General features: G+C 49.4%; 3 protein-coding genes across 4 annotated transcripts; 2 read left to right on the top strand and 1 right to left on the bottom strand.

Annotated features, from left to right (window-relative positions):
- The first annotated feature begins 221 nt into the window (after positions 1-221).
- On the top strand, positions 222-9,452 carry LOC119336559 (MADS-box transcription factor 5-like). The gene is made up of 8 exons (XM_037608605.1): positions 222-536; positions 6,375-6,450; positions 7,192-7,253; positions 7,751-7,850; positions 8,023-8,064; positions 8,161-8,202; positions 8,760-8,896; positions 9,251-9,452. Exons 1-8 carry the CDS (start codon positions 352-354, stop codon positions 9,288-9,290), a joined length of 684 nt encoding a protein of 227 aa, XP_037464502.1. The 5' UTR covers positions 222-351; the 3' UTR covers positions 9,291-9,452.
- A 300-nt stretch (positions 9,453-9,752) lies between these two features.
- LOC119336558 (transcription factor MYB3R-4-like) lies at positions 9,753-12,539 on the bottom strand. The gene is made up of 3 exons (XM_037608604.1): positions 11,817-12,539; positions 11,572-11,698; positions 9,753-10,668 (listed from the first exon to the last, which is right to left on the bottom strand). Exons 1-3 carry the CDS (start codon positions 12,230-12,232, stop codon positions 9,934-9,936), a joined length of 1,278 nt encoding a protein of 425 aa, XP_037464501.1. The 5' UTR covers positions 12,233-12,539; the 3' UTR covers positions 9,753-9,933.
- A 917-nt stretch (positions 12,540-13,456) lies between these two features.
- Positions 13,457-17,461, top strand: LOC119336560 (rRNA N6-adenosine-methyltransferase METTL5-like). 2 transcript variants are annotated; one of them, XM_037608607.1, is made up of 9 exons: positions 13,457-13,598; positions 13,697-13,753; positions 14,223-14,320; positions 15,046-15,115; positions 15,778-15,826; positions 16,270-16,358; positions 16,437-16,484; positions 16,677-16,736; positions 16,961-17,461. In XM_037608607.1, the coding sequence occupies exons 1-9, from the start codon at positions 13,539-13,541 to the stop codon at positions 17,048-17,050; spliced, it is 621 nt and encodes a 206-aa protein (XP_037464504.1). In that variant the 5' UTR covers positions 13,457-13,538; the 3' UTR covers positions 17,051-17,461. The 2 variants fall into 2 exon arrangements, with proteins under 2 accessions (XP_037464504.1, XP_037464503.1); XM_037608606.1 differs by having other exon boundaries at positions 13,458-13,598; positions 16,932-17,461.
- Positions 17,462-60,950: the final 43,489 nt, after the last annotated feature.

Below are 60,950 nucleotides of genomic sequence, written 5' to 3'. Positions count from 1 at the left end.
TACGGCGGTGACAGAGAGAGCACGGCTGACAGGACGACAGGATAGAGGCGGAGAGGGGTAGGAAATCTTGAAGCGAGATACAGCGGAAAGGGAAAGGAGCTAGCGAGCCCAACCAAAGACTGGATAGCACCGTGTACGTGCAATGCAATGCATGGGTAGGCCAGGCGAGGGTGTAGCCTCCGTCCGTCCGTCCGTCCGTCCTGCCATGGCATATAGCATAATAAACCATAAAGAGAGGGAAGCACTCTACGAAAGCAGCTCGTCCTCCTCCTCCGGCTAGTGCTATCTGAGCAGCAAGCTGGGATAAGGAGAAGAGGAAAGGAGAGAAAGAGAGAAAGAGAGAGAGGGAGGATGGGTCGCGGCAAGGTGGAGCTGAAGCGGATCGACAACAAGAGCAGCCGGCAGGTGACGTTCGCCAAGCGCCGCAACGGGCTGCTCAAGAAGGCGTACGAGCTGTCGGTGCTCTGCGACGCCGAGGTCGCGCTCATCATCTTCTCCACCCGCGGCCGCCTCTTCGAGTTCTCCACATCCTCATGGTACGCACGCAGCCGCAACACCCGATTCATTCTGCTCCGACTCGTTTTTCTGTATGAAAAACTTTGCTCGTTTTTTCTACAAGATCTTCCTTCGGGCGGGCTTGCCGCCATGCCATGCATCCATCTAGGCCGCGGACGCATGGCCGGCATGCTAGCCCCTCTTCTTTTGTTGCTGTTTTGGGGAAGGATTTGCCGCGTCTTCTCTTTTACCATCCATCAGCGCTCGGGATGTTTCCCCTTTCCTCTTTTGGTGCTTATGCGAGTCGAGGTCGCTGTAATAAGGGGCGGGGCAGCTGATAATGGCCTCCAGGAAGGTTCCATCCTGATCCTAGCCATATCCCGTAGCGCGTAGCCTCTCGCCTCAGCTCTTTTCTTGCCGGCAGACCCGTGCATGCTGTGTTCCTCACTAGCCACGCACATGCCGATCGATCGATCGACCGATGAATCAGAACCACTAGCTACTTCGTTTTCCCTAGCTAGCACATCCAGATCTGGGCAGGCAAGCACATAGAGTACATAGTACCTTTGTTTTTCTAACAATCACACAAGCAATTTTATCACTAATTTCTTCTCCTCATCTCCCCTGCCGGCCGGTCGGCTTGTTGCCTAGCACAGAAAACAAATCGATCAGCCTCCTGTGTTAGTTTTATGTAGCAAGTAGTATGTGTGATCTTCCATGCGTCGTTGCATCGGGGAGTTCTTGGGAGATCTGGCTCTCGACCCCTCTGAGTTGTGTGGAGATTCTACTGTTCCATTGGGAGCGTCTCCTCCGGATCCAATTCTACTGTTCCATTGAGCCCCCGGCCCTCTCTCCTCCCATCCCTTCTCTCTCTCTCTCCCCGTCTTGTCTGGGTGACTCGTCGGGGGCCGTACGCGCACGCGGCCAGGCGAGCAAAAGTAATGGAGAAAGCCCATGTGTATCGGTGCACGCGCTCGTCACTTGGCCCAGTCCTCGTCAGGAGCTATCCTATCCCGGAGCAGGATCGGAGTACCATGCTGCTCCCCGGCCGCATGTGAACGACGGAATGGAAGAAAATTCACCGGCCGGTACTAGTCTAGCAGTGCGTTCTGGCCGTAGACATCTGACAAACAGGCGTAGTACGTTACGTACCTCATCGTCGTCCACGGGATCCGGAGAGGGTTTACCTGGAGGGCGCAACGGCAAGGACCAAACGTGAGATATATGGGTAGCACTAGTAGTAATACTACTGCTTTTGCGCTGATCACGCGTCATTAAGCTATAATCGTATGCAGCTCTAGGCAAACAGTGACGAGTAGAGAAAGGATTTATGAGATGCTAGTACTATTATTGTATAGTCTCAGCGTTTGTTCAGCAGAGCGCAGCTTGAAGTTGCAGGGGAAAAATCATCCTAGCATGAATAATCTGCCGTCATTTTTTCTATATGTGCATATGATATTTGAGAAACAAGCAGATGAAATGGCGAGAAATTTGAAAAGAAAAATGTCGCCGGCTCACCATGAAGTTTTTTGGTTTGAAAAATGCGCTTGTGTTGTGTGCACTGAATAATTAAAAAAATGTCTTACACAAATTAGTCCGGATTTGAGGTTGCATTATGCTAGCGGCCACGCATTTCTCGAATGCCAACATGTGCACCGACCAATATCGTAATTTACTACTCCCTCTTGTACTAAATCGACGGCACTTGTTTTGGAACGGAGGGAGTAGTAATTAGAATTATTCAATAAGCTTTTTATGTGAAGAAAATTGGTAGGATCACTGTCTATTCATTAAGAAAAGAGATGTTTCAGTATGTACAGAGCGGGCATGTGTGAAATGAGGGCTCTATTTGGCGATCATGCATGTTGATTCTCTATCCAATCAAAACTCGGATCTAGGTGCATACTACTCCGTCCATCCCAAAAAATGGTCTTACATTTTGAGATGGAGGGAGTATTATTAATGTTGCACTCTTCTAGTTGCCTATTGCGTACAATAAAACAGGAATAGGCACCGTCATGGTTTCTGAAACCAAAGCACGGGAGTTTGCAGACATGACCATTTGAGTACTTTAAGGGAATTTTACATGAATTTGAAGATATTAAAAAAGGTGTACGCAAAAAGAAACACACACACACACACAAGGTATAACCTTTTTGTTAGAGATCCTAAAGCTGAGGTGTAGAAATTCAATCTATTAGATTTATGTTATTAGTGGCATCATTACTTCTTTCCAAATGGCCTCCATAGGAAAAATTCCCTATACCTGATTCTCTTATAAACCCTAGAAACAAATCGATTCCTCATTTTTCATGAGAGCTTGTGCGGAAAGATTTGTTGTGTCTTCCCTATCATCCATCCATCTGCTGGGTGTTTTCCCTTTCCTATTTTCTTATGTTGACTTTCTTTTCATATAAATGATATCTTCACTCAATGATATACTCCCTCCGTCCCAAAATTCTTGTCTTAGATTTGTCTAAATACGGATGTATCAAGTCACGTTTTAGTATTAGATACATCCATATCTAAACAAATCTAAGACAAGAATTTTGGAACGGAGGAAGTATAAGAGATGATACAACCACACAGAGCGAGTGTCCGGCCTCTGCACAGCGCGATTCACACGGTTAACACGTCCAACGCAACAAAAAAACACACCAGCCTTCCATTAGCAGATGAGCTATCACTAAGAGCAACTACAACCGGAGTTGACAAATCCGGCCCCTCAAACGCCCACAGACACGTCCACGTGTACTGACCGGACCCCTCTCAAATAATATATTCTAAATTCGGACACCTCAATTATCATATCTCAAATCCATACAGACTCATGCAACTACATCAATGCACACACATCGTCCGGCTACTTCATCACTACTAACTAAACATGCCACCAGACTACCAAAATTTGGCATCTTTGACTATGGTGGAGTTCATCCAGGGCTGCCCTTGCCCTTCCCGGCGCCCTTACTGTCCTTCTCGCGGAAGTACCGGTCGAATACGTAGTATGCATCGAGCCGGATTTTCTCGTCGCCGGAGCTGTCCTCGCCGTCATTGTCCGCCTTCTCCTCCTTCGGTGGCAGTTCGGCCATGGCACGGACCACCTGATTCTGCTCTCGGGCATGGGCGCGCGTGTTCCTCTGTTGTCGTTTCTTCACAATGCGAACGCGGATGACTTCCTCCTCTGCGGCTGCCCGCACCGCCGCATCAGCCGCGTCCGCTTCGACATTTCCGCCACTATACGGGCCTCGGCGGCCCTTATCCTCTCCTTCCCATGGCGGGGCGCCCGTTCCCGATGGGACTCATAGTCTGCCCGTCCGGTGATGGGGAAGGAGAGGGGTTCAGGCTGCCGGACCGCGAGGATCCAGCCCCAGAGGACCCGAGCGCTCCGTGGGCCAACGCTATAGAGTCGCGGCAGACAGATCCGTTCGTCAGCCGGGCGCTGTCCTCCACGGGAGCGGCGGAGTGCAATGCGGATTGCCATTGCCTCCTCCAACCCGCACGAGATGACACCCCGGTCGATTGATCCGGACTGGTCGGAGTCCGATCCGCTGTCTGCCATGTTGGAGAAGGCCGGAAACCGCGGGAGGTGAGCTTGGGTGGCAGAGGGGAGTGGAGTGGAATGGGTAGGGTTTGCTCCGGCGAGCGGATGGGGACGAATATATGTGGGGTCATGCGAGCCAGCATGGGCCGGGTCCGACATGGCGGGCGTGCCCGAGCGCGCCAATATCCGCCCCATATTTGGGCTGGATATGAAGGATGACGATCAGTCCGGGCGTTTGAGGCATCCGTCTAGATCGAAAAATCATGACCGGTCAATGACTAGGCGGCCGCCCGGACGTTTGAGGAGGGTTGGAGCGCCCGGACGTTTGGGACTTCTATTACTAGCTGGCTGGCATGGTGTGTGCATATGCCTTGCTCGACCTAATTATATGTTTCGTGGTGTATATCGTTATTATCTGGCTGCTAGATTCCACTGTTCCATTGGGAGGGAACCACCGAACCAGCCCTCGGATCCAATTCCACTGTTCCATTGAGGCCTCCCCCCACCCACACTCTCCCCACGCCTTGCCCGGTCAGTCGCCGTACGTGCACGCGGCCGCGGCAGGGGAGAAAAAGGACGGGGAAAGTGACCCGAGAAAGAAAACGATATGCATCGACCGACGCGCTGGATCGTCAGTCAGGTCAGGGTTTATCCTCCTAGTACGTTGTTCTTCCCGGCAGGCATGGCAATGGCATGGCATGTGACCGGCCGGCCGGTGCTACGTCGTCGTCTCTACTGCTAGTAGTACTATGGTACGTAGCAGCTAGCCCAGCCAGCGGCGTACCGCCCGCCCAGTGCAGCACGGCGAGTTAAAGCAAAGTGGTAGCAAACACGTGAAGACGCGTACTGGGAGTCGAGAGTATTACTGGTGCCGTAGTACTACCTGTTCGAAAAGAAAAAAAAAAGTGATGCAGTACCACCTCGTACCCCCTACTTTATTTTGCATCGAGCACGCGCCATCATGCCGTAATAATCGTATGGAACCTTGTTTTTCTTTTTCCTAACTAATGGCAAAATGGCATGGCAAGTCTCAAACTTATTTTTTCTGACTTTTTTTTTGCGAAAGGGCCCAATGCCATATATTAAGTGCCGTAGGTCCTTACAAGCACACCCATACAGATAAATGAAAATACGATCGAATCCATGGGGGTGCCGAAGTCTTCTTCCTCCTCCTGCATCCACAGGAGGCGCGCCATGAGGAAAGCTTGATGCCATCTACGGAGCAAACTTTTTTAAACCTAGCAGCTTGTAGAAGCAGCGGTCGGGATATCATCGATGCAGACCAGGAGACGCCGGCGGCCGAGATTTGCCACCCCGGAGAAGAAAAAAGGTCATGCGGAAACTCCGAGGACCAGGAATGCCAGCCGAATCCATACGGATCCACCGAACACCTAAACCGACCGGATCTTAGAAGACCTGCCGGAGACACGGTTCCGCACGCCCTTCGAGGTTGATGAACACACCAGCGGAACACGAAAAGAGCAAGGAGAGCATTATTCCTAGACGGGGACATGGTCGCCACCTAGCTGCCCCAAACAAAACTCAAAGACTCCATAAAGTGCTCCTGAAGAAAAAAAAATCCATGCCGCTGCACGACATGTCCTGGTCTGACGTCAATCGAGCTCGACGCCATCCAGGATCATGCACTGACTACCTCTTCTCCGGTGATCACCGCGGTAACAATTACTACAGGAAGTAGCAAGAAATTAGTTAAAAAATACTTCATGTTTTCAAAAAAATGTTCCAGTTCTCTCGGTAACAATTAAGGATATGTTCTTTTCAGAGGAACAATTGCGGACATGTATATTATGTGTTTGTGCAGTGTGCACCAAATAAGAACTGCCTTGTACAAATTGGACGGACTGCGCTAGAGGTTACATTATGCTAGCTACCATGCACTTTTTGAGTACGGACCTGTGATGTGGCCAGTATCCTAATTTTCTCAATTAAAATTATTCCATTGCTTTAAATTTTCATAAAATCGACAGGGGTACTGTCTATTCGTTAATGAAAGATATGTTACAATTAATTTTTACAGAATGGGCATGTTTGGAATGGGGACCTTCATAGGGAAAATTCAGACGGATTAAAATCCTACAAATTCTTAGAAAAACCCTTCAATCCAAAGGTGCTCTATATTTACATCCAATTGTTTAATGAGATGGTCTACTTAGAAATAAGTGCCCTCCAAACGATTCAACAATGTCAAATTCGTTTGGTCATGTCACACTACAATGTAATGAACTCTTACATTACATTAATTGGGTCAGAGATATTTCATGATTTTCTTTTTTCAAAAGCTTGTCTATAATCCATTTCTCTTGCTGTTCAACAGCATGTACAAGACACTAGAGCGGTACCGCAGCTGCAACTTCAACTCCGAGGCAACTGCAGCTCCGGAGACTGAACTAGTAACCTTTTCAACACTGTTGCTTCATATACATTTCATGTGCAAAACCAAACAGTATGTACTAGACACTAGAGCGGTGTTTCTAGAAGTATATACATGGCATGCCACGTGCATTTTGTGAATTGTTGGTCTTGGATAGGATTTACGTTTAGGATCAGATGATGGTAATTTAGTGACTGGAATTAATGTGTTTAATGTAATTTCATGGGTCATGGCAAATCAAGTATCAATAAAGAAAGCAAAATAATAATTCAAATTGGATGTTTGGATGTAAACTGTTAATTAAATGCAGTGGTATATGGTGAAAATAAGAGCTCCGTCTACTGCTTCTGTGTAGCAGCAAGTATTTAACGGAATTAAATAAAACTTTCTGAACATTTGCACATGTACAGAGCTCTCACATGATGGATCTAATATCCCTTTCTGAAAGTAAAACTACTTAACGCTGGAGAGGACTTATCCCCTAACTTCAGTGTGATGTAAAAACTACTATATATGCTAATTTATGTATGCTTTCTCATTCATATTATCAACTTTGAACTAATTAATTAGCAGTATCTTATAGTATGCCATGCCCTTCTATTTTCATTGTTACATAGCTATTATCTTCTAGAAAGTTTTTGCAGTACCTTGTAAACAACCGTACATATCTATGGTTTATGCATAATGTAGTTCTGTATTTAGTCATGATTTCACTCGATTATTTGACCAGTGTGTTGTTAATTTCTCTTATCCAAACTAGAACAATTACCAGGAGTACTTGAAGCTGAAGACAAGAGTTGAGTTCCTACAGACAACTCAGAGGTATGCTAGCCAACTATACGAAATGTTAGATATATCAATCATGTCGATCATTAATTACTTACCAGGTGATCGATTGCTCTTTAATATTGTCATGCATTTTATAGTTGAGTTAGTGTCTAAGCGAGCATGGATGACATGGACTTAGCATGCGTGTTCTTAGAGGGAGATGGAGGTAAACACACATTAGTAGACGCAGACATGTGTGTGTTGTGTGGCTGCGTGCATTTTAGTTGCTGCATTAGAAGATTCATTGGTAGATTTAGTGTGATCGCATGGCCTGCATGCAAGAAGAGATCATAAATAGGAGAAGCACATGCATATACTCCAGATGGTTCCCGGTCGTCTTGATCATGGAGAGAGTTTAGGAAGTGATGAGAGCATGGAGTGATTAATGGAGTACGCGTGTATGTGTGTACTAGAGAGTTGAGAGAAGATAGAGAAATTACAGAGAGGAGAGGAGCTGTTAGTGCCTAAATTAAATTATTGATCTTTTACAGAAATCTTCTTGGCGAGGACTTGGGCCCACTTAACATGAAGGAACTTGAGCAGCTTGAGAACCAAATTGAGATATCTCTCAAACATATTAGGGCGACAAAGGTACATCATCGTAGTCAAGTAAATTCATTGGTGATCATATTTCCACATATATATGTACTTCTCAAGTCGTAGGTTCAGATGCATTCTGTAATAATATAAATGTTTGAGATCAGATGTATTTAACATGTAGAATGTCATGCTGACTAGCTATTTCTGTGTATGACCTATACAGAGCCAACAGTCACTTGATCAGCTTTTTGAGCTCAAGCGCAAGGTAACACATGTGTCGTCTTGTTAAGCCCTGGTCTTGTGTTCGATATATTTCTTTCAGTGTAGATGCCCCAGAATTACTAATTACTAATTTGTGCAGGAACAACAACTTCAAGATGTTAATAAAGACTTACGGAAGAAGGTATAATACTTCCCTCACGGTTTTTAATAATTTTATTTTATTCCCAGCATTGGCTTAGCCTGAATGTGCCATATATACACAAACTATTTTGGTTAATCCTCATTTAGACATGCTCAGGAGTTCCATACACAGTACAGGGAAGCCTCAGTGATAAAATAAAAACATACTATATGAAGGGAAAATTAGCACTAGCTGACTTCATATTGTTTCGGTTATTTCATTAAATTGTCAATCATCTAGTTTCTTTCTCCTAACTAAAGAAAGGTCGCACAACTGAAAATATGAGACATGGCACGGTTATAACGGCCTGCTCTTTCAACGGTTTTTTGAATATGCATTTTTTTGCTTGTTCGATGGAAATGCACGATGGACCATAGAATTCTTGGCAAAAGAAGTATTTATATTGTTGTTAAAATTCCATGGCTGTCGTTTCGAAAAAAAAAATCCATGGCTGTGGTTTCTATTGGGAATGGTAAATTAATGGCTGAGTTCGTCACATATATTCCAAAGAAGTGTGAGCTATGCATGCTTCAATTTTTATCTCTTTGTTGTACCAGATACAAGAAACTAGTGCGGAAAATGTGCTGCAATTGTCTTGCCAGGATGTTGGACCTAGTGGGTCTAGTGGCCATGCTAATCAAGCTAATCAACAGCAGCATTTTCATCCTGCTTGTGACCCTTCCATGCGTATAGGGTAATTTTTTTTCTTCAACTATTAATAAGAGACTCCAAGTATGATGCCTTATTAACATTAACTATGTTCTTTAAATATAAATAATCTCAGCAAAAAGGAAAACTCATATCAACAGCTCATACTTTAGTAAATTATATGAATTGATTTTTAAACATTCTTTTTGAAAGGAATACAGTACTATATTTGAACAAGATTGCCAACATGTAAAAAAAGGAATAAAATCCAAATTTGCATTACTAACAGAAACTAAAGTATCTCAGTAGAACAGCTTGTGCAGAATCAATAAAAAGGTTTCCTTTTTAAACATGTCTTTGTCTATTTTTTTTCATAATGACCTATTACGATCGTGTGCAGGTATCAACGAAATTTCCTGGATCAATTGAACAACGAATGAATGGTTGTATTACTTGAGCCGGAGTTCAGATGTCCTATGTCGGGTCGATGTGATATAAATTTAATGCAATGCTTTCTTTTATCCATGGGTTCTAACTTAAAACAACCTATTATGTACTATTCAATCATATTGTGTGCTATTTTAAACTTGAGAGGAGAATTATCTGAATGTTGGATGCTGAATTGACCACACAATCTCTCAGTTTGAACTGAGGGTACTGAAAAGTGCACCGTGTCAGTGCATAGCTACAAACAATAAGTCACCACTGCACTGACATGTTATCCATAAATGTTCATAAAAGTATAGCAATTCATCTCCATTTCCATAACGAAAATAAAGTAAAAATTAGGTAACTATACCATAATTATGAAATGAGAAACATGTTTCGAACATTAATTCAATATATAATAAACACTTCATTTTCAAGCCATATACACATGGTCTTATTTACCATTTTTATCATGTCAATATGGATTCCATAATACATTTGAAGGTCGTCATATAATCTATGGAAACATCCCGAAGGTCGTCATATATATAATCTATGAAAACAAAGGTTCATATTATCTATAAATAGCATGCCCCATAGTAACATCCAAAAGGTCGTCATATCACCTATAAATAGCATGCATATATAATAGTGTCAAGTCTGTGTACGTGTGACCAGCTCAACTAGATCCATCTCCTCCTTCACCTGGACAGTCTTGATTTCTGTTGGACCTACCGCTGTCACCAATAGCGATGATCCAGATTCAATGTTTGTGAGTGCGTCATCACACCACGCCATCTCCATATCTATCTCATGGTCAATCTTAATAGTGTAGTCCATATGGTTGAAGATATAGTCCATGTCAACATCATCATCTATGCTGTAAACCGGGTATTGCGCATCCTCCTTTGTGTCAAATAAACCATCACACATGTCAACAGAAAAATCATCACATGTAGGGACTAGAACTTCTTCACAAGAGTCAGCCTCTCTGTCATCTGTGCTGAATAGTCCCTGGGTGATCATTGTGTTGGATGGGTTGGATTCTGACCAACTGTCATTCACCTGTGCCAGATTTTGTGTTGGGGGTGCTGGTGAAGATGGTGACAGTGGAGGTTCTTTTGGGGCTAGAGGAGCAGCAGTGACCTTGCTAGAGCCAATTCCAAGGCTTTTGATGTAGTTCTGCAGAAGGGTCCCAGATTTGATATTCTTAGCGCTTGTGCGGGTCCGCCTCCGTGCAAACTGCCTTCTCTTGGTTGCATTCCAATGATTTTTTATGGAGTTTTCAGTTCTCCCAGGGAGGCGCTTAGCTATCTCTGCCCATTTGTTGCCAACCTCCTTGTGTGTTTGTATTAGAACCATGTCTTCCTCCTCACTCCATGTATCTTTCTGCATTTGTGGTTTCATCCACGCACAAAAGGTTTATTTCAAGCATGAATACTACACAGATAATATGAGAAGTTTTCAGGAAAAAGAACTTGACAAAAATATTTCAGATTTGGAAGCATCCATGCCCATTTTTGTGTTTCACCATGATAATTTTACCCATTATTGTCATTTATCATTAAACATTTTGTAATTTTTAAAAATTTGATAGGGGCAAAGGTTATTTGAACTTCTATAGCTCTGGTCGACAACATGATTTTCCATGATGCATTGTTTCTATCCGCAAAAAAAAATGATGCATTGTTTCTAGTTTTTCCTAAATCATATTTCCCCTCAGTTTATGTTTCCTTGTCCCATGTGGGCATGTCAGGTTAGAATTTTCTTCTCTGTGCCGGTTCGAGTTTCTATCATCATGGTTAAGAACCATTCAGTACTAAGTACTATCCCCATTCCCCACCCATCAACCTGATAAAAGCTAACCAAAAAAGATATCGCTTATATTACTCACAAAATTTAGTGCACCCTTAATAAAGGGCAGGCCCAATGACATTCAAATATCCCTCAGTGTGTCCAAACTAGTTTTTTAATCTTAATTAGATTGCAAATCTAGTGCTAAATACTATCCCCACCCATGAATCTGATATAAGCAAACCAAAAATGACATCGTGTATGTAATTTCCAAAATTTAGTGCACCCATAATGAATTGCAGACTGACCCAACGACATTCAAATCTCACTCAATGCGTTCAAATTAGTTTTTTTGGAGCTTAATTAGTTTACTATTTCATTAAACACGGTCAAAGCAAAAGACATAACTGTAGGCATTCCATTTATTACAGAATACAAAGGAGATCAAAATAGATTTGACTCCTCGGTTCAGTTCAAACGGAAGTTGGAGAGACAAACCTTGATGTTAGGTCTCAAATGGTTGTGCCATCTTTCTCTGCATTGCTTTCCAACTCTTCCAGGCAACATTTGCGCTATCTGAGACCACTTCCTCAATCCAAACTGCTCCACTAACTTCACCAACTTCCTGTAAAAGATGCAAGGACGAGCTTAACATCGCAGATAGCAAGCAATAACACAGACATACAGCGCCGCAAACAGAGAAAATACTGAACCAAGCATGAAACAATATATCTAATTCTTACCTGTCTTCTTCCAGTGTCCATTGCCCTTTGACAACATTAGCCCTCTTGAGAGCCTTACTGGAGGCCTTCTTTCTTGGGAAAAACCTGCGGCTCATCTCATAGGTCTTGTATGATCCAAGGCCGCCTCCCATGAGTTGTGAAACCTCAAGTTTTGGTGTCAGCAGAGGCAGGTGAGGTCCAGAACTATGAACGATTGATGATGAAGAGTCCCCACTGATGACAGCTTTCGTCGTCACGCCTTGTGGGTACTGGTAGTAGTCAGGATAGAAGGCCGCAAAGGGGCCGATCGATCCACCGACAGGTTCGAACGAACGATCAAGGGAGTGGAGATCATAGTGGGCACTCTGCTGCACATGGAAATCAAGCGGCATGTCATCGCAGCTCCCTGCGTGGGGCTGGAAGCAACCGAAATCCATGGAGGGGTTTCAGGAGCTGGCTACTGCTAGGGGTGGGGGTGAGGGGGAAGAGGGACCGGACGGATGCTGGTTCCTGTCTACCTGCATCTCTCGGAAGAGGAGACATTGGCATGGCGTGTCACATTATATCTTGACAAGACCGGCCTTATGGCCCTTAATGGCCACAAACTAAGGGGTTTTTATGGGTTTATTAACTTGCGTTGTTAATGGGGCATTTACTTTCATAAATCGATTACTTCATGCAAGAGAAAGAAAACTATAGTTAATTAAGCAGCATGCATTATTCAGAAAACGTGGCACACACACCACCCGTACCCATTGCAAGATGCTGGTCAAGCCGAGAAGTCATTAACATCCGCAGTAGTGCATGGCATGCGATGCTATATGCCTGTACCATCAGTCGTTTCGTTTTCCTTGTGATGTAAAAGTAAAGCACATCTGCTTGGCTGAAAAATAAATTGCGCAGAAATTGAGCTGTAAATTCATCCTGAACTGAATCTGTGATCCTTCCAAACAGTTTTCTCAGAGAGTGCAGAACCCATGTCCAAGTTCGATCGAAATAGATGTCCATGTTATAGCACCGATATTTAGCAAATGGCAAGGCTTTTGTTCTGGCTGTGGCTGTGGCATGCAATGCAAGTCTTAGTACTTATCTTTAAGCAACCAATTTGGAGTTTTGGACACTTCAGAAATGGTATCGATTAATCAGTCTTATATAATTAAACTGCAGCATCGATCGAAGATGAAGGAAGCTGCGAGCTCAAATTATCACGCGCGGAAACAAAATCGAACCCCTTTTTGTGGAGGGGAAGAAACCTAGCTAATTTGCAAGGAAAAAAAATGCTGCTTGCTCAAGCGCAAAGGCGAAGAACTGGGGCGAGGACGAGCAAGCGGCACATACCTACTACGTGCACCGTCGCCCACGGGAAGAGCCCGTCTCGCTGGCGGCGCGGACGGAGAGAGCGGGAAGCAACCGGCGGCGATGCCGACGGCGACGGCGGTCTCGAGTCCACCGGCCGCCGCACGGCACGAGCAGAAAAGGAAGGAGAGAGAGACCATCCGCCTCTCCGAGTTCCTACCCGCTCGTACTGGGCTCATTTTAGGTTGGGCTTGATGGGCTCTTGGGCTGGTGTTGGGCCTTACAGGCGGGCCAGGCTAGAGGCCTGGTATTGCGGTCCGGCCTGCGACGGCCAGCCCTGATGGAAAAGGCCGCCCTCTGGCCGTCGGAGGCGCCACTGGCTCGCCGGCAGGAAAAGAGGCAACATCTCCAACTCCGTGACGGCGACGGCGAGGGTAGGAGGAGGAGATGAAGCTGAAGCAGCTGGAGGGCCTGCTGGGGGGCCTGACCCAGTTCTCCGACCCCAAGGTACCCTCCGCCGCCCCCGCCGCTCGATTCGCCTCCAGAACAAGCATGAACTTATCTGAGCTTGCCGCCGCCGTCGCCGGCGGCGGCCGTGGGTGCAGGTGGAGCTGGAGCAGTACGCGACGGGCCCCCACATCGCGTCGAGGATGCTCTACACGGTAGCGCCCCCGCCCCGATTGATTCCGATATATGCCTTTGTTTGCTTTATGCATGGATGCGATCCTGGTACTTGCTGTGATGCGATTGTGTCTGCAATTGGACGCCCGCGAGTGCGCGCGGCCGCGGCTCCATGCCCAAAACCGGCAAGCTACTCCGGCAGTGGGCTAGTAGGCTTGTGGCGACTTCCATGCTTTGCGATACAAGATTCTGCACATGTTGTTGCTCGCACTTTAATTCTTTTGCAGTACAAAGTTGGGAGTGTTTGATTTTTCAGCTGCTTGCAAGTTGTGCCTCAACCTTTAGATTTGTCTTGCCTGGCTACTTTTATCTGAAACAGTGCATGTTGAACCATAAGGTAGACAGATAGCTAATTAGGCCTGTTGGGCGTGCTTGGATGCTGAAATTCTAGTGATTCTGGTTGTGTGCCTCTGTTGTATCTTTCTCATGGTGAGTTGGTGAATCCGTCAGGCCGAGAACAGCTTCGACGACATAGCTGGTAAAGTGGTGGCGGATTTTGGGTGCGGCTGTGGTACCCTGGCCGTCGCGAGTGCTCTGCTGGATGCTGAGTGAGTTCGTTCAAGCTCTTAGTATTTTGGTGATCGTTTTCTTCAGTTCTTGTTCAGAGTCGTTTCTTCTGAGGTGGTATCAGCAGAGATCTCCGCTCCTTAACAGTACAATAGCGTTGTCATTTTTATAATTCCGGTGCCATAATTCGCACACCTGCTTTAAACAGTAGCTAAATGGGGAACTGAAGAGTGGTTACCTCTGCCGTGATTTGTTGATTGATTGTGCAGAATAAGGTGTACTCTAAAGGTTTAACTAGTACCATGTTTTGGGGCACACCAAGGGTTTAACTAGTAGGCAGTACATTGCTTCATGATGTTTATGTGCTGATTTACCAGTATTTGATCTTACTAGACAGTATACTACCATACCGGCTCACTGATCCACCTCCCTTAGTGCCCTGTCTATAACTTAATCACTCGTACGGAAGAGCTAAGAAGATAAAACTGTTTCTATTATTATTATACTTTAATTGACCACATATTTTTTTGTTTGAAATTTCTAGATGCTGGTCAAAATTATGTTGCGTAACAATCATTATGTGGCACTATCATTCCCATGGCATGTAACAAACTCATATACTGCACAATATTTGAAATAGTTGTCCATTATTGTCATGAACTTATAAACCGACGTGTTTGTGTACCAGTTGGGTATCTTACGATTTTTGTTGTTATTCTGTTGTTAGATATCCCTAATCTTATTCACTACGATTGTGGAATGACAGGCATGTCACTGGTATTGATATTGACCTCCAGTCCCTTGAACTTGCTCAAGAAAATGCTACTGATCTAGAGGTATGCTGTTGCTTTCATTTCCAATTGCAACAATTGCTTTTATTTGAAGCAAATAAACCTTCATATTGACTCTTTTCCCTCTATAATGAGTCAAACATCACACAGAATTTTCCGTGGGTCTTCTTGGTCTATTATCTCAAGCGCTTACTATAGTTGATCAAAGGATAACAACTTGCAAGTGCAGTTAGCTGAAAGCTGTTTTGGTCCCCATTTTCTGTTGCCTTTAGCGTTACATTATATGCTTCTTAAGAAATTCGTAGGGACAAGGTTGTGGGACTTAGCTTGTACCAAATACAGTTCTAGAGGATTCTTTTTAGTGAGGAGAATGTAATTCTGGAGTTGATCCTAAATGTAGTATCTATATGAGATAAGTGCATTACCCCTCAAAACCCTGAACTCCAATACAGGTCAGAAACACACCCCTCAACACAGAAAACAATTCACCTAAGTTATCTTGAATTCAGTACTCCATGACCATGCTAAGCGCCTAAGCTATCCTGTCACATCCTTATGTTTGCTGGTTAAGTACATGTTGGTGACATAGAGGTAGAGCTGAAAGTAGTATGTGAGAGGATTGACGCAGTAACTTGATATTTCTAGGATATACTATATTTTAACATGTGAATGACATGTTTCTTTTCATTAAATGTTTTGTTATGCAGCTGGATATCGACTTAATTCAGTGTGACATAAAGAACTTAAATTTAAAAGGTATTTTTCTTCAGTGGTAACATATTTTGTATAGGCTCATCGAAACTTCAGTGATCTATTGGTTGTCATACACTATTTTCTGTTACCATTGTGGAAGTTCTTTTCAGCATCATTCTTCTCTACTGCCCTTTTTGTATATTCAATACATAAGTAAATAATGTCTAGGACATCATTTTGTTACCAATGTATCCTAGCTGAACATCCTTTCTAAGCTGGTAGGATCACTTCCCATTATTAGTATTTCGTGTAGCTTGTGCAGGTAAAAGAAAGTAGATGATGTTTTTTTGTGAGGAAAGTAGATGAAATATAATCTTGCTAGCAAAAGGAACACATGTAAAATATGGTTCTTGTGAAATGAATTACATTGGTTCTCATATACAGATGCTTTTAACATTGAAAAGCACCCATGACCTTTTGAGTTCCTTATAAGAGATACGGTGCAGGCCTTCTTGTTGACACTGTTGTCATGAATCCTCCCTTTGGGACAAAAAGAAAAGGAGCCGACATGGAATTCCTTTCTATGGGCTTGAAGGTTGTCAGAGCAACAGTTTACTGTTAATGAAAGATGTTCTAGTGTAGTAAGTCTTTAATATCTGTTTATTATTCACAGGTTGCATCTCAAGCTGTCTATTCTCTACACAAGACTTCCACACGAGAAGTAAGTTTTTCTGCCGTGCAAATCTTTAGTGCCTTCTTTGTAGAGAACACTGTACCTCCAAAAGGAATTACTCCATTCTACACACGATGAACCTAACCATAGTCAATATTTATATGTTTTTCATTTTGTACATTCATGTGGAAGAAATGTTCATCTAGTGTTCACTTCCTTTTCGTGCTTCTGATCTTTTAGTACATCAAGAAGGCAGCCCTGCGTAATGGCAACGCAGTCAGTGCTGAAGTTCTGTGTGAGGTAATGTCATTTGAACAGAGAAAATACACTATGAGCCAGCCTTTCTTGTCTTGCTTAAAACCAGGATAGAGAAGTACTTTTTGTTTTTCATGGGAAGGTTATTCTGCATTCAGGATTCTGGGCCCAAACCATGTCTTTTGTTTCGCACCTGCTGTGGTAATACCTGCAACGTGCTCCTTTTTCTCCTTGTTACAGCTGCGCTATGATCTACCTCGGACCTACAGGTTCCACAAGCAAAAGGAGCTCGATATTGCAGTCGATCTGTGGCGCTTCGTCCCACAAGCTCGAGACGAAAGGGCAAGCTAGCAGCCTAGCATGACGCGGCAATGTGACGAGGCCGTGACATCACGCTTGTTGAACCACCACAGCGTGATGGCTGGACTTGCTAGAAGAAGAAAACCCCAGTAGATCAGCAGCCATACCCACCCTGGGCAGTGATAGGGCTTTCCGGCACATTGGCAGGCAGGATTGGTGCTCTCTCTGTACCAGCACTTGTTCAGTTTTTTCTTGTTCTATACTCCTACTATCAGAGAAAAACAGCGTCTGGGAACAAAATTCAGCGTTAAATCGGCGAGCATCGTCTCTGCGCCCAGTTACTCTCTACAAAGTGGAAATTTTTGCTGCGAGTAATTCACAGCGTACACTCATCTGTTTTTTTTTCCTTTTGTAGAACACACGACATTGTTTTGCTAAACATTTTAGTCTTTGTGGGTCTGTCTAGGACACATCTAGATGTGGCATAGTTATGTCACATCTAAGCTGATTTTCACTCTGATTGTGATCTATTTTTTTTGTTCAAGTTTTTTTTGTTTCTTGTTGATGCATTATATATTTGTGGGAGCTTAGACGTGACATCCTTAAAAAACATCTAGATGTGAATTAGACAAACTGTTAGTCTTTTATAAATTTTGGTACCGGGGGACGCACCACATCTTGGCTACAGCCTCGGCAATTTGTTTCGAACAGTTGACTTGCACAGAGGAGGGCGATGACAAATGGTTGGTCGCAGTAGACCACACCCATTACTGAGGTGTACTACGTCTACGTGGATATAATGTCACGGATTTTCCACATGCATGCATGTAGAGAGAGAAGAGAGCACAGGGCTTCCGTAACAAGATTAGGATGCCATGTGGTGCGGCGTTCTTGGGCAGTCCTTTTCCTGAGAGCACGATGGAAAGTCATGGGAGAAGGTGGAGAGGCAGGCACGCTGGTCTATTCCTCTTGATGCATGGCAATGGCACCGTCATGGTGGAGTCAGGTGTTCACGATGAAAGTTGAACCGGGGGGAAGTCTGGCAGTGCATGAGCACCTGTAGCATAATTTGACGCAGGAATTCGCGCGACTTCCTCCTTGGAAAACAAACGAAAAGGACCGTCCAAGTGCTCCAACTCCATCAGCTAATATCCAGATATATACTACCTACAGACTTACGATCGTCGATTCTGGAGGCAGGCAGGTGATGACATGCGCGCTGGCCCGTGGGTACATACGATACTAGATGATGCCCCGCGCGTTGTTGCGGAAATATTTTGTAATATTCTATTAAGGTTTCGGTTACTTGAAATCAATATTGAAATAATCATTTTTTGAAGTATATAAGAATTAAATATAAATATCATAATAGAATGGGTTTTACATGCATGTTTGCATGTTGAAGTGGATTTTTAATATCCATAGTCGCATGTTGATGTGGGCCTTTTATTATGCTTGTTGAATGATGAAGTGGCATACTTGCATGTTGAGAGAAATATGTTAGTGAGGGCTTGTTATTTAGATATAAAAGATGAATGTTAGCTACGTACGTTCCACTCACAAAGGGTCAGCTGTTCATTCGCCCCTGTCTGCCTGCCTGCCTCGTGCGCCACGCGCGCGCATATACGCCTGCCTGCCCGGCGGGTGGTTCACATAAAGCGGGTGCAGGTCACAGTGGGAGGGAGATCTGCCAACTTTTATTATGTGCTGTGCGGTGCCAGGATCGCACTGGCGTACCGCACGCAGCAACCACCACAGTGGCCGCAGTAGCGCACACACGCACACGCCCGGCTTGCTTCTCACTCTCACTGGTGAGCCGCATGCATCTGCCGGCCACATTGCTGGCCTTTTACATCCGCGTTGCCAATGCCAAAGTTTATCTGCTGATGATTATATAGCCCGGTGCCTACTGCTCAATCATTCAGTCATACGGTCAGCTTTCTCACCGGTGCGGCAAGGGATCGCGACGTCACAAGTGCACGACGTGACGTGACCGGGCCGTGACGGTGACGTGATTGATGATGGCTCCGCTTCGCCGTGGCGCCGGCCGGCCTTGCCCCGGCCCGATACGTTGCTACCACTAGCGAGCAGCGTTCAACCGATCGATCACTGGTGTAGACAGGCACTGATGACCAGACCATGTTGGGCGCCCGGAGGATGACTCGACAGAGGTGATTGATTTTAGATCCTACACTTGTTTCTCGCCAACGACATCACAGTTGACAGCAAGCCCGCGCGGCCTTGTTCGTGCGGGCACTCCACCGCCGAGGTCGCGTCGCACAATGCAAGCATCTTACACACCACGCGATTTGCCGCGGGTACTCCATTTCAACACCATCGCAGCAAGGTAAGGTACCCTTAAATATTTATCGAAAACTATCCAAAAAATATTCTTTTTTTTGTGAAAGACCCAAAAGAAAATTCTACACGCAACGTATCATAACATATTATTATTATTAATGTAAAAAATCTAGCTAGGTAATTTACTAAAATATTCAGGTATTGAATAAAAATTTCTAGCTGTTGGGTGGATGTATTCAAATTTCAATTACATGTTCCTCAAATAAGGTCTCTAAATTCATTCTCAAGTAAGTATTTAAGTTCTTAGCTCATATCAAGAAAATGTATAAATAACTCAAATCTTTGTGAAATTCAAACCTTACATGCATCTTATTGGCTTTCATTTTTCTAAATCTAAATGTGATCTAAGAATTATGAAAATTAGCATGGGATTATGTTATGACCCCATAAGATTGAGCTTAAAGTTTATTTCACGATTATGGTTATGAGGGCCTTGGATGACATGTGGACCCCACACAATCCTACATGCATGATCTACATGGTCTAACTTTTGTGGCCAGCCAATTTGTGGTACCATTTAGTCGGCAACTTCGTGTGATCTGACATGCAAGCCCACATGTTGTGACATATGGGTCCTGCCATCCTATAGGGTCATATACCTATGGTGCTTTCAACTTTTAATATATGGTGACAATTATATGAATGTTTCATTGCATATCTCGTTTGGAGGCCTTGAGCTTGTCACAGATCCATGACGGAAATATTAGGATTGGCGACAAAATTCTTGTAGTGAAACATGATTGTCGATGATTGTTGATGGGTCCGGGCCCACAATCCTGGAATGAGGGCGTAAGGTCCCCCTCTCCATCCACAATGACATGGTGGTGAGGTGAGCACGTGTTTATTGAGTTCTGGCTCTGTTGGGTGGCGTTGTTGCCCAATATCATGCACCACGACTTTGGTGATCTTGTCCTGCAGGTTGTGTCATGTAGTGGTTGTCTATTGGTAGCTTCTTGCGATGAGGTGGTTGTGCCCATTGCCCTCTCCATACATCAATGCTGATGTGTTCTCTCGAATGAGATACTCCGCTTATCGACAGTGTGGCACTCTTTGATCCAGGGCAAGAGGGCAAAGTTATTCTTTGTAGGCTGAGCCAGACTTTTTGGCAAGAGCGCTTAGCCTCCCGAAAGTTTGAAGAAGGCATGAACTCCTCCCAAAACGAACTTCCTTTTACTTTCTATCTTCCACACGTACTAATACTGCGCCCACACCATATGGGTTCCCAGTCACTTTTTATAAGATATTTTGGCCCATGGTGAACCCCCAATTGTTTGAACTACTTGATGACTTCACCAAAGGTAGGATTGGCATCAAGCGGTTAAACTATGCGATAATAACATTGCTTCCTAAAGTTATAGGGGCGGACCTTATGAAACAACTTCAACCCATTGGTTTGATCAATGTAGGATTTAGACTACTTGTCAAAGGATTTGACACACAACTATCTCCGGTGGCAAATCAGGTTATAGATTAGAGCCAGTCTACCTTTATTCGAGGAAGAAGTATCCTTGAAGGCATTTTTGGTTCTCCATGAGGTGCTACACTCAGTACACCTGAAAAAACAGGCCGTGTTCATCCTTGAGCAAGATTTTGAGAAAGCGTATGATTGCGTGAATTGGGAGTTTTGGAAGGACTTATGCGCCAGAACAGCTTTGATCCACTCTGGGTGAGCTGGATTATGCAATTAGTTAGAAGTGGCCAAACTGCCACTAGTATCAATGGTGAGCCAGGCCCTTTGTTTAGAAACTTGAGGGGAGTTTGGCAAGGTGATCCGATATCTTCCTCATGTTCAATATAGTTGTGGACGCTCTGGCTGTTATCTTAGAGGGTGCTATGGCAGGCCATATTCACATAGTGTTCCCGGAAATTCGGGAGGGTGGAGTCACACATCTTTAGTATGCTGACGACACGCTCATTATTACTAAGAACGATCTGGTCAATCTGGTAAACAAAAAATTTATCCTGATGTGTTTTGGATCCATGTCTGGGCTCAAGACCAACTTTGAAAAAGGTGAAGTGTATGTCATCAAGGGGAGTTTGGAAGACAAATTGCGAGCTGCCCCAATGATGAAGTGTAAACTTGGGCCCTTGCAAATTAAGTACCCAGGCATGCCAGTTACCAACAAGCGCCTAGCGATCGAAGACTTTTTGTTTATCATTGACAAAGTGGCTGGCCACATAAAACCCTAGGTGGGTAGATAATCAATCTTCCGATAGCATCGATTAATGCATGGTTATCGAGTTTGCCTATGTTTATCACATGTGTTTTTCTTGCTTCGGGCTGGGTTCATGCTAAATTCCATGTCACACACTCTAGGGTTTTCTGGGGTAAAGAACTAGGCAAACAAAAATACCAAATGATGCAATGGAGCACCATTTGTGCCCCTAATGGTTGGGGGCTTGGGTATTTTAAACACCAAGCACAAGCACAAGAATTGGTGCCTCATGGCCAAGTGGGCTTGGACAATTTTGAGAGGGGAAGGTGGTCTTTGGCTCGATATTATCAGACACAAATACCTTCAGCATGCAGCCCTGTCTATGCCTCCTCCCATCATGGTTCTCCGTTCTGGAAGTCCATTTCAAAGGTTCATCTTGTTCTGCGGGTTGGTGGAGTTCATACCGGTATAGTCGGTCAACAAATTTTTGGTTGGACTTTTGCCTTGGCCCAACCATTAGCAACTGATTCCCGCGGCTTTTGCTAGTAATGGTTCTCCAAATGCTCTTGTTAGCGACATTTGGAAGAACGAACAGTGGAGTCCTGCGTTCCGGCAATCGCTTGGTCCCCTCGAAGCTGAGGAATGGCAATAACTCACGGTCCGGTTAAGGGGCTGCCGTCCATCATATGAAGTTGATTCTTTCTGGTGGAAACTTGAAGTCTCAGACCAGTTTTCCACCAAGTCTTTGTATAAGGCGCTTCATCATGGGGCTGCTCAATTTCAGGTCATGGACATTTGGATGGCGAAGCTGCCCGTTAAGATCAAGGTTTTGCCTTGGCAGCTTGTTCGTGATAGACTTCCGTCCAGAGTGGAAGCAAGTGGTCTATGTCCTCTCTGTGGGGCTACGGTAGACATAAATTATATCTTCTTCTCTTGTACCATGGCCCAATTTATGTGGGGATGCATGAGAAATGTTACTACGTGAAGTTGGGCACCTTCTTCCTTTGTCGCATTTCACACCCTTAGTGGGAGGCTCTAGGGCCTTCCTAAACGTGTTGCCTGGATTTTGTTGCTTTGATTTTGTGGTCTTTATGGCAAATCCGTAACAAAGCGCTTATTGAAGGCACTTTCCTTAAACACTCGGCTGATAGCCTTTACAAATGGGTAATGTTTATACTCGGTGCACCGGCTGAACACTCAGCCGGACTCGGGTGCATCGTGGATCCTGTGCTATCCAGCCACCCTGTGCTAAGCCACGTGTTCTGCCAGGCCCCACCCACTGCTAAAGTGTTTTTTATCCTCTCACGCGTATACCATCTATCGCCACTCATTTTCCCCCAATCTATGTCTATTGCCGCATCCTAGCCCCTAGCTTCTCGCCGCCGTCAAGCCGAACAATGCTCCTCCTTTAATCCTACCCCAAATCAACAATGGCTGCTAGCTGAGAGGCAAGCCAGACGCGAGGGCATCATGCTTGGGAGGTTGAGCGAAGCTGGGGGAGTGGGGCATCTTCGCATGCTTGACACCTAGCCGACACTAATGCTCTTTTTTCAGCAACGCCTCGTGGCTTGCCGCCCAAGGCAACTGCGGCCACGACGTGCTGCATCTGACGGTGCCAAATGCTGGGATTGGCGGCATGGAATGCTTCAACCATGGTTTTTTTTGCAGATGCTGGAATAGACGCTCATAGCGACTGGGCGACCGATGATGGAGACGGTGTTTTTTTTGGCTGGAACTAGACTATTTTTGCCGGAAACAACTCCAAAATTTGCTTCCACCATGTCCTATTTTTGCTGGATCTAGACAACTTTTTTGCTACCACCATCCTTGTTTGCTGGAACCGGTGCTCCTTTTTGTTTCCACCGTGTTCTGTTTTTGCTGGATCCAGCCAATTCTTTCGCTATCATCATCCTTTGTTTGCTGGAACCGGGCAATCTTTTTTTCCATCGTGTTCTGTTTTTGCTGGATCCAACCATTTTTTTACCACCATCTGCGTCGGTGGCATGGTTTTTGCTACAACCGGCATTGATTTTTGCTGGATTTGTTGTTTGTTTTTGCTGGAACCAGCAATATTGGGTGGCAAGATGCTGAGGTGATGGGTTTGCTGTGACCGGCGCTGGCTTTTTGCTTCGACCAACGACGTTCTTTTGCTGGATCGAAATTTTTGCTTTGCTGCAATGGTCGTTAGAGGAGCTACATCTAAACGGCGGCGAGAGCGGAGCCAACAATGGTGGAGTTGCAGCCAGCGGTGCTCTGCAGCACACTGGTGGTGCACGACGCGGTGGGGAGATGGAGGAGTGGAGAGCTGGGTGTGTTGTGAGATGCGACACGGCAGGGGGATTATTCCAGTGAGATCCGTGAGGTTGAAGATGCTTAGAGGGCGAATAAGACGGTTCACAATAATTGCGTAATATGGCTGCGGGTAGACCGGCCCAATTTGGGCCGGTCGACCGGCGCCTATTAGTCGCCTTTACAAATTGACTATTTCCTTACAGTTGTGGAAGCTACTAAACAAACCACTTGAGGCGTAAGCGATTGAGGTTCTCTGCACAAAGCTTCGTGTTCATGCCATGGTTCATGGCAATATCCCCGATTGTTGAGGCGTCCGAGGGATTTCATCACCAACTATTTTATGTTATGTTCGGCTTTTGAGCCAAGGCGCCTGCGGGGTTTGTATCGTGTGTTTGTGTCATTTATTTCTTTGTTTGAGACATGGTTTATAAACTTTCAAGGGCTTCAGTTTGCTAAAATGGGTAAGCACCTATTCTCTAAAATAAATCTACCATGACTGAGGTTGGACGAGGGCCTCAACGTTAAGCTGCTTTATTCTGTTTCTATGTTTGCTTGATGCGTACGTTGCATGTCAGCTGATTTCCAACACTTTGAATCTGCCATTGTAGCTTTATTAATCTATAAGAACATTTACAACCTGACTTGGCAAATCCTGCCCCTCAATTGCCCGCAGACGCGCCCGCACGCGTTCGCGAGCACTGACCGGGCACCCCTCAAATGTTGCACCGCACATCCACATACCACAAATTTCGATCCTTAAATCCATGCGATCCATGCACGTCGATCATACAGTACAAACTGTTCGAATGCCCAAGTTCGAAACAAAGCAAAGCAAATTATAGTTCAACAAACCGGACTTGGCAAAATGAAATCAATGTCCGAGGGTGACGGATGGCCTCGGATCACTAGCTAGGCGCGTGCTCCGAGCGAAATATGTCCTGGTCGTCCTGCTCCGCCTGAATCCGGGCTGCATGATCCTCTTGCATCCGGGCTGCCTGCTCCTCCTGCATCCGGGCTACCTGCTCCGCCTACATCCGGGCTGCCTCCTCTGCCTGCATCCGGGATGCAGCTGCCCTCGCTGCCTCGTACTTTCTACGGTCGTTGATCCCCATCTTCTTGTCCACACGCCACTTCTTGGAATGCTCATCATAGAGGGTCTCGTCCGCCAAATGATCCTTGCATCTTCCACGTCCCGTGCGAGTTGCAACCTTTCCTTCTCGAGCTCTATGTCATCAAATGTCTTGGACTTCTCGAGCTCCCATTTGATTGCCGATTGTTGCTTCTCCAACTCGATCTTCTCCCTCTGAATTTCCAACTTCTTCTCCGCGCTCTTCTGGTCCCACTCCATCCTTTCCTTTTGCGCATCCAACATGAGCTTGTACCTGTCCTCCTTCTTGCTCTCCCTCACAGAAAAATGCCTATCCATGTTGACGACATTTTGGTAGACACGACATCATAGGCGGCACGTGCCTTCTCCCACTTGTTTCCCATGACTTGGTGGTTGTCCTTTGGCATGGTGGCTTTTCCATTCTTCATGACAACATCGTCCTCTTCATCGTCCAACCCAATTGATTGGTTGGAGCTTGAGCCATCATTCCTCTTCTTGCCGGACTTGAGATCAGCCACAACTTGGTTCCACTTCGGCTTGCCATTTAATATGACCCAACAATGGCTAAAAGTAAATGGCTTCTTCTCCAACTCGGGATACATAGTGGTCGCCACCACCGTCTAGAAAACAACATATGTATGAGCACGAGAATGCAAACACAAGAAGCATATACAATGGATGACAAGATGAGGCAATCTAGCTTACATGAGTTGCGACTCCCATCCCACTTTGAGTGCGTTTGGTCACTTGTGAGTAGTGGCTGATGTACTTGTTCACTTCCCCTTGAATGATCCCTATACGGTGGCCCTAGTGGCTTCTTGGGGAGCATTGTGCCTCCACACCGCTCCATCGGAGACGGACTTCCTCTCAAAGGGAAGGAACTTCAGTAACACATCCTCGTCTCCTCCAGCTCCACTCTTGTTATCTCTTACCTTTACTTGTGCAAGCTTTCATTGTGTCGTATCCCGTGCTTGCTTGTGTGCTTGTTGTTGTTTCATCATATAGGTTGCTCACCTAGTTGCACATCTAGACAACCTAATTCGATGCTAAGTTTAATTTGGTCAAGAAAAACAAAAAAAATGTTAGTTGCCTATTCACCCCCTCTAGTCAACCATATCGATCCTTTTAATTGGTATCAGAGCTTCATCTCTTTATTAAGGACTTTACCATCCGAAGAGTATGGTTGGCATCGGAGACAAGGGGGAGGGGCACCCCGGTGTGAATCCGTCCTCGTCTATGGCCGATGGGGGATCCTTGGTCTCTCGTGAGGAGTTCAATGCGGCTTTGGACACATTGAAAACCTCCATGATGGCCGAGGTTAAAGGCATGTTTTAGGAGTTTCTTGATGGCCTTAAATCATCCACAGAACCATTGGAAGTGGTTGATCCCACTAACAAGGTGGCGGATGCTAACTCCAAAAAGGGGGAAGCTAATAGTGAGCAAGTTCCTTTGCCAAGTGGTAGGAGTGGGAGTGGCATGTTTGCCCATGTTGAACCTCCTCTTACCTATAGAGGACCGGTTCCTGATACATCTCCCTCGTATCTATAATTTTTGATTGTTCCATGCCAATATTATTCAACTTTCATATACTTCTGGCAACTTTTTATACTATTTTTGGGACTAACATATTGATCCAGTGCCCCGTGCCAGTTCTTGCCTGTTGGATGTTTTATGTTTCGCAGAAAACCCATATCAAACAGAGTCCAAATGGAAGAATATTTTTGGAATATTTATGATTTTTGGGAAGAAGAATCAACGCGAGACGATGCTAGAGTGGCCCACGAGGCAGGGGGCGCGCCCCAGGGGGGTGGGCGTGCCCTGACCCTCGTGGCCACTCCGTAAGGCGGTTGGTACCCTTCTTTTGCCGCAAGAAAGCCAATATCCGGATAAAAATCGTGTCCAATGGACAATCCAATCAGAGTTACGGATCTCTGGGAATATAAGAAACGGTGAAAGGCAAGAATCTGGAACAGAGAGGAACACAGAAACAGAGAGAGACAGAGAGACAGATCCAATCTCGGAGGGGCTCTCACCCCTCCCACACCATGGAGACCATGGACCAGAGGGGAAACCCTTCTCCCACCTAGGGATTAGGTCAAGGAAGAAGAAGAAGAAGGAGGGGGCTCTCTCCCTCTCGCTTCCGATGGCGCCGGAACGCCGCCGGGGGCCATCATCATCACCGCGATCTACACCAACACCTCTATCATCTTCACCAACATCTCCATCACCTTCCCCCATCTATATTTAGCGGTCCAATCTCCCGCAACCCGCTGTACCCTCTACTTGAACATGGTGCTTTATGCTTCATATTAGTATCCAATGATGTGTTGCGATCCTATGCTGTCTGAGTAGATTTTCATTGTCCTATCGGTAATTGATGAATTGCTATGATTGGTTTAATTTGCTTGTGGTTATGTTGCTGTCCTTTGGTGCCCATCATATGAGCGCGTGCGTGGATCACACCATAGGGTTAGTTGTATGTTGATAGGACTATGTATTGGAGGGCAAGAGTGATAGAAGCTTCAACCTAGCATAGAGATTGATGCATACGGGATTGAAGGGGGACCAATATGTCTTAATGATATGGTTGGGTTTTACCTTAATGAACGTTAGTAGTTGCAGATGCTTGCTAATAGTTCCAATCATAAGTGCATAGAATTCCAAGTCAGGGATGACATGCTAGCAGTGGCCTCTCCCACATGAAACTTGCTATCGGTCTAGTAAAGGAGTCAATTGCTTAGGGACAATTTCGCAACTCCTACCACCACTTTTCCACACTCGTTATACTAACTTTATTGCTTGTTTATCTAAAGAGCCCCTAGTTTATATTTACGTGCTCTTTATATTCTTGCAAACCTATCCAACAACACCTACAAAGTCCTTCTAGTTTCATACTTGTTTTAGGCAAAGCGGACGTTAAGCGTGCGTAGAGTTGTATCGGTGGTCGATGGAACTTGAGGGAATATTTGTTCTACCTTTAGCTCCTTGTTGGGTTCGACACTCTTACTTATCGAAAGAGGCTACAATTGATCCCCTATACTTGTGGGTTATCAGTTCCCTCCACGCACATGAATCATGTTGGTCCTCCTCCAAAGCTTGTGGAAAACGAGGATTTTGCCGCTTGGGTGTATCGCTTTAAAAGTCATTTAAATCATAGTTCTACTAATCTTTGGAGAATTACTGAGCAAGGTTTCTACCCGCTCGATCCAAGCAACTTCACTCATAGAGAAGCCGCGGATCATCAATTCAAGGAGTACACTCTCTTCATTCTCCAAGAAGCTATTCCTCCTGAAGATATTGCACGTCTCCGACCTTTCACCGTAGCCAAGGAAGCATGGGAGCATGTTGTATCCTTGTACAAGGGAAGTGTGAGCATTCAACGCTCAAACTTTGAAGTGGTGCAAGATGAAGCCGATGAGTTTGCCATGATTGAGGATGAAGAACCTCGAGAGCTCTATCAAAGATTAACTACTCTCGTGGTCTCACTCCGATATCATGGGAGCAAGGATACATATTACAATTGTATAAACGCTAGTTTCTCAAGACCATAATGCCTTACCACAAGGCCATGTCCTCCGTCATCCGTCAAAGGCCGGACTTCCACGCCTTGTCCTCAAGTGAAGTGTTGGATGAGTTTGTTGCAATGAGGATCTTGGACCAGACCGCCGATAATGCAGTATTGCGTGCTCGATCAAAGAAGCCCAACATTTCTTTGGAGGCCAAGGCTAGTGCGGAAGAAGAGGATGAAGAGGAAGAAGAGGAGAGTTGCCCCGAAGACACCAAATATGCCTATCATGAGCACATGGCTCTTGCTTCAAGGCAATTTTGGGGCAACAAGAAGAACACAAGGCCCAACTTCAACAAGAACAACTCAAGTGGCACCAAGGGCAAGCAACGTGTGAGGACATGCTATAATTGTGGAAATGTGAGTCACTTTGTTGTGGATTTCCCATACGAGAAGAGGGAAGACAATGGTGGCAAGCTTATCCGAAAAGAGAAGGCCAAGTCTTTCCCCAACAAGGACAACTTCATCAAGGAGACTCCTCCCAAGGGGTTGGTCGCACAAGAAGAGTACAATGAGGATGATGATGATGAAGATGGTGAGACGGTTTCCATGGCCTCCGTTGCCATTGCAACAACTCCACGAGTGTCCCTCTTTGATTCACCCAACGAGAACATCACCGCCAAGTGCCTCATAGCTAAAGCCACCAGCAAGGTAACCCCCAACATCAAGACTACCATCACTACTAATCCTTCCTCGATGGATTGCATTGATGAAAGTGAGGGGGTGAAGGAGGAGGAGAATGAATTTGAGTCTTTTATGGGAAAGCTCAAAGCTAAAACCAAGAAGCACTTCATTTCTCTATTGGAACAACTTGGTGAAGCCAATGACATTATTGAGTCTCACGAAGAGACCATCTCTAAGATGGAAGGGCATAGTCATGACTATGCCGATGAGATATCGGATCTGTCTAATGCGCTTGAGGAAGAGCGTGGTAATTGTTTAGCTCTTGAGGAGTCACACAATGATGATCATGCTAAATTAAAGAAAGATCTTGATCATGCTCTTGTTGTCCCTCATGTGCTAAATTTCGAGAAGGCCAAACTTGAGGTTGACCATGCTAGACTCAAGGAGGAATTTGACCTACTTTACAAGGCTCACAAGGCCTTGAAGAGTGTTCATGCTAGCCTCAAAGAGTCTCATGATTAACTCCAAGTGAGGCTAACCAAGGAGAAAGCCACATTTCCACATATGGTTTTAGTTGATAATGCAACCCCATGTTGTGAGCATGCGCATCTTGTGGAGGAGAATGCCAAGTTGAAGGAGCAACTTGAGAAAGGCCTTGTGTCGTGCATACAAGGTGAGAAGAACCTCAACGACCTTTTGAGCAATCAAAAGGAAGTTGTTGCCAAGGAGGGGATTGGGTTTGCACCCAAGTCCAAGAAGAAGAAGAAAAGTGACAAGACCAAACAACCTCCTCCTCTCAAGCAAGCATTTGTGAAGGAAGGAGAGGGTAATCCTAAGGAGAAGAAGAACAATATGAAGGGTGGTGGTGTCAAGAAGGGCAATGCCACTCCTTCCAACAAAGCCGGCGACTTTAACCCTTCTTATGTGTTATGCCGTGCTAGTGATGGGCCTGTTTATGCCAAATTTGTTGGTTCTTCTTATGAGTACATCGAATGGTCTATTTGGGTTCCTAAGACCTTTGTTGCTAGCATCAAAGGACCCATTACAAAATGGGCACCTAAAACCAAGCATTCATCTCTTGTATGTGTTTGATTCTGGTGGGGGATCATGGCTGCTCGATAGTGGAGCCACAAATCATATGACAGGAATCAAGGACTTGGTGGTGTACGTGCACAAAGTTTCATCTATGCCCACCAATGTCGAATGGGGTGATGCCTCGTCTTCTAAGGTATTGGGTCTTGGCAAGGTTGTCATTTCTCATGATCTGTCGATCGAGAAAGTCATGCTTGTTGAGTCCCTTGCATACAATTTACTTTCTGTAAGTCAACTTGCACTCATGGGCTTTACCACTTTCTTTGATATTGATTTCGTGGCCCTCTTTTGGAGCAAGACTCTTAAAGTAGCCTTTGTTCGGCATGTCGAGAATGGTATTTATGTGATTAATTTTTCGGAGTGACCCACTAAGACCGCGACATGCCTAATGGCTAATGTTGACGTGGGATGGCTTTGGCATCATCGTTTAGTCCACGTCAATATGAGATCTTTGCAAAGTCTTCTCAAGGGGAACCATGTCCATGGACTATCAAATGTTAGTTTTGCGAAGCATCATGCTTGTAGTGCCTGTATTGAATGAAAGTTACATGAGAAGGCTCACCCTCCCATGACTATCATGTACTCGACAAGGCCTTTGGAGCTCCTTCACATGGATCTCTTTGGGCCTCCATCCTTTGATAGTCTTGGGGGTAGAAAGAATTGCTTGGTGATTGTGGATGATTATTCAAGATACACTTGGGCGTATCTACTCAAGAGGAAGAGTGAGACCTAACAAACAGTCATCGACTTTGTAAATTAAGCTCAACATCAACACAATGCAAAGATTTTGATGATAAGAAGTGACAACGGCACCGTGTCGGGTGGTAGGTGCGACATATGCCAATGGATGGCTTATCATTGTGGGAGCCAGTAAGACATCGCCTGTGCCTGGAAACGGAATAAGGCGAAGACATGCACGCCGGCGGATCTTACCCAGGTTGGGGGCTCTCCGTGGAGATAATACCCCTACTCCTGCTTTGCGGGGTCTCCGCATGATCACTAGATCGATAAGAAGCTACAAGAGGCTCCTTGAGCTGTTCGGTGGGAGGAGGAAGAAGGGCAAGGCTAGCTCTCTTCTCTCCCTATGGTGGTGTCTAAAACTCTATGAGATCAACCCTTTGCATGGGTGCCCCGGGGGGTTTATATAGGCTTACCCCCCCAGGGGTACAATGGTAATCGGGCTGGTCGTGGGTCCAGGCCGTCAGCGTCTACGTCCGCCGGCTTCTCCGCCGGCTACTGGGGCCCGCTGACTGGTGGGTCCCGCCGGCTGCCGGGCCATTGGCCGACAGGCCGGCCCCACCGCATGGGGGTCTTGTCAGGGGCTGGTTACTGTTGCCTCGCCTCTGATGACGAGGGCTTTGTCGAGGTAAGCATGGCTACAGTGCCGCCGCCTTGCGGGCTCTCACTATAGCCTTACCTCGTCTTGTCTCCTTAATGGTGCGCGCGCCCCGAGGAGGGGAGCAAGCCGGCTATAGGAAGCCGACCCAACCTCAGGCCGACTGGCGGAGGTCAGGCCGCCTTCGGATGTCTCTCTGACCGAAGGGCCCCGCTGCCTATGGGTCGTACTGGCAACCCGTCATGGATGGCGTCATGATCCGCATGGCAACAGTGCCTCGCCGGAGGGGAGATGGCTACCCCGTACGGCGTACTTTAGCCATGCGTGTTCCGGGATTCAGGGGTGGCAGGGTCCACTGTAGCCACGCCCTGTCCCATTACCGTTATGGGGGGGTGGACTTTAGGGTGCGGCCCATGGCCGCCTGCCAGGGGCCGGCTTCTTGGAGTCGATCTTCCAAGGCCGGCTTCTTGGAGTCGGTCCTTCAGGGGCCGGCTTCTTGGAGTCGGCCCTATCATGGCGTCCTCCAAGGGTTTTTATGGCCGGGCCGCCTTCCGCCAGCCAGCCTATGGGATAGCCGGCCGGAAGAAGGCGGCCCCGTGAATTGGGTGCTTCAAGGCTCGGTCGGCCCATTGTTTTTTCTGAGGGCCAAAGGGAGCCGTCTAGGCTACCCATGGTCATTTACTCCGACAGTAGTCCCCGAAGCTGGTTGGGCTTCGCGGCTGAAGGGGGAATCGAGAAGCTCGGCCAGCTTCCTATCCCGAAGAGCCGGCAGCTAGGAGCCGACCTCCCTTGCGCGTGCCTTCTCGGCGAAGCCTCCTCGAAATCCAAAGGCGGGAACCAGCTGGCGCGCTAGCCAGGCGGCGGGCTGACCACCCGCCAACCGCGCGCCATGTGGCACCCTTCGGCTGGAAGGGCCTGCCAGCCCACGCGCGTGACAGGACGCCGCCGCAGGCCGGGCCCCGCCACTTCCATGCCTTGGCCCGTGCATGGATCTTCTGTGGCCCGAACCGACCGCACGTCTTCCGACGGCGGTTCCCACTCGCCATAATGGCGCGATAATCGCGGGTCGTGGGGGAGTGGGCGCAGTTAATCCCATGCCCCCCCGCGCCTCGCCTCCTCGGCTTCGCCACACGAGGCTATAAGTAGGGGTGGGGAGGAGGAGCGGCAGTCGCTCGCACGCTCGCCCTCACTCCGCCACCTCCCTCTTCTTCTTCCTCGCGGTAGCCTTCCGCCGTGCTTCCGCTCCGCCACTCTCTCTTCTTTCCAGCGTGCCACAAGCTCGTTGCCTCCGCGCCGAGCGCTCTCCGTCGCCGCGCTCACCGTCATGGCTCCGACGTCGAGCTCCTGGGACGGCTCCACTGTCCGCGACGACCACATTGATTTTCTCCGCAAGACGCGGCGGCTGCCGGGCGAAGATCTTGTGCGGGTCCGCCTCGCGCTAGTGAGGGAGGTTTCGCCGGTGCTGGAAGAAGGCGAGCGAGTGATCTTCTACTCGCATTGCCTGCGCGGCGTCGGTCTCCCCGTGAGCGGCTTCTTCCACGCGTTTCTCGACTTCTATCATCTCCAGCCGCAACACCTCACCCCCAACACGGTAGTGCTGTTGTCGGCCTTCGTCACCTTGTGCGAAGGTTTCCTCGGCGTCCTCCCCACCATCGAGCTCTTGGGGGAGTTTTTCCAATCCAATCTCGGCACGGTCGTTGCAGGCGTGTCGGCTCCGTGCGGCGCCTTCATCGCCATGAGGAGGTCCACTGCCGACAACCCATTCCCTCCTATCGCACTGATCCAGTCGGTGAAGCTCTGGCAAAGGTCTTATTTTTATGTGAAGAATGTCGCCCCGAACGGCGACTACGTCAACTTACCGGCTTACGTAGCCGGCCCGCCGCCTGGGAGGCAGCCTTCGTGGTCCTTCCGGGCCAGGTCGCTGACGCCGGCTAGAGCTGGTGCCGTCGCCCAGCTTCGGGTGCTGATCCAGTCGGAGCGCCTGACTGGGCCCGACTTGATTGCCGCCTTTGTCGAGCGCCGGGTACTTCCGCTCTAAGGCCGCCCTCATTTGATCTATCAGATGAGCGGCCGCTTCGACCCAAGCCGGCTTAGCACCAAAGAGATGCCTCACAACGAGGTATCTTACCTGGTGAACTACATCGCCAACTGCAAGCTCACCGAAGAGTGGAAGTATGGCAAGGAACCATACTCTCGTGCCAACCCCCCGCCCTTGGTAAGCCTTTTCTTTCCTTTTTTCTATTTCTTGTTGCCGGGTTATTTTCGGCCGGCTCCTGACTAGTCGGCCTGTCTTCGATCAGAATCCCCTGCTTCATCCTTCGGCCGGGACCGCGGGGCCGGAGCGCGAGTTCGCCCCGGACCGTGTGGTGGACGATCTTGACGACCCTGACTTGGGGGCGGCCGCCCTAGACGACGACGCCGTAGGGGGAGGTGGCAAGACAGGCGGCTCCGGCTTCACCGCCGTCTTTGACGACTGGCCCGATGATGACGAGGCCAAGGCCATTCTGCGGCGCCAGCCGACGACCGACCCCCAAGGTGCCGGCCCGTCCGGCGGGCCGACCTTACGAGGCAGTGCGCAGAAGCGTCGGGCCGCGTCGACTCTCTTCAGCGGCCGGCCAAAGAAGTCCAAGGGGTCCGCGGCGGTCACCAAGCGGGACGAGGCGGCTGCGAAGGCGGCCCGCTTCCGCAAGGTGGTGAAGCAGCCGCAGGCGGTTTCGGTGTAAGTTCTGGTCCTTATGCGCTTCTCTTTCTTTCTTTAGTCGATGCTTTCTAAGTCCTTTCTCCGTTTCGCCAACCAGGGCCCCGCTCTCTCTTGAGCGAACTACCGCCGCCTCCATAGTCGGCGGGGCGGGAGGATCTGCGGGTTCTCACCGCATAGATCCCCGCGCCGAGCTTCAGGCGGCGACGGAGCGGAACGCGCGGGAGGAGCGGGAGGCAGAGGAGCGGAGGGCGGCCGCCACCGAGTCGGCCCGAGAGACGACGTCGGAGTCGGCCGAGGCGCAGGCCGACGCGGCAGCCAGGGCCCAGGCGGAAGTCGAGGCCGCAGAGGGGGCGGCGGAGGCCTTGCGCAATCAGCCTCCGCAGCTCATCATCCCCCTTCGCTCCACGGCCCCGGACATCCCGGTGCCTCTGTTGGAGGAAATCGGCCGTGACCTGCTGGCGATGGAGAGGGAGGGAGGCGACATAGTCGTCCCAGAGGGAGAAGCGGTGCCGCCTCCGTCGGCCGGGACCGGCCAAGGTGGCCAGCCCGAGGTGCCGCCTGAGCAGCCGGCTGGAGGAGAGCCGACTGCGAGGACGGATCTTGTGGTCTTGTCGCCGACTCGTCGGCGCGCAGGAAGGGCGGCTTCAGAGCCGGATCTGCAGGGGGCCGTCGGCTCCAGCTCATTGTCGCACGATCTGGAGTCGGCCACCGTCAGCTCGCCAGGGTGGATGCCGGGCGGAGGGACATCCGCGTTGAGCCTGGCGGCGCAAGATGTCCATAGCCGGCTCCAGGCACAGGCCACCGCGCTGAAGCAGCGCACCCAAGAGTTCCTTGCGACACGGGCGGTCGTTCGGGTGAGTTTTCTTGTTCTTGATTTCTTCCGTGGGGGCGCGTCAGCGCACCCACTGGGTGTAGTCCCCGAGTTCCAAGTCGGCTGCCGAGCAGGTGGCTTGGAACTTCTTCAACTTTATTTTAATGGCTTGCTCTTGCTCGCTTCTTCATCCTGTTTGTAGGATTATCACAACCTCCACGCTGCTACTTTTAACTCCCATGTCCGGGAGGTGAACCAAAAGGCTGCCGATCTACCGGAGAGCCGGCGTGAGTGTCTTTGTCCTTTTATCTCATGTGGGGGCGCGTCAGCGCACCCACTGGGTGTAGTCCCCGAGATTCGGGCTGACTGCTGAGCAGTCGAGTCAGATCTTTCTTGCCGACTTCTTTCTTAATTTCTTCTTTTTCATATTGGCAGGAGCCAACGCCGACTTGAGGCAGCAGCTGGGTGTGGCCCAGACCGCCCTTTGCACCAAGGAGGGTGAGTTCAGCGCCTTGGCTCAGGAGTGTGACCGCCTCGCCAAGAAACTGGCCGACCAGGAGGAAAGCCACAAGGCGGCCCTGAAGGCGGTGCAGGACAACGAGGCCGCCCTCAAAGCCGAATACGATACCGAGGCGGCGACCTGGGCCGAGGCAAGGCAAGCTCTGAGCGAAGGCTACGGCCGAGTCGAGGATTTGGTTGACGGTAGGCCGCCTTCTTCTTCGCTCTTTTGCTTGTCCTTGTAAGCCAGTTTATCTCTTGACTTGCTCTGTTTCTTTCTTCTTTGTGAAGAGTACTTTCCTGGCTACTCCGTCAACCAAGCCATCGAAGCTCACTGTGAGGCCCGGCGGCAGGCTGGGGTTAAGATCGCACCGGATGCCAACCGGTCTCTTGAGGAGCAGCTTTTGGCGATCCAAGCCCGCCTCCAGCCGGCCTACCGCATGCTCCGCCGGCTTCAGCGTGCCGTAGCACATGTGCTGGCTGCCCTTTGGCCTGGCGAAGTAATTCCTCACACCCCCAGTCATACTGCCGACTGGCTGGAGGTAGCAGTCGGCCGTCTCGAGGCCTGGAAGGCTTCAACAGCTCGGTCCGGCGCCCGACGGGCGCTGGAGTTCGTTTGGGCTTGGTACCCTGGGCTGAACTTGGACCAGCTGCGCACCTGGCGGCAGGAGGCTGACGAAGAGCTGGAGGCGGTGCGGTAGGCTATCATCCAGCGTGCCTCGGCGATCGTCGACTTCACCGACACCAGCGCCTTTGCTCCTGAGGTGAACGAGGACGGTGTCGCGCAGCCGGAGGAATGGTTCGGGCTGAACCCGGCCGACGGTGAAGACTCGGCGGAGGAAATTGACTCCACTGACGAGGGCGAAGACGAGGAGGAGGAAGACGGCGAAGACGCTGTGCCGGATGTCGAAGTGGCCGGCCAGCCTCAGCCTGACCATGCCTCCAGCAACGAGGCGCGTGCGAATGCTCCGCCTGCCACTGGTGATGACCAGGCCGAGACTCGCCAGCCGTCCACTCCTCCAGCCGACACCGCCGTCTCCACCAATCTTCCTGACGCCTCGGGCGCTCCCCTGGCTTGATTCGTTGTTTTTACTTTCCTGCTTGTCACTCTTTGAAAAGTTTTATTAACTTTGCGCAATTCCACCCACTGGGGGTGTATTCAAACTTTGTTGAATGCCGGCCTCTCGAAGGCCTTTTGTGTAAATATTATTATGCATGTGCTTGGCTTCCATTCCTACTTGCTTTTTATCTTTCAGCTTTTTTCCTTTGCCGCCTTCCCTTGGTTGCCGCCTTCCCAGCCGGACAGCTGCTCTGCAGTCTGTGGCCGGGTAAGGAGTTCGGCCGTCTAGGAAGGCAAGTACTCAAGCTTTCTTAGATTGTAGCGGGGTAGGAAGGGAAGCTGGCCAGCCGGCTGCTTCGACAGCCGGTTGGCGAGAGGGGAGTTGGCTTGTGTTATGTAAGTTCGAATTGGCCGGATGAGGCCGTTTGCTCGCTCGACTTGGCCGTTTGACTGCGAGTGGGCAATGGACGCTAAGTCCATTCGGATGCCCTGTGTCACGAAGAAACGTGCCAGTGCTCCCTTGGCAAAATTCGTGCCGTTGTCGGTGATGATGCTGTGTGGTACTCTGTACCGGGTTGTAATGTCTGCAATGAATGTCATGGTAGTCAGCTCATTCAGTTTCTTGATCGGCTTTGCTTCAATCCACTTGGTAAATTTGTCCACGACGACAAGCAGATGTGTCATGCCACCGCGCGCCGTCTTGAATGGGCCGGCCATGTCTAGCCCCCAGACAGCAAAAGGCCAAGTGATGGGGATGGTCTTGAGTGCAGAAGCCGGCAGGTGTTGCTTGGAGCCGAAGACTTGGTACCCTTTGCAGTGTTTGACTAGTTCCTTGGCATCCTCCAAAGCAGTCGGCCAGAAGAATCCATGGCGGAAGGCCTTGGCGACGAGCGCCCTGGGGGCGGCATGGTGGCCGCATTCGCCTTGGTGGATGTCTTCGAGGATTGCTATGCCTTTCTCTGGCTCGACGCAGCGCTAGAAGACTCCGATAGCATTGCGCCTAACAAGCTCTCGGTTCATTATTGTGTATGCTCCGGCTTGGCGTTGGACTTGTCTTGCCGAGATCTCGTCAGTCGGCAGCTCTCCATTTATCAGGAAATGGAGGATGGGCTGAGCCCATGATGGAGCTGTGACTTCTTCGATTGCCAAAACGGCTACTGCAACCAGGGTGAGCGGGCTGGGTTGTGAGGAGTTGGAGTCGGCCTCCGCCTGCTATGTTGCTGTAGTCCCCGGGCCGGGTTCGACTATGGCAGTCCCTGAGCCGGCTGCTGAAGTCCCCAAGCCGCCTACCTGGTCCCCAAAGTCGGATCCGACTGCGTCGGGGTCAGGCGGCACGAATATGGAACTGGATTCCGGAGACGGCTTGACAGATGGCTTGAGGAGGCGTAGGAGGGCGACGCCAGTTGGTATAGCTTACCGGGTGGAGCCTATTCGTGCCAGGGCATCTGCTTGCTCATTGTCGGCCCATGGCACGTGAAGGAACTCGCACCCCTCGAAGTATCCGCTGAGCTGCTGAACAAGGAAACGGTAGCTTGCCATGTTTGCGTCCTTGGCGTCCTAGTCGCCGGATGATTGCTGAACCACTAAGTCCGAGTCGCCATAACACAGGATCCGGCGGATGCCGAGTTCCTTGGCTAGCTGGAGACCGTGTATGAGCGCCTCATACTCGGCCACATTGTTGGAGGTGGCAAAGTGGATTTGCAATGTGTATCTGAGTTTGTCACCCTTGGGAGAGGTGAGGACGATGCCGGCTCCCAAGCTGGTGCGCATCTTGGATCCGTCAAAATGCATCCACCAATGAGTGGAGTCGGGGGCCGGTGGCAGGTACTGGGTCTCGGCCCAGTCGATGAGGAAGTCGGCCAATACTTGGGATTTGATGGCGGTGCGGGGCTGATAGTAGATTGTGTAAGGAGCCAGCGCAATGGCCCATTTCGCCACTCGGCCGGATGCGTCCCGGCTACCTATGATCTCGGCAAGCGGGGCAGTGCATACGACCATGATGGGATGTTCTTGAAAGTAGGGCTTGAGTTTCTTGGAAGCAAAGTACACACCATAGCACATTTTCTGATAGTGCGGGTAGTTCTGCTTTGAGGTGGATAATACTTTGCTCAAATAATATACCGGCCTCTGGATTAGCTGAGCTCGGACTTCTTCTGGACGTTGGACCACGATGACTGTGCTGACCACCCGACTGGTGGCGGCAATGTAGAGGAACATGGGCTCCTTCTCAGTTGGGTCCGCCAAGACAGGCGGGGTGGACAGCATCTTCTTCAGCTTGTGGAAAGCTTGGTCCGCCTGGTCATTCCACTCAAAGTGAGTGGACTTCTTCATGAGTCGGTAGAGGGGGAGAGCTTTCTCTCCGAGCCGGCTGATGAAGCGGTTCAAAGATGCCAGGCATCCGGTGAACTTTTGGACATCTCGTAGCTTGGTAGGGATCTTCATTCTCTCTATGGCCTTGATCTTCACTGGGTTGCATTCGATGCTGCGTTCAGAGATAGGAAGCCCAGAAGCTGGCCGGCTGGTACCCCGAACACGCTCTTCTCTGGGTTGAGCTTGATCTGAAACCGGCGCAAATTCTCAAAGGTCTCCTTGAGGTCTTCTAGCAGGGTGCCGTGCTTCTCCGTCTTCACCACGACATCGTCTACGTAGACGTGGGCATTTCTACCGAGTTGCTTGAGGAGGCATTTCTGCATGCAACGCTGAAAGGTGGCACCGGCATTTCTCAAGCCAAATGTCATGGTCAGGTAACAGAAAGCTCCGAATGGGGTGATGAAGGCAGTCTTCAAGCGATCAGCTGGGTCCAACTTTATCTGGTGGTAGCCTGAATAAGCATCCAAGAAACTCAACAGCTCGCATCCGGCCGTGGAGTCTATCACTTGGTCAATCCTTGGCAGGGTAAATGGATCTTTAGGGCATGCTTTGTTGAGGCTGGTGTAATCAATGCACATGCGCCATTGCTTGTTTTTCTTTAACACTAAGACTGGGTTGGCCAGCCATTCAGGAAAGAACACTTCCATAATGAATCCGGCTACTAGGAGTCGGGCTATCTCTTCACCGACAACTCTTCTCTTCTCTTCTGACAGGCGGCGTAAGGGCTGCCTGACCGGCTTGACATTAGGTCGGACGTGTAGCTTGTGCTCGGCGAAATCTGTTGGAACACCCGGCATGTCTTTGGGAGACCATGCAAAGACGTCCCGATTCTCACGGAGGAAATCGACGAGCTCGCCTTCTTATTTGCTGTCAAGGCATGTGCCTATGATAGCGTGCCTCTCCAGGTGTTCCAGGTCCAGAGGTATCTTCTTTGTCTCCTTGGCCGGCTGGAAAGAACCTTGACCTTCACATTCTTTGGGGTCAGGAGACAGGGCCGGCTGCTTGCCAGCCAAGGCCACAACTCGATTCAACATCTTCTTCTCTTCGGCGATCACGAGGGACTCGGCCAGCCAACTGCTGGCTGCTGCACACTCAGAAGACTTCTTATAGTCTCCTGCTATGGTGATGATGCCCTTGGAACTCGACATCTTCATCTTGAGGTAGGCGTAGTGGGGCACAACCATAAACTTGGCCAACGCTGGTCAGCCAAGCAATGCGTGGTACGGGCTCTCTAGATCCACTACCTCAAACCATATTGCTTCTCGGCGGAAATGATCTTTGCCCCCAAAGAGAACATCCATCTTGATCTTGCCGATTGGTGAGCAGGATGGGCCGGGTACGATGCCGTGGAACACAGTCCGGCTTGGCAAGTTGCTTCGGCTTGATGTTGAGCCTCTCCATGGCATCTTGGTACAGTATGTTGATACTGCTCCCGCCATCTATCAGCACGCGGGAGAAACGGGCAGCACACCTTTCTGTCACAAGGGTGGCATCCAGAACCAAGGCATAGGAGCCAGGAGACGGCATCACCTCTGGGTGGTCGGCCCGGCTCCAGCTGATGGGCTTCTCTGACCAGTGCATAAACTCGGGGTTACTGGAGGCGACCGCATTGACTTCTTGCTGCTGTCGGCGCCGGCTGCGCCGATCTTCTGTCTGGCTGGTGAACACGACGTAGGCGGCTTGCTCATCGGGGAACTCGTCTTGGATAGCTCCGACTGCTGGCCGAGCGGCCGGCTGCTGCGGGGCAGGAGGCGGCTGGCCTGCAGGCGGAGGAGGCAACAGCCCCTCGCCCTTGGAGATTCGGGTGAGCCAATGGCACTTCGGAGTTGTGTGGTTAGACGGCTTCGCGCCACTGTGGAACTTGCAGGGGGCATCGAGGGTTTGCTCGTAGGAGAAAGCCGGCTGCCAAGCCGGCCTACCGCCCTTCTGCTTTTTGGGAGCCGGCCGCCCCTCAGGCTACTCGTCTTCGACTATGGCCACCTGCCGACTAGTGGAAGGTGGCATAGGGGCCTTGCGTTTGTGGTCGCTTTGATACGGGCGCCAGCTTGATTCTCCAGCCGGCGTCTTGGGAGCCGGCGCCAGCACCTTTCCAGAGGCGTCTACCCGGAGCTCAGTCTTCATTGAAGAGTCAGCCGTGGCATACTTGTCCGCGATGATCAGTAGCTCGTCGAGGGTAGCCGACTTGTCGTAGAGGAGTCGATGCTTGAGGAGAGTGCCCTCTCTACACCCGGCGGTGAAGTACTCTATGGCCTGAACCTTGTGCACCCCTTCACAGGAGTTGCGGAGCTCGGCCCAACGCGTGAGGTAATCGCGGGTCGATTCATTGGGCCCTTGTACGCACAAGGAGAGCTGTCGGGGCTTGGGAGCCCGTTTGTAGTTGCTGGTGAAGTTGCGTATGAAGGCTTCGGTGAAGTCCAGCCAGCTGTTGATGTTGTAAGGCTTGAGGCTGTTGAGCCAGGTGCGCGCCGTGCCTTGGAGCATCAGGGGGACATATTTCACGGCAACGCGTCTGTTGCTGTTTGCTATGCGAACTGCGGTGGAGTAGTCGATCAACCAATCATCCGGCTTCACAGAGCCGTTGTACTTGGGCGTGTCTCTTGGGAGCGAGAACCCTTTGGGAAAGGGATCGTCGTGGATGCGGGGGCCGAAACAAGGCGGGCCGACATCATCTTCTTCTTCCAGGGCCAGGGATCGCGCAAGGCGGTCGATCCGATGGCGGGCATCATTCTCGCCGACTCCTTCGCGGCGACCAAGTCGGCCGCTGAGAGTCGGATGCGCGACGGGTGGCGGGGTGGGATGTCTCTCCCCGCGAGGCGGAGGAGGAGGCGGGTTGCCTCGTCGTTCCACACCTCGGGGACGGCCTTCTGCGTCACACCCGATGGTGATTCGAGTCCGGCTGCGGCTAGCAGCCGGCTCCTTCTCTTGTCTTGTACGGGCGCCACTCACAGTCGGCGTACGCGATGTCGCGCCGTGCTCTCGGCGAGGGGGGCTTCCAGCTCGGACGCTGGCTTCCTGCCGCTCTGCGGCCGCGTCGATCAGCTGTTGGATGCGTCTGGTCATGTAGGGGAGCTCGTCGGCCCCCAGTCCGTTTAGCTCGTCGACGATCGACTGGGCGGCGCGTAGATTCTCGAGGGGCGTGGCGTAGACTGGGTGGTCCGCTCCCAGCATGCTGGCGATGGCCGTGCCGCGTTTCTTGATGACGCTGACTCGGCTTGGCCCTTCTGGAGGCGGCGTGCCGAAGGCGGCGCGGTCGACTTCGCACGTGGTGGGCTTTCGTGAGGCGTATCATGGAGGCTATCCTATGGCCCTCCGCGAGGAGGGCAAGGCGGCGTGCCTCCAGCGTCTCAGCATTAGCGTCCGCCGGGATGGGGGCAGACAGATCGTGCAGCGTAGCCTGCAGGGCATCGCGGGCGTTCTCGTCGGAGGTGACGGCATGGCTGATGACTAGCACTTCGGTGACGGTGCTGCCGCCACTGTCAGCCCGAGGTAGAGGGTCGTCAAAGATGATCACGTTGGTGGCGAAGGCATCGAGCGATGCCGTGTCAGAGTCGACAAGCATCGGGTCGGTGGAGTCGACTGACTCCAAGTCCGCGGTAGGCTCGCCGGAAACGTGGAGCTAGTCGAGGAGGCTGATGAGGCGGCTCTCGGGGCAGCCTGTGCCCGCGTCGGATGCGGGCTCGTCGGAGATGCGAGCCTCGCCAAGAAGATCGGTGAGGCAGCTCGCTGCGCAGGCGTCATCGACGCTTTGCAGCGCGTCGGGGCAAGCGCCATCGGGCATGCCGGGCTGGCTACGCTCGCTGGGGAGGAGAAGGGTTCCCGTCCAGAGCAGGTCTCCGGACGACGGTGCACTTGGCCCCATGGTGGGCGCCAAACGTCGGGTGGTAGGTGCAACATATGCCAACGGATGGCTTATCATTGTGGGAGCCAGTAAGACATCGCCGGTGCCTGGAAACGGGATAAGGCGAAGACATGCACGCCGGCGGATCTTACCCAGGTTGGGGGCTCTACGTGGAGATAATACCCCTACTCCTGCTTTGCGGGGTCTCTGCATGATCACTAGATCGATAAGAAGCTACAAGAGGCTCCTTGAGCTGTTCGGTGGGAGGAGGAAGAAGGGCAAGGCTAGCTCTCTTCTCTCCCTATGTTGGTGTCTAAAACTCTATGAGATCAACCCTTTGCCTGGGTGCCCCGGGGGTTTATATAGGCCTACCCCCCGGGGGTACAATGGTAATCCGGCTGGTCGTGGGTCCAGGCCGTCAGCGTCTACGTCCGCCGGCTTCTTCGCCGGCTACTGGGGCCCGCCGACTGGTGGGTCCCGCCGGCTGCCGGGCCATTGGCCGACAGGCTGGCCCTACCACATGGGGGTCTTGTCGGGGGCTGGTTACTATTGCCTCACCTCTGATGACGAGGGCTTTGTCAAGGTAAGCATGACTACAGTGCCACCGCCTTGCGGGCTCTCACTGTAGCCTTACCTCATCTTCTCTCAATGGTGCGCACGCCCCGAGAAGAGGAGCAAGCCGGCTATAGGAAGCCGGCCCGGCCTCAGGCCTGCTGGGGGAGGTCAGGCCGCCTTCGGATGTCTCTCTGACCGAAGGGCCCCGCCGCCTACGGGCCATACTGGCAACCCATTGTGGATGGCGTCATGATCGGCATGGCAACAGTGCCTCGCCGGAGGGGAGATGGCTGCCCCGCACGGCGTACTGTAGCCATGCGTGTTCTGGGATTCCGGGGTGGCAGGGTCCATTGTAGCCATGCCTTGTCCCATCACCGTTATGGGGGTGGACTTTAGGGTGTGGCCCATGGCCGCCTGCCAGGGGTCAGCTTCTTGGAGTCGATCTTCCAAGGCTGGCTTCTTGGAGTCGGCCCTTCAGGGGCCGACTTCTTGGAGTCGGCCCTATCGTGGCGTCCTCCAAGGGCTTTTATGGCCGGGCCGCCTTCCGCCGGCCGGCCTATGGGATAGCCGGCCGGAAGAAGGCGGCCCCGTGTCTTGGGTGCTTCAAGGCTCGGTCGGCCCATTGTTTTTTCTGAGGGCCAAAGGGAGCCGGCTAGGCTACCCGCGGTCATTTACTCTGACACACCGAGTTCAAGAACTACACCTTGGATGAGTTTCTTAGTGATGAGGGGATCAAGCATCAATGTTCCGCACCTTACACCCCTCAACAAAATGGTGTAGCGGAGAGGAAGAACTAGACATTGATGGATGCGGCAAGGACCATGATGGCGGAGTTCAAGTCTCCATACAACTTTTGGGCCGAAGCCATCAACACTGCTTGTCATGCATCCAATCGGCTCTATCTCCGCAAAGGCTTAAACAAGACTCTGTATGAGATACTTACCGGTAACAAGCCCAACCTCAAGTACTTCCGGGTGGTCGGTTGTAAGTGTTTCATTCTCAAGAAAGGTGTTTGTTTGTCTTAATTTGAGGCTAGAGCTCATGAGTGCATATTTGTTGGTTATGCTACAAACTCTCATGCTTACCGTGTCCTCAAGAAGTCCATGGGACTCATTGAGGAGACGTGTAACATGGAGTTTGATGAAAATAATGGCTCCCAGGTGGAGCAAAGTGGTACTTGTGATGTAGGTGATGGAATTCCTCCCCAAGCCATAAGAAGAATGGGTATCGTCCATATCCTACCCATTGAGGAACCCTTTTGGCCGAAGGAGAAGGACAATGTTCCACTCAAGTGGAACTACCACCAACCCAAGACCCACACGCTTTGAAGAACAGAGTGAAGGCCCTCCTCCAAATGAACAAGATCAAGGGCAATATCAACCTCAAGATGGTGGTCATCCACAAATTGATGCCCAAGGTCAAGTGCTTGCTATCGAGCAAGTTCAATATCAAGACAAAGCTCAAGATCAAGAACAAGCTCAAGACGATGCTCATGATGATCAAGTTACCACCCCTCAACTCTCTCTTGAGGAGCAATTGGAGTGTCGTGCCGCCAAGATTGCTTCCAAGCTCGCTTCCCAAGAGCATCACCTGCAGAATGTGCTTGGAAGTTTAAGAAAGGGGGTAAGCACTCGTAGACAATTGGCAAACTATTGTGAACATCATGCTTTTGTTTCTTGTGTTGAACCCCAAAAGGTCTATGAGGCACTCGAGGATCCGTATTGGCTTAATTCCATGCATGAAGGACTCAACAACTTTGAGCGCAACAAGGTGTGGAGATTGGTGCCAAGGCCATCGGAGAATCATAATGTCATTGGAACCAAATGGATCTTCAAGAACAAGCAAGATGCTCACGGGATTGTCATTCGCAACAAGGCTCGTCTGGTGGCACAAGGCTACTCCCAAGTCGGGGGTATCTACTACAGTGAAACCTTTGCTCTCGTTGCTCGCCTTGAATCTATTCATTTGTTGCTTGCTTATGCTTCTCATCACAACTTCAAGTTGCAACCAATGATGTGAAGAGTGCTTTTCTTAATGGTCCTCTTAATGAGTTGGTGTATGTCAAACAACCCCCGGGGTTTGAGGATCCCAAGTTCCCCAATCATGTTTACCAACTCGATAAGGCGCTCTATGGCCTTAAACAAGCCCCATGTGCATGGTATGATCACCTTACCAAGTTGTTGCAAGATTGTGGGTTTGAAATTGGGAAAATCGACCCCACTCTTTTTACTAAGAAGGTCAATGAGGAGTTGTGATGTAGGGTGGAACCCTATAGCGTCGATCTTTCATGTTTGGAGTGGATCCTACGGGGAGACACGAAGAACACGCGGAAGCACAAAGGGAAAACACGGGGAAAACGAGAGAGAATCACTCAACCAACAAGGAATCGATCACACAATTGCTAGATCACCACACACATAAGTGATACATATGATCCACAATCAACAAAGGGAAAGGATACAACGGAATCGTTCTTCTCCAAGAGGAGGCCTTGATGTTCTTCCCTAAAGAGGGGTCTTGAATCCGCTTGGGGATCTTCTTCGGAGAGGTCCTGATCTCCGAGGAGAAGTATCCAAGTGGATGAGAAAAGGCTCTCACACAAACATGAGCTAATCCAATGCTAAGTCTCAAAAGGAGGAGGAGGAGTCCTATTTATAGGCTAGGGGGCGAAGGGGTACACGGGCTCAGCCCAACACGCGCACACAGGCGCTGGCCGGATGATCCGGGTCTGAAGCCGGATGATCCGGGCTGGTCCGGATGATCCGGGTGGAGGCCCGGATGATCCGGAGACTCGGCTGGTGGAGGCGCAGGGCCGGATGTCCGGCTGGCGGTCCGGACGTCCAGGCAGGGTTCGGATGATCCGGGACGGGGTCCGGATGATCCGGCTTCAGGGGGGAGGCTTCTGTAGTCTTCGGTCGAATTAGTCGGATCGTCCGGGCCGGGGTCCGGATCGTCCGGGCTCTGTCCGGATCGTCCGGGACGCCGTCCGGATCGTCCGACCACCCTGGTCCTTGGTGCTTTTTCCTCTCCGTCTTCATGCATGTCTTCCGCTTTCGGTTCTCCTTGCTTCCTAGCTTCTTCACGGTGAACTCCTTGGTACCTGAGTATGCATAGCGTTTCCGTTTGAGGTAGTAACCATGTCTCATGTGAATCGAAAGGGAATTGTGAGAGGAGTGATGTCACCTCGGTTTCAAGAGCTCTTGCACGTGCTCGAGTCATAGGTCATTGAGGGGTTGGATGTGTTGCTGTAGAGTCCATGGGGATGATGGAAGGATGCTCCGCATCATATCCCCTCCCTTCGAAAGGATCCGACCTCGGATCTAGATCTTCATCACCATGGAAAGGCGAGAGGTCTTTGACGTTGAAGGTGTCGCTCACGTTGTACTTGTTGCTTGGTAGGCCGAGCTTGTAGGCGTTGTTGTTGTAGCGTGCTAACACCTTGAAGGGTCCATCGGCTCGAGGTAGTAGTTTGGACTTGCGTTCGTTGGGGAAGCGTTCCTTGCGAAGGTGTAGCCACACGAGATCGCCTATGTTGAAGATCATGGGTTGCTTGTCGATGTTGAGCTTGGTCGCTAGTCGTTGTACTTGGTGCTCAATGGTGTTTCTTGTATCTTCATGCATCTTTTTGATGTAGTTTGCATGGGCACTTGCGTCGAGATTGGTGCGCTCTTGTAGAGGAAGAGGTAGAATGTCCAATGGGGACAATGGGTTGAAGCCGTAGACGACCTCGAAGGGGGACTTGCCGATAGTCGTATGTCTTGCGCGGTTGTAGGCGTACTCGGCGATGGGTAGACACGCCTCCCACTCCTTGATGTTCTTCTTGATCAACACGCGAAGTAGAGTGGATAGTGTCCAGTTCGTCACCTCCGTTTGGCCGTCGGTTTGAGGATGGTATGCGGATGAGAACAAGAGCTTGATTCCGAGCTTGGCGCATAGAGTCTTCCAAAAGTAACTCAAGAACTTGACGTCGCGGTCGGAGACGATTGTCTTTGGTACTCCATGGAGGCGCAAGATTTCCCTACAAAAGAGATTTGCAATATGTGAAGCATCGTCTATCTTGTTGCAAGGAATGAAATGTGCCATCTTAGAAAATTGGTCCACAACGACAAACATGGAATCCTTTCCATGTTGAGTTCTAGGCAAACCAAGTACAAAATCCATACTAATGTCTTCCCAAGGTTGATAAGGAATGGGAAGTGGCATGTAAAGATCATGGGATTGAGCTTTTGACTTAGCTTTGCGACATGTAGAGCATCGTGTGGTGAAGCGTGAGACATCGCGAAACATCTTTGGCCAAAAGTAGTTCTTGGAGAGCATGGCGAAAGTCTTGTCGCGTCCAAAGTGTCCCACGAGTCCACCTCCATGAGCCTCTTGCAAAAGTAGCAAATGAAGAGAAGACTCGGGAATGCATAGTTTGTTAGCTCTCATAAGATAACCATCCTTGATGTAATATCATTCCCAAGATGTATGCGTCAAACATTTAGCATAATGAGGTGCAAAAGATGGATCATTGGCATACAAGTCTTTTATGTGTTCAAAGCCAATGGCATTCAACTCAAGTTTAGTCACAAGCGTGCATATGCGAGAAAGTGCATCGGCAACTACATTTTCCTTACCCTTAATGTACTTAATCACATATGGGAAAGATTCAATAAATTCACTCCATTTTGCATGACGCTTGTTCAATTTAGTTTGACCTTTTAAGTACTTAACCGTTTCATGATCGGTATGGATGACAAATTCATGAGGTCTAAGATAATGTTCCCAAACATGTAGGACACGCACTAAAGCATACAATTCTTTGTCATATACGGGATAGTTAAGTTGAGCACCGGAGAGTTTTTCACTAAAATAAGCAATGCCTCGTTTTTCTTGTATCAAAACTCCGCCAATTCCGGTACCACTTGCATCACAATGAACCTCAAAAGTTTTGTCAAAATTGGGCAAAGCAAGAATCGGAGCATGAGTAAGCAAAAACTTGAGCTCATCAAAAGTGGTTGATTGCAAAGTTCCCCAAACAAAAGGAGTATTCTTCTTGCTCAAGGCATGCAAAGGAGCTCCTATTGTGCTAAAGTTTTTCACAAATCGGCGATAAAATCCTGCAAGGCCAAGGAAACTACGCACTTGTTGCAAATTGGTTGGTTGGGGCCAAGTTTTAATTGCCTCAATTTTAGTTTCGTCAACATGAACACCTTTTGAAGAGACAACAAATCCCAAGAAAACCACTTTGTCAACACCAAACATGCATTTTTTCAAATTTGCATAAAGGCTTTCCTTGCGAAGGGTTTGCAAAATAGATTTAACATGATTAATATGGTCTTTCATTGTTTTGCTAAACACAAGAATGTCATCAAAGTAAACCACAACAAATACTCCAATGTAAGGTCTAAGCACATGATGCATAAGACGCACGAAGGTACCGGGAGCTTCCGATAAACCCATAGGCATAACTAACCACTCATATAAGCCAAATTTGGTTTTAAAAGCAGTTTTCCATTCATCACCTTCTTGAATGCGAATTTGATAATAGCCACTTTTAAGATCTATTTTTGAGAAAAAGTTGGCTCCACTAAGTTCATCAAGCATATCATCTAAGCGAGGAATGGGATGCCTATAGCGAACGGTAATAGCATTTATAGGTCTACAATCAGAACACAAGCGGAAACTTCCATCGGGCTTAGGCACAAGTATAACGGGAACGGCACAAGGGCTTAAGCTTTCACGTACATGACCGTTGTCGATGAGTTGTTGTACTTGCTGTTGAATCTCCTTGGTTTCTTCGGGATTGACTCGGTATGGAGCTTTGTTTGGAAGTGGCGCTCCGGGGATGAGGTCGATTCGATGCTCAATGCCTCGTAGAGGAGGTAGACCCGGAGGTAGCTCATCGGGGAAAACATCTTGGAATTCCTGCAAAAGAGATTGAAACACTAAAGGTAGCTCGCGAGAAGTGTTAGTTTTTGGTTCTCCATCCTTGCACACAAGGACAAAGTGCATCACACTCGATGGGTTCTCACACACTTCTCTTATCTCACTTTTGGTGGCGAATAGGATGAGGTTTTTCTCTCTAGGCGAAGAGGCGCTCATATTTGGCTTGTGGCTCTCACTCACTTTTGGGTGGGTGACTTTCTCATTCTTCTCTCCATGGTGGGTGGCTTGCTTGTCGGCTATCACTTGACTAGGAGACATAGGTCGTAGCACATACTCCTTCCCTTTCATCTTGAAGCTATAGTGATTGGTTCACCCATTGTGGATGACACCACGGTTGAATTGCCATGGTCGACCAAGAAGGAGGTGGCAAACGGTCATTGGGACCACATCACATTCCAAAGTGTCTTCATAAGCACCTATTTTGAAAGAGACTTGGACCGTATGCTCGACTCGTATAGTGCCGGAGTCACTTAGCCATTGAACCTTGTAGGGGTGCGGATGCTTCTTCTTGATCAATTGAAGTTTTGAACATAGTTCTTCACTTGCCAAGTTGTGGCAACTACCTCCATCGATGATGACCTTGACGGACCTTCCCTTGATGCCGGCCTTAGTGTGGAAGATGTGGCATCTTTGGTCTTCTTCTTGTTGATGTTGAAGTGTCAAGACTTTGGAGACAACGAGAGCGGGGCTCGAATCCTCATCACAAAAGACTTGATCATCTTCATCCTCGTTCACGTGCCGGTGCATGGCCACTTGCTCAATGGATTCCATTTCATCTTCACTCATTGAGTCGTAGGTGCCATCGTCGTTGAGGATCATGGTGCGCTTGTTGGTGCATTCATAGGACTTGTGGCCTCGGCCGCCGCAAGTGAAACACTTGAAGGAGCTTGTTTTGATGGTCTCATCGGTCGGAGTAGATGATGAAGCACGCGGCTTGAAGTTGCTTGTAGTAGGAGGAAGAGGACTTGAACTTGTGGAAGTTTTCTTGTAACTTGACTTGTCGTCGTTGCTTGGAGAAGGTTTGGTTGATGTCGAAGTTGGAGGAGTTGTTGAAGCTTGGATGTTGGAGAAGCCGTGTGTCTTGTAGGAGTACTTGGCGTACTTGAAGTCATCTTGCACTTGACGTTCCGCCTTTGTAGCTTGATGCACGAGCTCAATGAGGTTGGAGTAGGGTTGGAAGTCGGCGATCTTCTTGATGGGATGATTGAGTCCATTCAAGAATCGTGCCATTGTTTGCTCATCATCTTCCGTGACATTGGCTCGAATCATGGCAATCTCCATTTCCTTGTAGTATTCTTCAACACTCTTTGTTCCTTGCTTGAGGAGTTGTAGCTTCTTGAAGAGATCGCGGTTGTAGTAGGTTGGCACAAAACGTGCTCGCATGACATCCTTCATTTGAGCCCAAGTGGTGATTGGATGTTCACCTCTTGCTTCCCGGCGTTCAAGGACTTGTTCCCACCATATGAGCACATAGTCTTGGAACTCAAGTGATGCCATAGAGATCTTCTTCTCTTCCTCATAGTTGTGCAAACAAAAGATTTTGTCGACCTTCAATGCCCATGAGAGGTACTCTTCCGGATCATTGCTTCCCTTGAACTTGGGCATTGTGAACTTGAGCTTGCCGTAGCGTTGCTCTTCATTGTGTTGTTGGCGATGGTGATGATGACGTCCTTGGCGTGGAGGGTAGTCATCCTCATGTTGTTCTTGGCGCGGAGGAAGTCCATGATCAACTTGCTCTTGTTGAACTTGAGGTTGAAGGGGAGCTTGACGAGCTTGAGGAGGGGCTTGTGGAGCTTGCCGTTGCGCACGCGGATGGTAGTTCCTCTCTTGGATTTCTTCTCGAAGGGCTTCCTCTTGATTGCGCCGTTCGCGATTGCGGTTGGCGATGGCTCGACTTGATTCTTGAAGGGCACGTTGCGCCTCAAGCGCTTGCGCTTCTCGTTGTTGTTGTTGAAGACGTTGAGCCTCGGCGTCTTGTTCTTCTTGGTGTAGACGCGCTCGTTCTTCTTCTTGGCGCCGAAGTCGTTGCCGTTCTTGAGCTTGAGCAAAAGCCACTTGGTTTGATTGATGGCGAGGGACTTGCTCATCATCTTGCTCTTGTGACTGCTTGTCATGTAGCGGGTTGCGAGGTGCATGACGGTCTTGATGCGCGGCTCGTCGAAGAATGGCGAAGACGGTGTACTTGAGCCGGAGAAGGTGTCATCGGGGTGTCGACTCGAGCGGCTCCGTCTTGAGGAGGAAGAAGTGGAATGATGCCGGTTCCTCATCAAGGTGCGGATCTCGTCCATTCTTGCATCATTTTCTTGCTTGTGAGAGTTGAACTTGTCGTCGAAGTAGTCTCTTGTACGTTGCTCGGAGAGTCGCAAGTCGGTGGCGAGGTTGTCGATGCGGTCGCTCATAGCTTGTTGCTCTTGGTGTAACGCCCTTTGAGCACCAAAGAGGTGGCTCTTTGTGACGAATGATGACATGTCGTCGCCGTTCTCGATGAGAGGTGGATTTGTAGAAGAACTTGGCCTATCCATCATACCAAGTAAAATTGTGAGTGGTAGAAGGAGAAGAACTAATACCAATGTACCTTTGACCTAAGTTGAAGATGAATGAAGTTCACTCAAATGTGGACAATGAAATAGCACTATTGGTACCAATCCTTGTCGATTCTCACACCTACACAAGTAAAAGCTTTTGGTGGAGCTTGGTTAGGATGGTGGTACAAAATTGATTGCAATTGTTAGCTTGACTCAAAAATGTTGAAAAGGATTCGCAAATTCGCAAATGTAACAAGTAGACCAAGCAAGTAGTGGTACACGGAAACACACACGCAAATAGATAAATGGGATTGTGCAACCCAAAAGTGAGCCAAAATGTGGAATCCACTAAAATGCTCTTGTTGCACAATACTAGAGAGACGCTAGCACGATTGCATAATAGGCGGATACGGAGCTTGTGCACAACCTACTAGGCAAAAATGCAACGATCTCTATCCCAAGTATGCTATATGTATGGTATTTCGGTGCAATGATCCAAGATGATCTTATATGACAATCTTAATGTTGTATGATGCTATGCTTCTTGCTCATAAGCTCTTTGCTTATCTTTCCTCTTTGCTTAAAAGCTTGATTGGCTCTTTCTCTTTTGAGCTCTTTTCTTATGCAAACTTCACGAACCAAGATAGCAATTGTGTATGCGATGACAACGTTGTGACACACAAGTTGATTCCGAGATATGCACCACGATGATATGTATGTTATGGGGTATGCTTACTAATGTGCACAAGTCACGTTGCCGGCAATACTCAATGGCTAGTCTCGATGGGTAAGCAACGCAAAAGATGGTATAGGATGGTTATCAATGCAATTGCAAGGTATGACAAAGATGTCGTCGAAGTTACCGTCCATAGCGAAGATGAGTAGTTGACGAAAATGAGTGGTAATTGTTGATGTCGCACCGTACCTAAATAGCCGAAACACAAAAGGACACGGAAATCTCACTCAAATTCTCGAACCCAAAGTTGAATGGTAGTACGGAGGTTGTGTTGCTGGGGTTTGGCAGGTGGAAGTGTTGGTGGTTGGGGTGGGGGAGTATGTGGACGTAGGTGGTGGTGGTGGAGGACTGCAAAAATGCAGTTTCGGCAGAGGAAGCCGGATGATCCGGGCCAGGAGCCGGATAATCCGGGCGCGTCCGGATGATCCGGGCCAGGGTCCGGATGATCCGGGCAGGTCAAACGCGGTCGGGAACTGCTCGGGAAGAACTCGAAAACGGCGAGAAATTCGGCGATTCCGCCGATTTTGGATGGATTTCGAGGGGAGAAGGTGGGGAAAAGCAAGATCCACGAGTTACACACAGAATCCACGGATCAAAATCAACAGAACATCATCAAAACTAACAAATCACAAAAAAAAATTTGGGGTTATTTTTGGTGGGGATTTTCGGATTTAGGACGAAAACAACAAAATCAAGCTAGAAAAAGAGGGGTAGGGGCTCCAAAACGTGATCAACCTGGCTCATGATACCATAATGATGTAGGGTGGAACCCTATAGTGTCGATCTTTCACGTTTGGAGTGGATCCTACGGGGAGACACGAAGAACACGCGGAAGCACAAAGGGAAAACACGGGGAAAACGAGAGAGAATCACTCAACCAACAAGGAATCGATCACACAAGTGCTAGATCACCACACACATAAGTGATACATATGATCCACATTCAACAAAGGGAAAGGATACAACGGAATTGTTCTTCTCCAAGAGGAGGCCTTGATGTTCTTCCCTAAAGAGGGGTCTTGAATCCGCTTGGGGATCTTCTCCGGAGAGGTCCTGATCTCCGAGGAGAAGTATCCAAGTGGATGAGCAAAGGCTCTCACACAAACATGAGCTAATCCAATGCTAAGTCTCAAAAGGAGGAGGAGGAGTCCTATTTATAGGCTAGGACGCGAACGGGTACACGGGCTCAGCCCAACACGCGCACACAGGCGCTGGCCGGATGATCCGGGTCCGAAGCCGGATGATCCGGGCTGGTCCGGATGATCTGGGTGGAGGCCCGGATGATCCGGAGACTCGGCTGGTGGAGGCGTAGGGCCGGATGTCCGGCTGGCAGTCCGGACATCCGGGCAGGGTCCGGATGATCCGGGACGGGGTCCGGATGATCCGGCTTCAGGGGGGAGGCTTCTGTAGTCTTCGGTCGAATTAGCCGGATCGTCCGGGCCGGGGTCCGGATCGTCCGGGCTCTGTCCGGATCGTCCGGGCCGCCGTCCGGATCGTCCGGCCACCCTGGTCCTTGGTGCTTTTTCCTCTCCGTCTTCATGCATGTCTTCCGCTTCCGGTTCTCCTTGCTTCCTAGCTTCTTCACGGTGAACTCCTTGGTACCTCAGTATGCATAGCGTTTCCGTTTGAGGTAGTAACCATGTCTCATGTGAATAGAAAGGGAATTGTGAGAGGAGTGATGTCACCTCGGTTTCAAGAGCTCTTGCACGTGCTCGAGTCATAGGTCCTTGAGGGGTTGGATGTGTTGCTGTAGAGTCCATGGGGATGATGGAAGGATGCTCCGCATCAAGTTGTTTGTATGCCAACCATATGTTGATGATATTATCTTTGCTTCTTCTAACAATGCTTTCAATGAGGAGTTTGCCGCACTCATTACCGCAAAGTTTGAGATGTCCATGATGGAAGAGTTAAAGTTCTTTCTCGGGTTCGAAGTCAAATAAAGAAGAGAAGGAATCTTCATCAACCAAGACAAATAAACTCAAGACATGCTCAAGAGATTAAAGTTGAGTGATGTCAAGCCGGCGTCCACACCAATGCCTACCAAATGCCAACTTGACAGTGATCCCAATGGTAAAGCGGTGGATCAAAAGGTATATCATTCTATGATTGCTCCTTGCTTTACCTTTGTGCATCTAGACTGGATATTGTGTTGAGTGCGGGAGTTTGTGCACGTTTTCAATGCACACCTAAGGAAACCCACTATGTGGCGGTCAAGCGAATCTTTCAATATTTTGCTCATACCCCAAACTTTGGCTTATGGTACCCTAGAGGAGAAAACTTCAATCTTGTGGGTTTTTCGAATTCAGATTGGGCGGGAGACAAAGTGGATAGGAAGTCAACTTTCAGAGGGTGCCAATTTCTTGGTTGCTCTTTGGTGAGTTGGTCTTCTAAGAAGTAAAGTTGTGTGTCTCTCTCCTCCACTGAAGCCGATTATATGTGGCTACCGGTAGTTGTTGTGCTCAACTTCTATGGATGAGGCAAACTTTAAAGGATTACGGTGTCACTTGTGACAAAGTACCTCTTTGGTGTGACAATGAAAGTGCCATCAAGATTTCTCTCAACCCGGTGCAACACTTCAAGACGAAGCATATTGAGATTCGGTATCACTTCATCTGGGATCACATCAAGCGAGGGAAGATTGATCTTAACTATGTCAACACTCATGATAACCTTGCAGATATTTTCACGAAGCCTGTGGATGAAGCAAGATTTCGTGAGTTAAGGCATGAGCTAAACATCTTCGATTTGAGCAATGTGGCTTGAACCTGTGCACACCCCACCATACTCATCATATTGTCTTGTTTAGGTGTAGGCACATTGACATAGGGGGAGTGTTGTTCTATCAATGAACTCTTCCTCCCCCATTATGCATAAATCGATCAACTCTTTCACATTCGCCATTTTTGATGGTACTTGTGCTTCAAAGACAAGTTTTGGTCATGGGCCCAAGGATAATTCTTCGCGATGCCATACAAATTGACTCAACATAGGTGGCTCCTATCACCACCACCTCTTCTTGAGAGTTTTTTGGTTCGTTGTTGGTCCTCGGTGTCTCTTTGCTTTCTTTTGGTCCTTGTTTGTGGTTGAGTTGCTTCTTCTGTGGTCTCTCTTGTGTGTCCGTTTGCTTGAAGTTTGTATTGCAAAGGTCTTCTTGTTTCTTTTTGACGAAACTTGCACTTTCTTGGGTTTGCCGTACTACCATGGCATGCCACGGTACTACCACTGGAGGTGGGTGGCTCCTGTGCTTGCACAGCTGCAACCACATCACGGTACTACCGCTTCCATCACGATAGTAATTTTTTACTGCCGCTGGTAGAGGAGTACTACCACCCAGGTTGCAATACTTCTTCCCGGCGATACTACCACGATGATCCGCAACACTACCACACTATCAAGACCGTGTGGGGGTTAAGCGCAGGCAGGGGGAGTTCCAACTGTGCCATACCCCTTCATCTCTTCCCCTCACCTTGTCTCTCTCTCTCTCCTGCCCAAGAACGGCACCGGAGGACCTCGTCAGATCTCTGTCTCCAGCCACTCTCCTCTCATTTTAACTGGTGGGATGTCACGCCCAATATGCGACACTATCCTAAAGAGACTCGAAGGTCCCACCAAGGATAGAACCGCATATTGAAACGCTTTTGCAAGGTGGATATCATTACATCAACATTACATAAAAGATGGGGATACATACATAAGGCATACAATGCCACACGAGTACAACATCATCTTACATAAGAGCACCATCCGACTACGGATGAAACACAAACAGAAGCTCAAACGACATCCATCCTGCTAGCCCAGGCTGCCGACCTGGAACCTATCCCCTGATCGAAGAAGAAGCAGAAGAAGAACTCCAAAATAAACAAACATCGCTCTCGCGTCATGATCATCGCATAAACCTGTACCTGCAACTGGTTTGTAGTAATCTGTGAGCCACGAGGACTCAGCAATCCCATTACCATGGGTATCAAGACTAGCAAAGCTTAAAGGGAAAGGAAGGGGTAAAGTGGTGAGGTTGTAGGAGCGACTAAGAATATATGGTGGCTAACATACGCAAATAAGAGCGAGAAGAGAGCAAACGGAATGGTCGTGAAGCTAGCAATGATCAAGAAGTGATCCTGAACTGCTACTTACGTCAAACATAACCCAAAACCATGTTCACCTCCCGGACTCCGCCGAAAAGAGACCATCACGGCTACACACGCGGTTGATGCATTTTAATTCGGATCTAGTGTCAAGTTATCTACAACCGGACATTAACAAATTCCCATTTGCCCATAACCGCAGGCACGGCTTTCGAAAGTTTATACCCTGCAGGGGTGTCCCAACTTAGCCCATGATAAGTGAGGGAGTCCTGGATTAGGGGGTGTCCGGATGGCCGGACTATGACCTTTGGCCGGACTCCCGGACTATGAAGATACAAGATTGAAGACTTCGTCCCATGTCCGGATAGGACCTTCCTTGGCGTGGAAGGCAAGCTTGGCGATTCGATATGAAGATCTCCTCCCATTGTAACCGACTCTGTGTAACCCTAGCCCTCTCCGGTGTTTATATAAACCGGAGAGTTTTTAGTCCGTAGGACGAACAACAATCATACCATAGGCTAGCTTCTAGGGTTTAGCCTCTCTGATCTTGTGGTAGATCAACTCTTGTACTACCCATATCATCAATATTAATCAAGCAGGAGTAGGGTTTTACCTCCATCAAGAGGGCCCGAACCTGGGTAAAAACATCGTGTCCCTCGTCTCCTGTTACCATCCGCCTAGACGCACAGTTCGGGACCCCCTACCCGAGATCCGCCGGTTTTGACACCGACATTGGTGCTTTCATTGAGAGTTCCTCTGTGTCGTCACCTTTAGGACCGATGGCTTCTTCGATCATCAACCACGACGCGGTCCAGGGTGAGAATTTTCTCCCCAGACAGATCTTCGTATTCGGCGGCTTCACACTGCGGGCCAATTCGCTTAGCCATCTGGAGCAGATCGAAAGCTACGCCCCTGGCCATCACGTCATATTTGGAAGCTTAAACTACACGGCCGACATCCGCGGGGACTTGATCTTCGACGGATTCGAGCCACGGCCGAGTGCGCCGCACTGTCACGATGGGCACGATCTAGCTCTGCCGCCGGACAGCGCCCATAGCACCGCTGAGGTGTCCACTCCGACCCCTAGCTCGGAGCCGACCATGCCAGTCGAGGACGAACGGTTGGATGCCGCCCCAGGAGCCGCAATTTCTATGGTGATCGAGCTGAATACCAGCCTAGTCCTCTGTGAGGCCTGTGACTCCAAGGTGCCGGACTCCTTTCCGGACTCCGAATCTTCCACACCCCTTCCGATCGAACCCAATTGGGCTCCGATCATGGAGTTCACCGCCGCGGACGTCTTTCAGTACTCGCCCTTTGGCGACATCCTGAATTCACTAAAGTCTCTCTCTTTGTCAGGAGAGTCCTGGCCGGACTATGGTCAGCAAGGTTGGGATGCGGATGATGAAGAAATTCAAAACCCACCCACCACCCACTTTGTAGCCACTGTCGACGATCTAACCGACATGCTCGTTTTCGACTCCGAAGATATCGATGGTATGGACGCTGATGAAGGAGACGACCAAGAACCAGCACCTATAGGGCACTGGAAAGACACCTCGTCATATGACATATACATGGTGGACACCCCTAAAGCAGGGGATGGCGATGAAAAAACGGAGGATGACCCCTCCAAGAAACAACCCAAGCGTCGACATCAGCGGCGCCACTCTAAATCCTGCCAAAGCAAAAACGGCGTGTCCGGCACTGGAGACAACAACACCCCAGACAGTGCCGAAGACAACCCCCTCCAGCAGAATCCAGCGTAGGAGGACAGAGAAGCCAGCCCTCATGAGAGAGCGGCAGACAGGGAGGTCGAGGATGGCAATTATATGCCTCCCTCCGAAGACGAGGCAAGCCTTCACGACGATGAATTTGTCGTGCCAGAGGATCCCATCGAACAAGAGCGTTTCAAACGCAGGCTCATGGCCACGGCAAGCAGCCTCAAGAAAAAACAACAACAGCTTAGAGTTGACCAAGACTTGCTAACCGACAGATGGACTGAAGTCCTGGCGGCCGAAGAGAATAAACTCGAACGCCCCTCCAAGAGCTACCCAAAGCGCAGGCTGCTACCCCAACTAGAGGAGGAAGCAACTAAACCTACATCACCAGCGTATGATGCGCCTGATCGGCCACCCCGTGGCCGCGACAGAGAGGCCTTTCGGCCCTCAACTCAAGCCGCACCCCGGCGTCGCTCCAAAAATACTAGAGCATGGGGAAACACAACAGACCTGCGAGACATATTGGAGGATAAGGCAAGGCAAACAAGATCGATCTACGGATCGCATGGGTGCCCCACGTCACGTGACGATAATCATCACGCTGGATACGATAAATACGGCCAGGCCGAACACAACAGACAAAGCTCATCCGAGCTACGTCACGATATAGCCCAGTACAGGGGCGCCGCACACCCACTATGCTTCACAAACGAAGTAATGGATCATCAAATCCCCGAGGGTTTTAAACCCATAAACATCGAATCGTACGATAGCACAACAAATCCCGCGGTATGGATCGAGGATTATCTCCTTCATATCCACATGGCCCGTGGTGATGATCTACACGCCATCAAATACCTCCCACTCAAGCTTAAAGGACCAGCCTGGCATTGGCTTAACAGCCTGCCAACAGAGTCAATTAGTTGCTGGGAGGACCTGGAATCCACATTCCTCGACAACTTCCAGGGCACTTATGTGCGACCACCAGACGCCGATGACCTAAGCCACATAATCCAGCAGCCAGAGGAATCGGCCAGACAATTCTGGACACGGTTCCTAACCAAGAAAAATCAAATAGTTGACTGTCCGGACGCGGAGGCCCTTGCAGCCTTCAAGCACAACATCCGAGACGAATGGCTTGCCTGGCACCTAGGACAGGAAAAGCCGAAATCTATGGCAGCCCTCATGACACTCATGACCCGCTTTTGCACGAGAGAAGACAGCTGGCTAGCTCGTAGCAATAACATAACCAAGAGCCCTGGCAATTCGGATACCAAGGACAACAATGGCAGGTCACGTCGCAACAAGCACAAGCGCCGCATTAACGACGACAATAATGAGGATATGACAGTTAATGCCGGATTCAGAGGCTCTAAACCCGGTCAGCGGAAGAAGCCATTCAAAAGAAACCCTCCGGGCCCATCCAGTTTAGACCGGATACTCGATCGCTCGTGCCAGATACACGGCACCCCTGAACAACCAGCCAACCACACCAACAGGGATTGTTGGGTGGTCAAGCAGGCAGGCAAGTTAAGTGCCGAAACCAGAGACAAGGGGCTGCATAGCGATGACGAGGAGGAGCCCCGGCCGCCGAACAACAGAGGACAGAAGGGCTTCCCCCCGCAAGTGCGGACGGTGAACATGATATACGCAACCCATATCCCCAAAAGGGAGCGGAAGCATGCTCTCAAGGACGTCTATGCGTTGGAGCCAGTCGCCCCAAAGTTCAACCCATGGTCCTCCTGCCGATCACTTTTGATCGAAGGTACCACCCCACTAGCATTCGTCACGGCGGATTCGCCGCATTGGTCCTAGACCCAATCATTGACTGATTTCACCTCACTAGAGTCCTCATGGACGGCGGCAGCAGTCTGAACCTGCTTTATCAGGATATAGTGCGAAAAATGGGTATAGACCCCTCAAGGATTAAACCCACAAAGACAACCTTTAAAGGCGTCATACCAGGTGTAGAAGCCAGCTGTATAGGCTCGGTTACACTCGAAGTGGTCTTCGGATCCCCGGATAATTTCCGAAGCAAAGAGTTAATCTTTGACATAGTCCCATTCCGCAGTGGCTATCACGCCCTGCTCGGACGAACCGCATTCGCAAAATTCAATGCGATGCCGCACTACGCATATCTCAAGCTCAAGATGCCAGGCCCTCGCGGAGTCATTACGGTCAATGGAAACACCGAGCGCTCTCTCTGAACGGAGGAGCACACGGCGGCCCTGGCGGCGGAAGTACAAAGTAGCCTCTCAAGGCAATTCTCCAATCCGGGTGTTAAACGTCCGGACAACGTCAAGCGCGCCCGAAGTAACCTACAACAAAACCGGCTGGCACGTTCCGAGCAAGCATAGCAGTGCGGCCCCAACCCCAGCCCTCGCCAAATGGCGATAGCGGTACCACGTGTACATAATTACGCTCTGGAAATACCATGGGCATAGGGGGAGGGGCACAACCACGGCGCGCCTAGAATGCGGCTCAACCGCACTAGGGGCTCCCTATTATGCCGTTTCCTTTTTTTATTATATATATACTTTCAGGACCCAATTATTCGGAAGGCCTGTCCGGCAATACACTCGCCAAACGCACGATGCAAC

This window comes from Triticum dicoccoides, chromosome 7B (assembly GCF_002162155.2).
Source record: "Triticum dicoccoides isolate Atlit2015 ecotype Zavitan chromosome 7B, WEW_v2.0, whole genome shotgun sequence".
Classification (NCBI taxonomy): Eukaryota; Viridiplantae; Streptophyta; class Magnoliopsida; order Poales; family Poaceae; genus Triticum; species Triticum dicoccoides.
Note: the sequence above shows the minus strand (reverse complement) of the source record. Positions and strands in the feature narration are given on the sequence as shown.

What these genes read in the sequence shown, in the direction of transcription:
- LOC119336559 (XM_037608605.1), top strand. Translation starts at nt 352, where the DNA reads ATGGGTCGCGGCAAGGTGGAGCTGAAGCGGATCGACAACAAGAGCAGC. An exon ending in GAGTTCTCCACATCCTCATG is followed by an intron (nt 537 to 6,374) that starts GTACGCACGCAG and finishes GCTGTTCAACAG; the next exon opens with CATGTACAAGACACTAGAGC. An exon ending in ATAAAGACTTACGGAAGAAG is followed by an intron (nt 8,203 to 8,759) that starts GTATAATACTTC and finishes TTGTTGTACCAG; the next exon opens with ATACAAGAAACTAGTGCGGA.
- LOC119336560 (XM_037608606.1), top strand. Translation starts at nt 13,539, where the DNA reads ATGAAGCTGAAGCAGCTGGAGGGCCTGCTGGGGGGCCTGACCCAGTTC. An exon ending in AGTGCTCTGCTGGATGCTGA is followed by an intron (nt 14,321 to 15,045) that starts GTGAGTTCGTTC and finishes GTGGAATGACAG; the next exon opens with GCATGTCACTGGTATTGATA. An exon ending in ACAAGACTTCCACACGAGAA is followed by an intron (nt 16,485 to 16,676) that starts GTAAGTTTTTCT and finishes CTGATCTTTTAG; the next exon opens with TACATCAAGAAGGCAGCCCT.
- LOC119336558 (XM_037608604.1), bottom strand. Translation starts at nt 12,232, where the DNA reads ATGGATTTCGGTTGCTTCCAGCCCCACGCAGGGAGCTGCGATGACATG. An exon ending in TGGACACTGGAAGAAGACAG is followed by an intron (nt 11,699 to 11,816) that starts GTAAGAATTAGA and finishes CATCTTTTACAG; the next exon opens with GAAGTTGGTGAAGTTAGTGG. An exon ending in ATTTGAGACCTAACATCAAG is followed by an intron (nt 10,669 to 11,571) that starts GTTTGTCTCTCC and finishes CCACAAATGCAG; the next exon opens with AAAGATACATGGAGTGAGGA.